The 71,042-nt window shown below is 37.4% G+C and overlaps 5 protein-coding genes across 5 annotated transcripts; 4 read left to right on the top strand and 1 right to left on the bottom strand.

Annotated features, from left to right (window-relative positions):
- The first annotated feature begins 25,190 nt into the window (after positions 1-25,190).
- Positions 25,191-26,968, top strand: LOC107772767 (uncharacterized). Its single transcript, XM_016592243.2, has 3 exons — positions 25,191-25,359; positions 25,456-25,610; positions 25,959-26,968. The coding sequence occupies exons 1-3, from the start codon at positions 25,331-25,333 to the stop codon at positions 26,660-26,662; spliced, it is 888 nt and encodes a 295-aa protein (XP_016447729.1). The 5' UTR covers positions 25,191-25,330; the 3' UTR covers positions 26,663-26,968.
- A 545-nt stretch (positions 26,969-27,513) lies between these two features.
- On the top strand, positions 27,514-31,973 carry LOC107772763 (uncharacterized). Its single transcript, XM_016592239.2, has 5 exons — positions 27,514-28,019; positions 28,365-28,485; positions 29,218-29,438; positions 30,063-30,236; positions 31,554-31,973. The coding sequence occupies exons 1-5, from the start codon at positions 27,825-27,827 to the stop codon at positions 31,638-31,640; spliced, it is 798 nt and encodes a 265-aa protein (XP_016447725.2). The 5' UTR covers positions 27,514-27,824; the 3' UTR covers positions 31,641-31,973.
- Positions 31,974-33,030: 1,057 nt separating this feature from the next.
- On the top strand, positions 33,031-46,691 carry LOC107772764 (uncharacterized). Its single transcript, XM_016592240.2, has 11 exons — positions 33,031-33,483; positions 34,425-34,493; positions 34,907-34,999; positions 36,168-36,286; positions 40,225-40,420; positions 42,200-42,375; positions 43,934-44,063; positions 44,658-44,818; positions 44,901-44,992; positions 45,817-45,922; positions 46,320-46,691. Exons 1-11 carry the CDS (start codon positions 33,151-33,153, stop codon positions 46,363-46,365), a joined length of 1,521 nt encoding a protein of 506 aa, XP_016447726.1. The 5' UTR covers positions 33,031-33,150; the 3' UTR covers positions 46,366-46,691.
- A 2,737-nt stretch (positions 46,692-49,428) lies between these two features.
- LOC107772766 (signal recognition particle subunit SRP54 1) lies at positions 49,429-55,102 on the top strand. The gene is made up of 9 exons (XM_016592242.2): positions 49,429-49,873; positions 49,967-50,066; positions 50,227-50,380; positions 50,991-51,141; positions 51,207-51,355; positions 52,225-52,325; positions 52,419-52,576; positions 54,373-54,487; positions 54,589-55,102. Exons 1-9 carry the CDS (start codon positions 49,643-49,645, stop codon positions 54,912-54,914), a joined length of 1,485 nt encoding a protein of 494 aa, XP_016447728.1. The 5' UTR covers positions 49,429-49,642; the 3' UTR covers positions 54,915-55,102.
- Positions 55,103-55,419: 317 nt separating this feature from the next.
- LOC107772765 (PX domain-containing protein EREL2) lies at positions 55,420-61,419 on the bottom strand. The gene is made up of 10 exons (XM_016592241.2): positions 61,058-61,419; positions 60,190-60,300; positions 59,820-59,918; positions 59,532-59,618; positions 59,257-59,365; positions 58,345-59,108; positions 57,445-57,609; positions 57,118-57,360; positions 56,674-56,892; positions 55,420-55,833 (listed from the first exon to the last, which is right to left on the bottom strand). The coding sequence occupies exons 1-10, from the start codon at positions 61,295-61,297 to the stop codon at positions 55,588-55,590; spliced, it is 2,283 nt and encodes a 760-aa protein (XP_016447727.1). The 5' UTR covers positions 61,298-61,419; the 3' UTR covers positions 55,420-55,587.
- Positions 61,420-71,042: the final 9,623 nt, after the last annotated feature.

Below are 71,042 nucleotides of genomic sequence, written 5' to 3'. Positions count from 1 at the left end.
TTCCCTATCAAGAGTCATGTCCTCAGTAATCCTAAGTCGCGCCATGTCCTGTCTGATCACCTCTCATCAATACTTCTTAGGTCTTCCTCTACCTCTCCGCATGCCCACTACAGCCAGTCGCTCACACCTCCTCACCGGTGCATCAGTGCTCCTCCTCTGAATGTGCCCGAACCATCTGAGTCTTACTTCCCGCATATTGTCCTCCATGGGGGCCACACCCACCTTCTCTCGAATATCTTCATTCCTAATCTTATCCATCCTTGTATGCCCGCACATCCACCTCAACATCCTCATCTCTGCTACTTTCATCTTCTGGATGTGTGAGTTCTTTACCGGCCAACATTCAGTTCCATACAACATGGCAGGCCTAACCACTGCTCTATAAAACTTACCTTTTAGTAACGGTGGCACTTTCTTGTCACACAAGACTCCCGACGCTAACCTCCACTTCATCCACCCCACCCCTATACGGTGTGTGACATCCTCGTCAATCTCCCCGATCCCCTGAATAACCGATCCAAGGTACTTGAAACTACCTCTCTTGGGAATGACTTGAGAGTCAAGCCTCACTTCAACTCCCGCTTCCGTCGGCTCAACTCCAAATTTGCACTCGAGGTATTCCGTCTTCGTCCTACTCAACTTGAAACCTTTAGACTCAAGAGCATGTCTCCAAATCTCTAGCCTCTCGTTGACGCCGCCTCTTGTCTTGTCAATTAGAATAATGTCATCAATAGCATGCACCATGGAACCTCCCCTTGAATATGATGAGTCAGTGCATCCATCACCAGGGCAAATAGGAATGGGCTGAGCGCAGACCCTTGGTGCAACCCCGTAATAACTGGAAAGTGTTCAGAGTCGCCTCCTACTGTCCTAACCCGAGTCTTAGCTCCATCATACATGTCTTTAATCACCCTAATATAGTTACTCGGGACCCCTTTATCCTCTAAGCAGCTCCATAAGACCTTCCTAGGAACCTTATCGTACGCTTTCTCCAGATCAATAAACACCATGTGGAGATCCTTCTTCTTATCTCTGTACTGTTCCACCATCCTCCTAATTAGGTGGATAGCTTCTGTGGTAGATCGTCCCGGCATGAACCCGAACTGGTTGTCTGAAATAGACATCGTCCTTCGCACTCTCATTTCTACCACTCTCTCCCAAACTTTCATGGTATGACTTAGTAATTTGATGCCCCTATAGTTGTTACAGCTCTGGACATCACCTTTGTCCTGCACAATGAAAGCGAAAGAGAAAAAAGATATCTTTCATCCGACGGGAGCAAATGGGGTTGAAGAAATTTCCTTTTCGTAGAAAAATCAATTACTAATTATGTTTGTTTTAAGGATTTTTGGGTAATTGTGAGAGATCTATTTAGTCTATGAGTGAGAGGAATCATTGTAATAATGATAAATCTGTACATAGTCAAATAAGAATGAGATCATTGTAATCGTTGGAATTTTTCCATTTTCGGCTAGATCCAGATCTGGATAGATTTTGATCCTTTTTTTGTGCAGCAATCCTGAACAGCGACGCTACTCTACGAACTTGCGAGAATCAAATTTTAGATCTATAGGAAACTAAAATTTTAACTAGAAAATCCCCACAAATGGCGCCAAATTGTTTGACCAAAAGATGTCAAAATCTTTTTGATTAAATCAATTAATGATCATGATGAGGGTAAATCCTAGTTAAGGACAATTAATTCTAGATCCGAAATGAATAATATGAATATAAAAGCATAGCTGAGTATAATTGTTGGCAGTGATTATGGCCAGATTTAATAGCATAAAGAGAGACGCATCAAGTAACATTAAATGACAATAAAATATAAATAAAGGAAAAGAGTCACCCAATCTTGAGTGAGGCAGATCCTCTTTCATTTGATAAAGATGAATGATAGACAAATATAAGAACCTTAGAACCCTTTTTGGATCTCATCAAGATCTGGGATCACAAATCTTCTAAACTCTTTAAAGATGATTGTTTACATGTTTTCTAGAGAGGGGGAAAGAGAAAGCCCCTTTTTGGGAAGTCCTCCCCTCCTATTTATAAGGGAGTATCCCTAGAAAATCCTAAAAAAATTATAATTTAGAGGGAATATTCAGTAGAATATTTTCTTTGAGGATTCCAAAGCAAACTAGCTGTTTCATCACTGTCCGACCTCGGCCTTATTGATCACTGTCCGACCTCAGCCTTGTTGATGATTGTCCGACTTCGGCCTTATTGATGACTGTCCGACCTCGGCCTTGTTGATGACTGTCTGACCTCGGTCTGTTGTCTCTGCGTACCGAATTTCTTTGATATGATTTTGACTCATACAAAAACACGTCAAAGTTTTTCTAAAAATCTACAATTTTATTAGTTTGCATATCAGAAAAAAAAATATGTTTATTAAAAGATAAATACGACTGTTTTTAACTTTTTTGAAACTTTTCGAAAAAGAATTTTAATCTAGAGGAGCTTGGTTACATTAATTGGTTGAACTGTCAGTTTGCTTTATTACATCAAACAGTTCAATTTTATTTGACAAATTAATATCGCTTTCAGCAGCCTTGATTTATTAGCTGAATCCAGCCACCATGTCTCCATTAATTAAAGTTAAATAATTGAGCGGCATTTCTATTTGATTGTTTGATTGAGAAAAGTGGCAAGTATCGAAACAATTTCATACATTAAAAGATATACGACCTTTTCAAAAAAGTCGGTATCCTGTGAGTTGTGGATACTTTCATAACGATAAACAATTTTGAAACAACAAAACTGGGACACTTTAGGTAGGGGGAAAAACTTAGCGACGTTCAAAATTTATACTAAATCGTATTATTTAATATAATTTTGAAAAATTTATTTTTCAGAAACGAAATTTAGTTGTTACACTATTGTTAAAAAATTAATTTAGGAAATAACACACATTTTAATTATGGTAAAGTAATAGATTTTATGTAGAAAACACTATGTTATATTTTTATTGGTTTGGTAAAATGTTGGGTGTCAATACATTATTTCCCTTTAGGTAATCCAGTAACTCCAAGCCAAAAGATGCATAATATGTGTTTCACAGAGAGTTTTGGAACTTATCTATGATTAGATATAATGTATATTCTACCTCATTAAAATTACTTACAGTTTGTTTGGGTGGTTGTTAGATGTCGTTCCATAATATATTGTATTGTATTACATTTTATTGTATTGCATTGTTTGATAAATATAACGTTTGAATATACTGTATTATTTGTCATTGTTTTATGATGTCACGCACCAAAAATATGAATAACAGGCTTGTAATATTACTAAGAAAAAATAGGATAAGAGGTAGAAATATATAAAAAGGTAGAATAAAGGATAAAATATAATTATTTAATAATAAAAAAAGTGCAAGATGAGAAGAAAAATCAAGATAACGGCGCCACCATACCAAATCCGGCGTTACATAAAATAACACTTTTCGTCGTCACTTAACAATGAATTTAACGATATGATTCAATAAAAATTAAATAACAACCAAAATAAGTATTATATTTAAAATAATAATACAATACAATATAATAGGTAACAACCATCCAAACAAGCAATTAATGATGATAATTTGGTATAACTTGGTGTAAATATGTGTGTGAATAAATTCTTACTCATGTACTAGCGCAACATTTTTTGTGCAGTTATCTAATTTTCTTGTAGGTGACAATTGCTGCCTAGCTAATATCAGGTGTTGAATCACAACATTCTAACAGTTGTATGTCTTCTAGGCAGTCAATATTGTACTCCCTCCTCTCATTTTTACTTGACACATTTTGACTTTTTATGTCCCTTAAAAAATAATAAATGAAGTACATAATTTACCATGATATTCATATTAATTGATGTATATTTTATTGAATTTGAGAAAATAATTTGAAATGAATAATAAATACTATGAGTATAATAGAAAAAAAATTGTTTTTTCTTGATATATATAAAATGATAAGTAAAAATAAAAATCTATTTTTAATATACATACCAAGTAAAAGTGAACGGAGGAATGCTAGCTCTACAGCACAACAAGAAAATGGCAAAGATTTTGGAAGTACAAAAGATTATAATTACGTTTAATTGGTTTACTAAACAAATTATTGGAGACCACAAACTGTGCAACTTGGCCATAGTCACGTGATTGCATCAAGGATAATGTATTGTTACTAGAACACTCCGGGGCTCTACATCTTAATTTTACTTGGTAAAATACAGTTTAATATCCCAATTTGGCAGGTTTTGAACATCAACATTGTAATACGAATACAATACAACAACAACAATAACAACAACCCAGTATAATTCTACTAGTGGGATCTGGAGAGGATAGTGTGTACACAGACCTTACCCCTACCCCGGGATAGAAAGACCTCCAAAAACTCCTCACCTTACTCTTGGGTTGACTCGAACTCACAACCTCTTAGTTTGAAGTGGAGGTTGCTTATCATCATAACAACCCTGATGTTGTTGGGATAATTATGGTTCAGGCTTGGGAGATGTGTAAGCGTTAACTTTAGTGGGTCCAATATATCCAATAATAAGAAAAGATACGAAAGAATGTATGATTAGCCGACACCAAGGCAAAATACAACTACTCAATAATATGAATTCATTCATTTCTTTCCCAATTTATGTATGGTCATCACTTCTTTAGTTGGTATGCCTACTAATCATTGATGTCAAAATTGAAATACCATACATTTAATTTACCTGCATCGACGAGCTGTATAGAAGACAAATTCTATTCTCTCCTGATACTGACCCCCTAGTCCTTAGTTTATTGGAGTTAAAAAATAGGCAATAAATTCAATGGGACACTGGCGTGAATTAGGTGTGGCAAAATAGTTAAAAAAAAAAAGTTAACCATCTATATTATTCAATGAAAAATATGTTGAATAATGAACTTTTAAAAAAAGATTAAATATGGATAAGAACCATATTATTCATTTATAAAATTGATAACCAATGAGTCTAACTTTTACATTTGTAAAGCTTCAAATAAGGGTTTCTCAAGTTAGGGAGACTAAGAATTCTCTCAAAAGTGATCATATGCAAGAATTCATGGATAATATAGTTACTCATATTATTCGCCGGTTAACCCATTTTTTATCCGTATTAAATATGGGTCGGATCGGATAATGGATCCGTTTCATTACCCGTTTTCGACCCGAACCGTATCTGCCCGCCCGGTCCGTTTGCATCCTAGTGTGAACAATCTGCTATGATAAACAACAATGTCTCTTTTGATAACTGGTCCTCCACTCCAGTGATCTACGAAAATTTTGGCTGAATACTGACATGCCTAAGCTTATGCTAGTGTTTAACCAGTATGGTAACATTTGTTGAGATCTTTTATTCGTGACTCGTGACCATTAGTTACTAGTTAATGTCTGAAAAAAATACCGTAAAGATTAGCTAATTCTATTCGAGTAACCACACGAGACCAGGTATATTCTCATGTCATGGTAATAAACAGTAATGAGTTCTAGTAAAACTGTTTTTTAAACTTTTCAGTTAGTAATTTAACTAAAGTATAGTATAAAAATTCTTTACACTAACACGAGCCATCGCTTAGGTTGGGCTGATTTTGAACGGATCAAAATGGGTTGACTCAATAAATGGGCATGTCAATAACCTGTCCTAAAGTTACTTGGGCTGAGATGGACTAGCTTAAAGTGGTCAAAATAGCACGGTATAGCCAGTTTTCGGACTGATCAATCAAAATTGGCCACCGTTTACGAAGTCAATAAAAAATAGTCACTATTTTGCTGCAACAGAGACCGGTCCCGTATAATATACGGGAGTTCGATGCATCTGTGTACGAACTCCAACATATTATGCTGGACCGGTATACTTTGCTGACTCCTGTATAATATACGGGAGACTGGAGCACCGGTATTCCAAACTCCAGTATATTATATTGGACACTTATATTTGCTGGAACTCTCGTATATTATACTGGAATTCTAGTGTACTTATACTAGAACTCCAACATATTATGCTGGAGTTCAGGCATAGTTATCCTGGAACTCCCCTGCGTGGTAAAAGTTTATTTCAAAATAAACTTTGATTGAATTTTTTCGAAAATCACGCCGAATCCATGCCGAAAACTCAGAGTTGGATTCTCGTCTATCCAACTTGCCAACTTGGATTCAACTTATACGTCCACTTTACAATTCCAAATTAAACATTATAAAAATTTTCCAATGGAAAATATATATCCCATTCCTAATGGGATTCACGTGCATGCCGTAGTCCTTTTTGGACATTCATCTCCAATTCAAAATTGGTAAGGAAATTGATATTTATATATAACCTTTATATAAATTAACACTGTTTTATATATATATCACATATATATTTTAACCAAGAGATATAATTTAATTTTCTATTCTAAATAAAAAACTTCAAACTGTTCACAATATCAATTATATCCTCTGTGCTAGCAAATAATATAATAATATTTTATTTGAACTAATAACTAAATTTATTTATCTAATTAAATTCTTTAATTTAATTATCAAATAATAAAGTAATTAATCTTTAGCAAAGATCAGAACACTCGTTAGTGTGCGACCACATAGATTCAATACTAAGCCGGTAGTAAATTGATCATATCAATATACTAATCAATGATTATGACCACGTGATTTTTGCCCTATATGAGAATTACCCCCAAAAATTCAAAATAAAAAACAATTTTCCTTTGTGTGCAATGTTTGAATTTTCGTGGCACTTTTGGATAATTATTCATATTTTCTCTGTGCATGTTTATTTGTTAAATTAATAAAAATATAAAAAATATGTCACATTTGCATTTAATATGTAATCTACAATTAGGAGTAACTAAGTTTGTTTTACAAAATGAAAAAATTACAAAAATAGACATCTTTTGCATTTTTAGCATTTAATGTCCAAATTGTGTGATTTTATTTTATTGATGTTTAATTTTGGGTGATAATTATTATTAGAAGTTAATTAGTATTTTAAGATAATTTTGATTTTTATAATTTAATTTCATACATTTTAGTTTTATCAATAAGTGAAAGAAAAAAGAACAAAAAATAGACGAAAATTGGATTGGGCCTCTTCTTCAATTTTAAACCACAAGTCCAAGGATACCCAACCTTCCCCTACGACCCGGTCCATTTCAAACCGGGTCGACCTAGTCCATAACCCCAAAGACCCAACTCCTTTCTTCATTTTTCAGTTTTCATTTTTTGCATTTTCCTAACCCTAAACCTAACAAACACTACCCGCCCCCCCTCTTCTTCTTTTCCAAAACCCAAACTCTCCAAGCCAGCCATGGTTGCTGCCTGTATCCCTCCCCCGTTACACCCCTTCAACACACACCACACATACACACACAGAGCAAACGTACGCACACACACACGAAGCAAACGACCACCATCTCCTTCGTTTTTCGCCTTTTCTGTCTTCATCGTCGCCATCTTTCTCGAGCTCGAACTCGAGTTCTCATGGCTGCTTCTTCTTCTTCTTCTTCATCGCACAGCCCAAGCCATGAACGCCCAAGCTCCTCCGGTCACGTCGAGCTCCCATGATTGCTGCGTTACACCTTCTTCTTCCTCGTCGAAGCTCCAAACGTTGTTGTTGCTGCTTCTTCTTCACCTTATGCTGCTGCTTCGATGTCCAGCAGCTCTCCAGTTCGTGAGTTTCACAGCCCGCCATGGATGTTGTTGCTGCTGCTTCTGTCCAGCATCGCCCATAACCTTGCCCAGCATCGACGAGCTTTCATGGCTGCCGACTTCGACCATGGCTTCGTCCAGCTTCGACCATTGTCGCCTACATAGCAAGCAAATCAGTAGCAGCTTCCACGATCAGCTGCTGCCTCGTCGTTCTTCGATTTCAATCCGTCGAGGTCGTCGTTTGTCGTTTTGAGTTTGTCAAGGTTAAAAGGAAGGTGGGTTTTCGTTGTTCGTCGAGATCCGGTATGTCGAGGTTGTTTGTTCGAGTTGTCCGTTTCCGTTCGAGCTCGTCGTTGTTCATTTCCGGTTAGTTGGTTAAAGTTTCATTTTTGTCCGTAATTTGTTTGATATTTTCGGATCTGAAATTAGATATGTTCGATATTAATTTCATGTTTATCGTTTTGTTATTTTCTTCACTTTGTTTAATTTTTCTTGTTTATTTTTATGTAGAAATTGTTAGTTTAATTATAATGTTGTTAGATTTAAATTGAAGTTCAATTAATTATTTTTTCAGTTTGTTTTATTAATTTAAAAGGATTTAGTTTTAATATAGAAGAGTGTTAGTTAAAATCGTTTGAATCCGTCATCTTTGTTGTTTAATATAGATTTAATTCGTGTTCATTCTTTGTTTGAAGTTCGTTTTAATCCAGTGATTTAATGTGAGTTTATGTTTTGGTTTTTAATTTTTTATTTAGTTTGAATCATGCATCTTTGTTGTAATTTTATTGGATTTAATTTGAAGATCAATTGATTATTTGAGTTTAGTGATTTGAATCTGTTCATTTATTTTGTTTAAGTTTAATTTGAATTTGAGCTCATGTTTTGAATATATTTGTTTGTCATTGTTGTTGAATCTGAAAATAGATTTGTTGTTTAAAAAACATTGTTCAGTCAAAATAATTCCAGTTGTTTCTTTGTTGTTCATCATTTAGTTTGAGTTTGTTCATAAAATTTGATTAGGAATTAGTTATAGCTACTATATTTTGGTTAGAATTGATTAGGTGAATTGGTTATAGCTTACGGGGTATATTGGTAAATTGCAGTATTTTCAGGGTTAAAATGGTAATTTCAGTAAGGTCAGAAGGGTATTTTTGGAATTAAAATTCTGAACAATTATTTATTTTGAGTGCTCTGTCCATTAGGATTAAATAATATTTTATAATATTAAAATAGTACATGGTGGAGGACAAGACATAATGTAGTGGGGTAATAATAATTGTTTAATGTAGGCATGATGGACAAGATATAATGGGGGAATAATGTATTTGTTTAATATAGTGAGGGACAAAACATTAGGTAGCGAGATTAAAAGGGGGATGAGTAGAAGATAGTGGGTTTTAATTTTAAAAAAATGTTGAAAGATGGTAATAAATAGAGGGGACTTGGACAGAATAAAGGAGGGAGCTGAATATTGATGAGAGAGAAAAAATTCCGAAAATATTAAAACTTCCAAAAATACAAAGAAAAACATTCTGGAAATTCAAAAGAAGAGTAGTATACACCTGATATACAATCTAACTATTCTGATATACGGATTCAGAAATTAAGGGCTAAACATTAACTAGTCTTTCAAAGCTGAAAAGATTCCCTTTGCTTCTGTCCGTTGATTGTTGTTGGTGTTTCTGGATTTTATCTTGATTTTAAAATCTGTCACTGGTTTTTCGTTGCTGGTTGTTACTGGTTGCTGGGTGTTGTTGTTGTTGTATGCTACTGAATTTCTGCTAATCTCCCTTTTCTTTTGCTTCCAATATCAGGTACACAACTGACACGCTGGTTACTGTAAACTGAAACATGAAGCATGAATACGAAAATGAAGAGTTGAAGTTCTAAATTTATTTTAATTATATTCTGAATTTTATTTGTATATATAAATTATTTAGCTTACTCTAATCAGAATCATGTAGCTGTTTAATATATATAGTGGAACATCTGACGATAGCTTAACGGACGAACTATCTATATATTGCCTAAAAATAAATAAATGGTGTAGTAACTCTGTCTAGTTAATTCGTTATTGTTGGATGATTACCATGTCTCAAAAAGCACGTTAGTTCATCAAACGAATAGACCATTTCGGAACTTGTAGGAATATTTTTTAGTTAAATATTATTGATTAATTTCAGCATGTAAATGGTCTAGGATTAAAATTAGATTGCTAAGTTTTTTTTTAATTTGACAAACTATGAACATGCCTAGTATAATGTAACTAGGTAGTAACATGTGAATAAGATGGCCCAGGTCTAGTTATATGCCATACACGTTGGGCCTGGGCCCGCATTGGCAACGGACTGTCCTGATTGCATCATTTTCAGATTTTATGAATCATATTCGAAACCCAACTATAACAACTCAAGCATGTAAATAAATTAAGACATTTTCTCTTTCATTTTGTAGAGACAAAATTTAATACAGAAAAATATAAGCGTTTTAGGATTGTCCTTTTAAAATAAATGAGATGAGCCTCACCCAATAAAACGCATAAATTGCGGGGCCTTCAATAAATATTTAATTGAATACTTAGATTTCGAGATAGGTCGTTTAGCAAATTTCACGGCCTTCTCCAAAGTAATAAAGCGTTAGATTCTTTAGGCATGATTTTAATAATACTACATTCCTAAACTCGGGTGCGCATTTATGCGACCCAAATCCAAATCTCAATGGAGTCAAAACATGTCAACAACCATGGGCGCATTGATTGCGATGTGGTTCGAAACGCATTTTCACGACGTTGCAATTCTAAAAATAACAATAATAAAAGTGGTTTAAAGTTGATAAAAGCACATAAACTATAATATGTATTAAAAATTAGATATCTAGCCATACAATAGTTTAAGCGACCGTGCTAGAACCACAGGATTCGGGGGTGCCTAACACCTTCCCTCGGGTCAACAAAATTCCTTACTTAGAATTTCTGGTTCACAGACTTCATTTGGAAAGTCGAATATTTTCCTCGATTCGGGATTCAATCGGTGACTTGGGACACCATAAATCTCCCAAGTGGCGACTCTGAAATAAATAAATAAATTCCGATTCGATTGTCCTTTAATTGGAAAAAACTCCCTTCCATGCCCCTTCGCGGGCGGCGCGGGCGAAAAAGGAGGTGTGACAGCTCTGGCGACTCTGCTGGGGACAAAAAAAAAATTTACCCAGAACCACCGGTTCAGGGTTAGAAATTCGAGCTTGATAAATTGTTGTATTTTGGATTTATTATCTGATATTCTCATATGATCTATGCTTAATATGCAAAATGATGCTTTTACTGCTTTGATATTATTTGAACTGTACATATAAACTGTGCCGAAACCTTCTTTTCTTACCTCCGGGGATGTGCTTACTGGTTGAGACTCCCTATTCTGTTAGTGTCATACCCTAAATAAAGGAGGCTCGGAAAGTTTTTAAGCAGACTGGCCTTTTGGTTCCCGAAAAGGAGCTCCTTCCTCAACTCGAGTTGTCCGCTCGGGTACACAGTCTAGAACACTGACCCAGGTTTTGAACATAGAATAACGTGACTTCATGCCGGATCCCTAGTAGGAACGCTTATTTGCATCACGTTGCATTTGACTTAGGGGACTCAACACAGGGGTTGGGTCCGTCTAGGACTAGCAACCTGAAATGAAAAGACCATCCTGATGCATCCTATTTGTTTTTCGTGCATTTATTTGTCTCGCGCCCGCATGCTGACCGATTTTTGAATACCAAGAATATTGTGAAATTGAAAAAAAAGAAGGAAAAAAAGAAAGAAATAGCGGTTAGGGAATTAATTGTTTATTTTTGAAGAAAAAGAAACCCAATGACCAAACACTATCAAAACTGTGCCGAAATATTGAGAAAATGAAAAAAAAAATGTCTTATTAGTTTGTTTTATTAAAAGCAAAGGAAAAGTAGAAAAAAAAAGAGTCGTTGTTGTGTCTTGTTTTCCAAAAAAAAAAAATAGAAAAGGAAAATAGTTTGTCTTGCCATGAAAAATGAAAATGAAAAAGAGTCTTATTTTTTTTTAAAAAATAGTTTGTTTTATGCTCGAACTATGCGGGTCTGATTCTCACCGGATGTGAGATACGTAGGCAAACCTCATCGGTTCCGGCCCCCAATTTTTTTTTTTAAAAAAAAATCTTTTACTTCCTTAGAATTTTTTCCTTTTCTTTGAGACCTAATTTTTTTTAAAAAAAAAATACAAAATAATAGTTTTTTAGTTGCTTCTCAAAATCAAAAAAAATAATACAAAAATATTTCCATTCTTCTTTCGAAAACTGGAAAAAAATCCAAGATTCAAAAATACTTTACTTTTCTTTAGAAGTACTTCTTTCCTAACTTCAGAATAAAAATCCATAAATGCAAAAATATTTTTTCTTCTTTAGAAGTTTTTCTATCAAAAAATAAAATAAAATAAAAAATAAATATAAAAGTCGAAATTAAAAAAAAATCTTTCTTCTTTAAAAGGTCTTTCTTTGCAAGAATGTTGAAGAAAAATCAACATCCACAAATATTCTCTTTCTTCCTTATAAGTCTTTCTTTTGAAAAAAAAAAGTGAAAAAGAAAAGAAAATTCGAAATCCAGAAAAACATAAATTTATTTTATTTCCTTTATTCCTAACCGGGCGAACTACGCTGGTTTGATTCTCACCGGATGTGAGATACGTAGGCAACCCTAATCGGGTCCAACCGCCCATTTTGCTAAAATAGCCAAAATAAAATAAAATGTCAAGAGAGTCATAAATAAGTCGGGTGATGCAGTTTTTGTCAAAAATAGCCGAATGTTCCTGAAAGGGACGCCGAAAGGCTGACTTTGCATAAACATCCACCTTTGGGTCATTTTTTAAGATTTTTTGTCAGTTGACTCACACAGCCTTAAACTTTTCGTCGTCGAGGCGCTGAAAGGCCGTGTTTGCAATATTAGATCTTCTATTTTGAAAAAAATAGAAAATAAAATAAGAGAGTCATAAATAAGTCGGGTGGTGCTGTTTTTGTCAAAAATAGCCGAATATTCCCGAAAGGGACGCCGGAAGGCTGACTTTGTATAAACACCACCTTGGATCATTTTTTAGGATTTTGGCTGGTTAGCTAACGCAACCTTAAAATATTTGTCCCCGAGACACTGAAAGGCTGTGTTTGCAACACCAGGTTTTTTTTAATTAAAAAAAAACAAAAAAAAAACAAAGAGTTAATGGTCAGGTAAATGATGTTTGGATTTTTAGTCAAAATAAGTCGAGCCAATTTCGACGGTGTCTTAAACCGTTCTTGCCGAGATGGCCTTAGAAGTATCTTTCAATTTTCAAAAGGCTATTTTCGTAAAAGTACGGACAAGTTTGTGAAATGTCATAAAATAATCTTCCCGACCTCAAAATTCATTTGAAATTGGGAAGGGGCCATATTTGCAAAAACAACAGTTTGGTCAAAATCGACATATAAGGGAAGGAATCTGTCATTTTATTTTGCTTGAATTTGTATTTCTTTGGATTAGAGAATGTGAGCCGTTTGACTTTCGATCCTGTTGTTCGTCTTTAAATAATTCCAAAAATATTTTATTGTTATTTACTTTTTATGTGTCCGAACTACGCAAGGTCTGATTCATGCGGGGTCATGATACGTAGACAATCTCCATAAGATTCGACCACCACTGGAAAAAAAAGAATAATAGAAAAAAAAAGATGAAGAGAGAATGAGAAATAAAGGAAAGTGCGTGAGATTTTTAAAAGGGGCACAATTACAAGAAGCCGGAACGACGCACGTAACAGAAGTGAATGCATGATAGAACGGTTTAACTGCTTAGGTGCATTGCATCTTTGATATATGATTATCTGTCAAATGCCCTAACACTAACGTGATGGCTTCACTTTGCTGTGTTCATATATAGAAAAGTGGTTGGTTGTGGTAACTCCTCCCTGCAAAGCAAAGTCAAAGGACAATGGCACAGAACCTTAGAACCGAGTGGGTCAGTAGCGATGACCGACAACAACTGGTCGAACGGAACAACGGGTTGGTAGAAGAAGTGAAAATGTTGAGATAGCATGTGGCAGACATGTATCAGGCATGGACGACTGGGAAAACACCACCCCCGCCACCGCCAATCTTCTTGAACTCTGTCCTTACCGAAGCACCCAACACCATAACGGATGATTCCCCATACTCACCATCCCAACCAACTTATAGTAGCTTTCCCAGCTACCCGAGTAGCTCCATCACTCGTCAACGCTACTCCCCTCCCCAACACTACTTCTCTCCACGAGACTCCCAAAGACATGCTTTACTTTCCAAATACCCAGCTCCACAAAAGGCCTATCCACCCTCACAAGCCTACCGGAATCCCCCTGGATCAGGTTTCCGGCCCAATCAAGCATTTAGGAACAAGAGGTTGCTGAAGCGAGGAAAGGCTCTCACCCCTATCGGAGTATCATATGCAAGTCTGTTTGAAAGGCTAAGGCATGCTGGCCTGATTGAGCCGCTCCCCGCATATACTCCAGATCCACCTGCAAGAAGCTTTGATCCAGATGCACGATGCGCATACCACTCCAATGTCAGAGGGCACAACATTGAGAGCTGTCGTAATTTGAAAAGAGAAATAGAAAGGATGATCCAGGAAAATCTGATTGTGATCGAGGACAGTGACATGGAGCACTCGAATCCTATTGGGAACTTGTTGACTGAGGTTGATGATATTGAAGTTGGTAATGGTCTTGGCAATATTTATGCAAAGCTCAGTGGCTAAGATGCCAGGTTCGAGAATTGGGAGGACGCTCCGTTCCTTGGTTAGCAGGAGAGAAGCTTTTGGTGGCTTGTTTTGATGTCATTTCTGTTCTCCAGATTATTCTTAGGGTTGTAATACGGTTGTTGTCTTGTGTCAAACTTTCTTATCTTTCCACTTTGTCATAGCGGTTTGTTTAAGTTTTGCCCATGTCGTTTCGGGTTTTTATTCTGGTTTGTTTTTGTTTGTTTTGTTATTCAAACCATTTCACCGGTAATGCAAAATCCGGCCTTTTATTATTTCCAATCATCTTCTTTGTTTAATTCTTTTATCCCTTTTTGTTTTGCCCTCGTTCAGCGCCGATTCTAGTGACATGACATGCGCACACAGTTTGGGCCTAATCTTAAAAGTTAATCATAAAACCCTGGAGAGGGGATCAGAATATTTAAAGGAAATAAGGACGGTTTGAGATTATTCAGAGCTCGAGTCATGTGGAACTGGGGCAAGTAAAACATAAAGAAAACCGTTAAAGGCAAGATTCGCCAAATTGACATGAGGGTCGTTCATGATAATGAGAGTGAGAGTGTTGCCCAACAGTGCTTTCGAGGTGACAAATGAAAAAGCAAATGTGTGAATATAATTTTCAAGTCCAGCACCATCAGAAGAGGATACAAATCTTTTGTGTTGTTTACACTTGACATGTTTTGAAGATTGGAATGACGAAGGCATTTTATTCTGCTATCTAAACATTTTATCCTTCGTTAACCCTTTGAGCCTTATTTGTTTTCTTTCATACCCCTCTTTCGGAATCAATAGAAAAGAGTAGAAACACAAACATAAAAATATAAGAAAAGAAAAGAAAAAGAAAAAGAAAAAAAAAGAAAAAAAGAAAAGAAAAATGATAACAAGAAACAAAAGAAAGTCAGAAGAAAACGGAGGAATTGGGAACTACGTTTGACCTGATTCCTCAAAGAGGATACGCAGGCGCCTCACGGCTCGGTCATAATGTGCATAGTGTAAATAATAATAATAATAATAATAATAATAATAATAATAATAATAATAATAATAATAATAATAATAATCCCCAAGCAAGAAGCCGGGGCAAGGGTTGCGCTTGTTGTAAACAAATATGGTTCCTAAGGTTGTAATTTTGAACCCCAAATTGATTTGTTTTTGAGCCTTTAATACCATTTCGGTCTAGCCTATCCAAAATCCCACATTACGGTCCAAAGAAAGACTTTTTGACTAATCTTCGAAAGATGCCAAGTCATACAAACGGAAGTCGGGGATAACACCCCGAATCCCAACAGAGAAAAGGATCATGGATTGGAAATGAATTGATAGCCGAAAAGAATCCCTAGCAGAGAGAGTCATATCGGCAACACTCCAAATCCCCAGCTGGAAAATGATACAAATGAGAGAGTCTTATCGGTGAAAATCTTCACGGATACCATAAGGCGATGAAAATTGAGAGAAAAACCAAAATGAGAGAGGTTTGATAGTGAAAACCCTTCGAGCACTACAAGTCGAATAAGATTGAGAATCAGATGGGGAATCGCCAAATGAAGATCTTGAAAGACGATTGACGGCGGAGGATAGGCCACATGTGCATGTCATGACCATTATAGTCGGTATCTGCGTTTGATAGGTTTTTATTTATAGTTTCTTTTGTTAAAGAGACATCTTTTTCCTTTGTCTTTTATTTTGTTCCTTTTTATCTTTCTCATTTCATAGAAAAATTCTCCAGTAGAGTCTGTTTGGTCAGAACAAGTGAGAAATGACTTCAAAATATGCCATCAGCTTTCCAATTATGCAAGATGAGATCTGACTAGTACATCCAAGTGGTATAGTCAGCAAGGAACAAGCGCGAGGCCAGTGTCAAGAAAGATATCCCCCGCAAAAGGGAATTGACAAAAGGATTGACGAGTGTCAAGAGGGATACCCTTGCCGAAATCAAAGGTTATAAACCTCAAGGCCAAGGCCCGTGGACAAATCAAGGAGAGCAATGAGCATGATTTGGGAAATTCATACGAGACTAAAAGGTTGGGGAAATGCCAGTTTTCGAGCTATGCCACAAAAGAAGAGGGATATCCCCAGCAGAAAGGGATCATCCCCAGCAAATAATATCATCCCAACAAGTTTTTGGGATGCAGAGCAGGGAAAGAGAAAGGGAAAAGCCATCCTCAGTAGGAGTATCGCAACCAACTACCATATTTAAACTGACCAAATTTTCTTTGATTTGAAGTAGGGACAAGGAATGCTACAGATGACAGAAAGATGCGCCACAAGAAAGATTGTCAAACTGGAGCAGGAAATTTTCGTTCATTTCGAGAATTTTCGGGGAAAGGCAAAATGAGTTTTAAGGGAGGTAGTCTTCGAAGGAAGAAGCTAACAAAACAAAGGAAAAATAATATTAATAAAAAGAAAAAATAAAAAAAGGAAAAAAAAAAGGAAAAAAAGAAGAGAAAAAACAGTTTTGCAAAAGGAAACAGTTTGCAGAGGAATGAAACATCCTACTTAAAGGAAGTAGTTTTGGAAGGAGTAAAATAACATATTTTACTCAGCAGAGTTATCCTCAGCAGTGATTATCCCCAGCAGTGGTACTCAGCGGTTTGCAGTGTTATCCCCAGCAGATCATCGAGATGAAGAAGCATCCTCGACAGATTTTCGACCAAGTTCCAAGAGGGTCGGACAACACAGAGTGGGTAAGGAAGAAAAGGAAAATTCATCCCCAGCAAAATAATCCCCAACAAGTTTTGATAGCATAATGAAACACAAAGCGGGGAAGGGAGAAAGTGAAAAACCATCCCCAGCAGGAGTGGCACGACCACTCACCATGTTTTAAAACTAACAAATTTTCTTTGATTTGAAGCAGGAAAAGGAAAACTTATTAATGGAGAAAAACATGCCACAAGTAAAAGCATCAAAACTGGGGCAGAAAAGTTTCTGCTATTGTCAAAAATTTTCTCGGAGGAACGAGGAAATCAATTCAAGTTTTAAGGGATAGCAAGACAACACGATTTTTTTTTTGAAAAATAGCTGGAGGTAAGACAATTTCAAGTTTTGAATATATTTTGGGTTCATCCGCCCTCGAATAGGATATTTTGGGTTCATCCGCCCTCGAATAGGATATTTTGGGTTCATCCGCCCTCGAATAGGATATTTTGGGTTCATCCGCCCTCGAATAGGATATTTTGGGTTCATCCGCCCTCGAATAGGATATTTTGGGTTCATCCGCCCTCGAATAGGATATTTTGGGTTCGTCCGCCCTCGAATAGGATATTTTGGGTTCGTCCGCCCTCGAACAGGATATGATGAGTCTGTCCGCCCTCGAATAGGATATTGAATTTAATCCTTCCTCAAAAGGACATTTAATTTATTTCGACCCGAGTGGTCCTGCTTGTATAAACATTGCCAAAATATATATTTTCATAAATCATTACAAATTAGGCGCCCACTTGTATAACAAGGGAATACTTTTCATGTCTTTACAAATTAGGCGTCCACCTGTATAACAAGGGAATACTTTTCATGTCTTTACAAATTAGGTGCCCACCTGTATAACAAGGGAATACATTTCATGTCCTTACCAATTAGGCGCCCGCCTGTATAACAAGGGAATACATTTCATGTCTTTACAAATTAGGCGCCCACCTGTATAACAAGGGAATACTTTTCATGTCTTTACAAATTAGGCGCCCACCTGTATAACAAGGGAATACATTTCATGTCTTTACCAATTAGGAGCCCATATGTATAACAAGGGAATACTTTTCATGTCTTTACAAATTAGGCGCCCACCTGTATAACAAGGGAATACATTTCATGTCTTTACCAATTAGGCGCCCACCTGTATAACAAGGGAATAGTTTTATGTCTTTACCAATTAAGCGCCCACTTGTATAACAAGGAAATACATTTCATGTCTTTACCAATTAGGCGTCCACCTGTATAACAAGGGAATACATTTCATGTCTTTACCAATTAGGCGCCCGCCTGTATAACAAGGGAATACTTTCATGTCTTTAGCATTAGGCGCCCACCTATATAACAAGGGAATATTTTTCAGTCTTTACATTTCAGGTCTTGAAATCCGTAACCCACCGAAAGGCAGAAGGTTACAACAAAAGATCCACAGCATAATGCAAGAAGCCACATCCTCAAGCGGACAGAACAAAATGAAGCAAACTGGTGTTCAGGAAAGCAAGAGGCCGGTGTCATCCCCGTCAGTTTTCGGAAGAAAGAAGCACCGGAATAGGCGCAAGCCGACAAGAAAGCAAGGCATCAAAAATAAATAGAAGATAGATGGGATCTTGTAATCCGTAGTCTAGCCTAGCTTTTTGATTTTTCTTTTAATCATGGTGTAATAAGGAGGTCAGCAAGCAGTAAAAGTAGCATGCAACAGCAGTAACATTGCAGTCCCATGGTAGTCCCAACTACCAAAACTTCCCGAACTACATTAAACTGATTCCCGTTTAGCCAGGGATATGTAGGAAACCTTGGAAGCAAAGGTTCGGTTAAACTTTTTCAAAAAAAAAAATGCTTCACACGGAGTACTCAGACGGGCAAAAATCGCTCGTATCCGCTCACTTAATCTTTGCACGAAAATCCTTCGTGTTTTTGGACAAAGAGGGGCAGCTGTGAGCACGTGATTTTTGCCCTATATGAGAATTACCCCCAAAAATGCAAAATAAAAAACAATTTTCCTTTGTGTGCAATGTTTGAATTTTCGTGGCACTTTTGGATAATTATTCATATTTTGTCTGTGCATGTTTATTTGTTAAATTAATAAAAATATAAAAAATATGTCACATTTGCATTTAATATGTAATTCTACAATTAGGAGTAATTAAGTTTGTTTTACAAAATGAAAAAATTACAAAAAAAGACATCTTTTACATTTTTAGCATTTAATGTCCAAATTGTGTGATTTTATTTTATTGATGTTTAATTTTGGGTGATAATTATTATTAGAATTTAATTAGTATTTTAAGATAATTTTTGTTTTTATAATTTAATTTCATACATTTTAGTTTTATCAATAAGTGAAAGAAAAGAGAACAAAAAATAGACGAAAATCGGATTGGGCCTCTTCTTCAATTTTAAACTACAAGCCCAAGGATACCCAACCTTCCCCTACGACCCAGTCCATTTCAAACCGGGTCGACCCAGTCCATAACCCCAAAGACCCAACCCCTTTCTTCATTTTTCATTTTTCATTTTTTGCATTTTCCTAACCCTAAACCTAACAAACACTACCCGCCCCCCTCTTCTTCTTTTCCAAAACCCAAACTCTCCAAGCCTAGCAGCCATGGCTGCTGCCCGTTTCCCTCCCCCGTCACACCCCTTCAACACACACCACACATACACACACAACAAACGTACGCACACACACACGAAGCAAACGGCCACCATCTCCTTCGTTTTTCGCCTTTTCTGTCTTCATCATCGCCATCTTCCTCGAGCTCGAGCTCGAGTTCTCATGGCTTCTTCTTCTTCATCACACAGCCCAAGCCATGAACGCCCAAGCTCCTCCAGTCACGTCGAGCTCCCATGATTGCTGTGCGCCTTCTTCTTCCTCGTCGAAGCTCCAAACGTTGCTTCTTCTTCTTCTTCTTTACCTTACGCTGCTGCTTCGATGTCCAGCAGCTCTCCAGTTCGTGAGTTTCACAGCCCGCCATGGATGTTGTTGCTGCTGCTTCTGTCCAGCGTCGCCCATAACCTTGCCCAGCATCGACGAGCTTTCATGGCTGCCGACTTCGACCATGGCTTCGTCCAGCTTTGACCATCGTCGCCTACATAGCAAGCTAATCAGTAACAGCTTCCAAGATCAGTTGCTGCCTCATCGTTCTTCGGTTTCAATCCGTCGAGGTTGTCGTTTGTCGTTTTGAGTTCGTCAAGGTTAAAAGCAAGATGGGTTTTTCGTTGTTCGTCGAGATCCGGTATGTCGAGGTTGTTTGTTCGAGTTGTCCGTTTCCGTTCGAGCTCGTCGTTGTTCATTTCCGGTTAGTTGGTTTTAGTTTCATTTTTGTCCGTAATTTGTTTGATATTTTCGGATATGAAATTAGATATGTTCGATATTAATTTCATGTTTATCATTTTGTTGTTTTCTTCAGTTTGTTTCATTTTTCTTGTTTATTTTTATGTAGAAATTGTTAGTTTAATTATAATATTGTTAGATTTAAATTGAAGTTCAATTAATTATTTTTTCAGTTTATTTTATTAATTTAAAAGGATTTAGTTTTAATATAGAAGAGTGTTAGTTTAAATCGTTTGAATCCGTCTTCTTTGTTGTTTAATAGAGATTTAATTCGTGTTCATTCTTTGTTTGAAGTTCGTTTTAATCCAGTGATTCAATGTGAGTTTACACAACTGACACGCTGGTTACTGTAAACTGAAACATGAAGCATGAATACGAAAATGAAGAATTGAAGTTCTAAATTTATTTTAATTATATTCTGAATTTTATTTGTATATATAAATTATTTAGCTTACTCTAATCAGAATCATGTAGCTGTTTAATATATATAGTGGAACATCTGACGATAGCTTAACGGACGAACTATCTATATATTGCCTAAAAATAAATAAATGGTGTAGTAACTCTGTCTAGTTAATTCGTTATTGTTGGATGATTACCATGTCTCAAAAAGCACGTTAGTTCATCAAACGAATAGACCATTTCGGAACTTGTAGGAATATTTTTTAGTTAAATATTATTGGTTAATTTCAGCATGTAAATGGTCTAGGATTAAAATTAGATTGCTAAGTTTTTTTTAATTTGACAAACTGTGAACATGCCTAGTATAATGTAACTAGGTAGTAACATGTGAATAAGATGACCTAGGTCTAGTTTTATGCCATACACGTTGGGCCTGGGCCCGCATTGGCAACGGACTGTCCTGATTGCATCATTTTCAGATTTTATGAATCATATTCGAAACCCAACTATAACAACTCAAACATGTAAATAAATTAAAACCTTTTCTCTTTCATTTTGTAGAGACAAAATTTAATACAGAAAAATGTAAGCGTTTTAAGATTGTCTTTTTAAAATAAATGAGATGAGCCTCGCCCAATAAAATGCATAAATAGCGGGGCCCTCAATAAATGTTTAATTGAATACTTAGATTTCGAGATGGGCCGTTTAGCAAATTTCACGGCCTTCTCCAAAGTAATAAAGCGTTAGATTCTTTAGGCACGATTTTAATAATACTACATTCCTAAACTCGGGTGCACATTTATGCGACCCAAATCCAAATCTCAACGGAGTCAAAACGTGTCAACAACCATAGGTGCATTGATTGCGATGTGGTTCGAAACGCATTTTCATGACGTTGTAATTCTAAAAATAATAATAATAAAAACGGTTTAAAGTTGATAAAAGCACATAAACTATAATATGTATTAAAAATCAGATATCTAGCCATTACAACAGTTTAAGCGACCGTGCTAGAACCACGGGATTCAGGGGTGCCTAACACGTTCCCTCGGGTCAACAGAATTCCTTACTTAGAATTTTTGGTTCGCAGACTTCATTTGGAAAGTCGAATATTTTCCTCGATTTGGGATTCAATCGGTGACTTGAGACACCATAAATCTCCCAAGTGGCGACTCTGAAATAAATAAATAAATCCCGATTCGATTGTCCTTTAATTAGAAAAAACTCCCTTCCGTGCCCCTTCGGGGGCGGCGCAGGCGAAAAAGGAGGTGTGACAATGATGCCGTCTAGCAACACTCCTTAACGACCGGATAGAATGAAGTATACAATTTACTCTCAAGAACCAGTAGAAGAATAATGTAGTAATTCCTTTTGTCCTTATAGCTCTGGGTCACCCTAAGATATGGTTCAACTGTCAAATCCTAATAGGCGACCAACTATGTGTTCATGTCAAAAAAAATCGACCGTTGAATGACCTAAGAATCTCTTTTCTTCTTTTATTCAATTGCCCTGACCAATGTCTTAGTTGGGTCGTTTAAAATTCATGACAACATGGAGCTTAAACTCATTACCAAGAGTTGACAAATTCCATCTTGATCAATTACTAATTCTACAAGCATTTAATCGTATCTAATATCCTTTCAACTATGCCCTATGGCCATTGGTGTCTAGTATCAAAGCGCAATAAATAACTTGTCAATTACTATGACGATCTTAGGTCAAAGAAATTCTTAAATCACATTCTTCAAGAGAATATCCTATTAACAGTTTATGGTAATTCTAACCAATAGAAATTATCCAATGAGTCGGTTCAATGATCATACCTCTATATGCATCATCTATCTATGTGATTTAGTTAATGAGATCAACTAATCTTTATCCTATAGAGATAATCACATAAATATTGACTAACCAGATTACTAATGTCCAAATTAATAATCCTACGATCAAGAACAAATTTAGATTAAATTATAAGAAACTTCACTCTCATTATCATGATCTCTATCACAATGTTAAATCTCAAAATTTAATCAAGGACCTTATCAAATTAATCAAGCAATTAATAGCAATGATAAAAGAATTAGGGTTGTGCACGGATCGGATCGGATTTAGCACATTTCGAATTCGGATTTCGGATTTCGAATTCTAGAAAATGCAATCCGAATCTGATCCGAATTATATCTGATCAGATTGGATTTTAAAGTTTGGATCGGATCGAATTGTATTATTATGCCTCAAAGTTGCAAACTAATATATATATTTTATTTGTAAAAGAGGTAATACATTAAGAAAAATACATGTTTATGCAATTATGAGGGTACTATGGGGCCAATATAGCTAAATCCAACAATTGTTAAGGCAATAACTTGGAGGAGGATGTAAAAGAAGTACTGACTATCCAAAATTAAAGTGTAGTATTTATATATGCCCTAATAATTTCAGATTTCGGATCAGAATAAAATATACCAATCCGAAATTTTAATAAACATAATCCGAAATCCGATCCAATCCGTAATTCGAAATTGAATGGATCGGTTTGGATTTTGGATATCCGACCCGAATGAACAGCCCTAAAAAAATATCAATTGCCATATATTTTTATATCAAATGACGTTAAAAAAATATGTTCAAATTATCAAATATGAGATTGGATCTAGTGCATATATACTATATCCATCTCCCACTTGAAGTAGAACCAATCGCTTTTGTACTTCATTTCTCAATTTTTATTTGTGCTTGACAAACTCCTTTGCTTCAAGAGCTTTAGTGAATGGGTCTCCAATATTTTCCTTTCCATCAACCTTTTGAATCTTGACGTCTCCATGTTCAATGATCTCTCTTATCAAGTGATACCTTCACAGAACGTGTTTGGATTTTTAGTGTGATCTTGGTTCTTTTGCTTGAGCAATGGCTCCAGTGTTGTCACACTAAATGGAACTGCACCTTCTATTAGGAACCACACCAAGTCCAGTTAAGAACTTTTTCATCCATGTAGCTTCCTTAACAACTTCACTAGCTGCTATATATTCTGTTTCAGTCACTGAATCAGCTACTGTAGCTTCTTTGGAACTTTTCCAACTCACTGCACCATCACTTAAGGTGAATACATAACCAGAAATAAAATTGCTATCATCTCTATCTGAAGAGAAACTTGCATCAGTATAACCCTCTAAGTTTCAACTCAGAATCTCCATAAATGAGGAATTGGTTTTTAGTCCTTCTTAAATACTTAAGAATGGTCTTCACCACCCTCCAATATTCCTTACCAAGATTTGCCTGATATCGGCTAGTTATTCCAAGTACATAAGCCACATCAGGACGTGTACATGTCATGATATACATGATAGCTCCCACTGCACCAACGTATAGGATCTTACTCAGCGCTCTCTTTCTTCAGGTGTTTTAGGACAATCGTCCCTACTGAGAGTGATTCCAGTGCCTATTGGTAGATAGCCTCTTTTGGAATTATCCATGTTATACCTTTTCAAAATGGTGTCAATGTACAAAGACTGGAAAAGTCCAAGCAACTTCCTTGATATATCTGTATAGATCTTTATTCCTAATATATAAGGTGCTTCTCCCAAGTCTTTTGTTGAGAATTGTTCATATACCTAAATCTTGGTACTTTGCAATGCCGGTATGTCATTCCCTATGAGCAATATATCATCAACATACAGTACTAAGAATATAATTGTGCTCCCGTTAACCTTTTTGTACACACAAGGTTCTTATTCGCATCTAACAAAATTGAACTTTTGAATGTCTTGTTAAAGTGAATATTCCAACTTCGAGAAGCTTAGTTTAGTCCATAAATGAATCTTTGTAGCTTGAAAATTTTATTATGATCAGACGAAGATGTGAAACCTTCAAGTTGTGTCATGTACACATCCTCTTCTAGGTCACCATCTGTTTTCACATCCATTTACCATATTTCATAATTATAGTATACTACTGTAGCAAACAAAATCCGAAAAATTCTAGTCACTTCAACACTTTTCGGCTTCCCTTGAAAAATTCCTTGATTTCTCTCCTGCCAGTACACACTACCAGCCAAAGTCATTCTATAGATCTCAGACGTGGTTTTCCTTCCATTTGCATCTATTAAAGTTATTGTTATCAAGATCCACACGCTAGAATTAGGCACCTTGTTTTCATTTAATTTAGAGCTAATTAATTTCTGTAGATTCGAGGGATGCATTCCTTTTCATCTATGCTTCTAAGCAAACGAATGATATTTGACGCCGCAGCATATCGCATTTCTTGTTCACTCCCCCACCCCCCTCCTCCCCCCCCCCCCCCCAACAAATGTTCTATAAAAATATATAGGTTTACTGCGTTTTATCCACCTATAAAAGGTCGGTAAAATCAGTTAGGAGGTTCATACTCTCTTTCTGTTCGTTGCTCCACTTAACTGAAATTAAACTATTTCGATTCCTGAGAGAGGTAAGAACCAAGAACTAGAGAGGAAAACACAAAGCAAAAGGAAGAAAGAATGAAGCGAGCTTCGTCTTTGCCCATATTGTACGTTCTTGTTAATCCTTTCCTTTTTTCCTGACTTCTTTTGCTTTACACTAATTCTATTTCGCTCTCTTCTGCTCCATTCTGTTACTATGGCAGGAAAACTGTTGAAGGAACTCATCACGTAGATGCCAATAACAAAGGGAAAGCAATACTTGAAGATGAACTAGATGACGATGAGATCATTGACTCCGAGAAAATTAGCGAACCTGTCATATGCAAAACAATAGAAAAATGGGAACCCACTTCACGAGGTAGAGTACATTACATTTTCTCCTCCTCTGTTTATCTCTGTCTTTTTTCTTCCTCCCATCTGGTATCAAGAATGTGGTTTTTGGGGTAATATAATCCTGATTCCCACCAGAACTAGGGAATTTGCTGTTTTCTTGACACTTTTCAGTATCCCATCAAATTCAGTAATTGTTTGAAGTTCTTGGTTGCCCAGGTTATAGAGTGTTAATTCTGGTTTAATGTGTCAAGATTCTCATTACTTGAATTTTCCTGAGTAAATTCATCTCATTGGATTATGCATAAAATTGTTCTTAAACTCGTTATACTTCAGATCATATTATTAGAAACTTGAGTCAACGTGTTTTGAGCAGGGGAAGAGTTTTCTTGGGAAAAACAGGGTATATGGAGGCGTGAGCAGAAAAACAGAGCAGCTAAATTAGAGAAACAGCTAAAAGCAAGATGGGCCGTAGACGGGCTAATTGAGGAAGAGCTGAACCGTTTTCGGGCCCAATACAACACAGCTATTGTCCCAACCAAACTCAAGGATGTGGCCCAATTAATCATGCCTAAATGGACTCCTTCACCAGAACTAGCCACATTAACTTGGTTAGGCGATTGGCGGCCCTCCACAATATTGGATCTTCTTCGTCACTTGGCTCACTCATCTGCTTTAGAATCAGTTGCCATTGAGGTGGCGTTACCACAATTGATCAACGAGTTTCGTATTGAAGAGGCAGTGATTGATGAGGAAATGGCTGAAATCCAGGCTAATTGTATCTTCCATTTACCATTTGGCCCAAATAAGGCCCAAAAAGGTGAGAGTCCAATGACTTGCATTCAATCTGAGTTTAAGAAGATCCACAGGGTTATTACTAAGGCCCAAAACCTAAGGCTAAAGGCAATGGAAATGGTGGTGAAGAAAGTGTTAAGCAGAACAGATGCAGCAGAATTCTTGGTTGCATTTGCTGGAATTCAAGACTTAGTTCACCAATGGGCTACGCAACAGAAAATGCGCAGAGGTCCAGTTTCTATACGTACTAAAGCCCTGAAATTTGGTAGCCCACTGAAGCAATAAGACGGCCCATGATCCAACTTAGAGCAGTTCTGACTCAGTAAAATAGGCCCATTTGAGTAAGGAGAATCATATGATGATTGATGCTTTTCCAAATTGCAATTAAGTACTCGGTAGCACTTTTGGGGGTTGTGTACGTTTAGGATTTTCATTGTTTCTTTTGGAATGGTGCCTCAACTTTAGCCTTAGCTTTTTATGGGCAGAAGCTTTTGAGCTGTACTCTTAAAAAATCTTGTATAATTGCGTATATACTTCTAGTATTTCAATTCCTAACACTTGAATGCTTTTGTATACGTATTAATATTTCAATCCTTGGCTTGTCCTTTTTATTGAAAATGAAAAATTTCTTACTAGTATTAGTACCGTGATCTCTAACCTTTATATCCAAATGCATAGTCATAATCTCAACTTTATGGGTTTAAGATTGTATTTCTTTAAGTTATTGAATTAAAATTTATACATATATAATGAATTTCTTAAGACAAAACTATTGAGCGCAGCTGAACCCATATTCACATATTAGCTCCGCCTCTATCAACGTCTCGATGTTTTGCAAGAAAATGTGCTCAATAAGTACATTTTCAACCTATATGAGATGTTTAATATGTTCTCCCCTTAGTTTAAGTGTGAATATTTTGGTCAAGTTTAAAGGCTAATGTTTTTGTTTCTTTAGCATTTAAGACAATTAAATCCTTATATTCCATACAAACATTACTTGCGGCAACATGACGTTGTACTCCCACAACCTCCACCATGAATTTCAGGAAGGGCATTCAAACGCTCTCCTTTTGGCGCGTGTTTGTACTCCTTTTCCCCCACATCAAACTTTCCCATCTCTTTTTTTCCTTCCATTTTTTTATCTTGATGTCGCCGAAGGGACACAAATCCTCATCTCCACTATATATATATATATATAAAAAGAGAAGCACACCACAAAAGGAGACCACGATAATGCAAACCAAAGCCACCAAGCAAAAAGGAGTATCCCTCAAGAAAAGCTTCGAATCTCAAAACCTTACATCACATGCAACTCACAAAACCCTAAACCTAATCTCTTAAATCGGCTATCATATAATCAATCTCTCTCTCAATTACTTCGTACTGGGAAATTAAATTAGATTGAAAGATTGTTGTGAGTCGAACTGTTTTACACGGAGACTAGACAATGTCTGCAATTGTTTGCGGCAAGAGATCTTTCTTTGATGATTTACAATCGCCGTCGCCGACTTCAGCGTCGCCGCCTGTCTCGAAGAAGCTTCGCTGTTCTTCCTCCACTTCTCCGGTTCGATTCTCCGCTTCGCCGCCGCCGTCCACGTTCATGGATCAGCTGAGAGCTTTGTTTCCTAATATGGACAGTCAGGTTCCCCTTTTTATTTTTTAATCTTTAGATTTTGTTAGTATTTGTTCATTTTCAGTTATCAATTCCATATTCATTTTTCTATTTGACGCTTGAACCGCAATCTTAACCTTCATTTCGGATAAATGAGAAATGTTTTGAATCTTCAAAGGCTTATAGTAATTACTTTCGTTATGTTTGCTACAAATAATGGTAAACATTTTAACTACAAACAGTGGTGAAGATGCGATTGAGTATTGACTATGATTATACTAGGTACTGTGACCCAATTGATTATTTATTCTGTTTTGCTGTTTTGTTTTCTGATAGAAGTTCTGATGTTCTGAATCTTTTATATTTACTGTTCAGCTTATTGAGAAAGCTCTTGAAGAGTGTGGCAATGACTTGGATGCAGCTATTAAGAGGCTACATGAGCTTCACCTTGTGTATGCCAATGGGAAATCAGTTACTGATGGAGAGATGGATAATGGTACTTATAAAACAATTTTCCCCTACTTTGATGCTTCAGAGTTTTAGTTCTTGCTCATATTTATTATTCCTTACATTATACATTGCTATCCCATTTCTGACGTTGGAACAAGATATATGTATGAGAATGTTGTTGATTGCTTCGTTAATTTTATGTTGTTGTATGATTGTTGGGGAGAGTACAAATCTATGCGATCAGCAAAAATTATATGGTTGGATCATCCAATATTTGTTGATAAATAATTTTGTCGGATAACATTAATATTTCTAAAATGGTGCTTTGCTGCTGTCTCATATGGATGTTGGATATTGGATATTGGATTTTGTTGTTCTTTATGGTCACTGAGAGGTAACTTCTATGAGAAGCTTCTAGCCTTGTCAAAAACAAATCAATAGATGGAGTCTCAAACCGAAACTAGTTGGGGCTGGCTATATCTGTTCAGCTGTACTCAAGCCTTTTCACTCCAATACATGAGAAAGAATGTAGCAGTAAACAAAAATGAGAAAGTAAGTGTTTTTTAATCCGTCTAACTGCATGTCTATACCTATATATGTTTCTATGGAGTTGTATGAAACTTATTATGCGAGCTCTCAGGTGTTTTAGATAAGTAGCCCTCTGATGTTTATCTATTTGTATAAAACTGCTGTGTTTCTCCACCACTTTTTGGTCCTTATTGATATACCATGCTGTTTCTCTTGAATTATAAACCTTACCAATCAAGTCTCTTTGCAGGAGAAAAACCAGCTAATGGCCCAGATGTCCGATCTGAAGGTCCTTCTCTCCAGAATAATCTTCCAGCTGATGGTGCAGAATGGGTGGAGTTGTTGGTCCGGGAAATGATGAGTGCTACAAGCATAGATGATGCTAGGGCTCGTGCCACAAGAGTGTTGGAGAGCCTAGAGCAATCAATTAGTGTGCATGCCGGTGCAGGAGCAGCTCAAAGTGTTCACAAGGTTGATATTGGATTTGTGTGACCATTAGATCTGTAGGTTTGAGCTAGAATAATTTTTTGATGTCATTGTAGGAGAAGAAATTGGACTTCCACATACTTCTCTTTTCTGCTATATTTACTAAGCTTTCAACAAAAAGATATACTGATTATGCCTATGCTGCTTCAATTTAAGGTACTATGTCTTTTGCTTTATTCTTGAGCTGAGGGTCTATTGGAAACGTCCTCCCTATCCTCACAAGGTAGGGGTAAGGTCTGTGTACACACTACCCTCCCCAAACCCCACAGTGTGGGATAATACTGGGTATGTTATTGTTGTTGTTGTTGTAGTATGTCTTTTCCTTTATTGTGGTACTGTAGTGCTTCGTGGGTCTGAGTACAACAGTGCTACTCATGTTTGGTAATTTACCATGTTGTCCTTCTAATTCACTGGCATTTACCTACAATTCTTTATGTTGACCATGTTCAGTGGCGGATGTAGAGTATAGTTACTGGATTCCCGGGAACCCAGTAACTTTTGCATAGACCCTGTATTTTTTCTAAAAAAATTCATTAAATATCAATAAATATATAAGTGTGAACCCAGTTATTATTGTATATTAATCTGACCATGTTACTTCTTTTTCAGGAAAATATGATGTTGAAGGAGCAAATTGAGATGCTTCTTAGAGAAAATACCATTCTCAAACGTGCTGTTTCCATCCAGCATGAACGGCAAAAGGAGTATGATGATAGAAATCAGGAAGTGCAGCAATTGAAGCAGCTGATCGCTCAATATCAGGAACAATTAAAAACGCTTGAGGTAAAAGCTGGAGCTTTAGAGGCTAACTTTTCCTGATGTGGCTCACTTTTTTCATCTGGCCTTTTTAGTTTACTATTGATGTTTTCTGGTGGCGGTCTTATTTTGCATATTGGTTCTCATATTATTTAACAAAAACTTAATTCTCATATTTTTTAGGAGTAGATGGTTAGTACTGCATAGTCTGCATTGTATAGTATACCTCCTCCATCCCCATGTCATGAAACTAGGCATAGGGAGTCTAAGTTAAATTGGATTTTGTGTTACATTAATAGTGGTTCAAAAATTACTCCTATTTAATTTTTGTTGAGAGTGACTCTGATAGAGAGAATATGATCTTTAATTTTGACAATTAAATGGATTCACATTTTTGTTTTGTGAAATTAGTACTACAACAACAAACCTAGTGTAATTCCACAAGTGGTGTCTGGGGAGGGTAGTGTGTACGTAGCCTTACCCCTACCTTGTGAAGGTATAGATGCTGTTTCCGATAGACCTTCGAATTTTGTGAAAGTAGTATTAAATGATATTATTATTAGGTATATAATTGCAAATATTTTTGGCGCATCAAAATTCAAGGAGTGTTATAAACTGGGATAGAGTGAGTATAATATACGTCATATCTAGGCCTTCAGATTAATAATTCTACTTTTGAGAATGCCTGCTATACTTGTTTATGTTGGAAGCAGAAGCGATAATCGAGAAAAGTGCAACATTTTAGTTAATAAGTGAATGAAACTTTGGATATTGTACATCTATATTTTTTGGTGAAACATTGTCATTACTTCAAGCTAGTATCACCTTTATTTTTTGGTAAAACAATTTTCAAAATACTGACATAAAGAGGTTGCTATGATGGTAAGCAACCTCCACTTCCAACCAAAAGGTTGCGAGTTCGAGTCTCCCCAAGAGTAAGGTGGGAAGCTCTTGGAGGTAAGGATGCCGGGGGTCTATTTGGAAACAACCTCTCTATCCCAGGGTAGGGGTAAGGTCTGCGTACACACTACCTTCCCCAGACCCCACTAAGTGGGATTATACTGGTTTGTTGTTGTTGTTGTTGTTGACATAAAGATCTTTGCATTACTGCTATTTTGCAGTGCACATGTATTTTACTTTCGTCCTTGTTTTTAGACTCGGTGTGCTTTAGAAATTTTTTGAACCGCTGCCTAGTCCCTGTCCATATGCAAACATTAATTAAAAATGGGAGAGAGGAACAAAAGTGAGTAAAGTTTTCTTATGTTCCCTCTTTCTGTTCTCTATGGAATAAATGCAAACAAGATTGTCTACTCAGAATTCCTAATTCAATGGTTATCATTGCAGGTGAATAATTATGCTTTGAAAATGCATTTGCGCCAGGCTCAGCAAAGCAACTCTATTCCCGGACGGTTCCATCCAGATATCTTCTAGTGTTGAGACACATTCTGATAAAGATGTGGAACATACAAAGACACAGCCCGTTGGCGTCTTGTCAGCCATGATATAGGATGTATTAAGCAAATTCTATACTACTATTGTTTTTTAGATTGAGAAATGGTTTGCATGTTGAGTTGAGGCCACTTTGGTTGATGATCCTGATTAAGCAGTGTTGGAATGGGCATTATCCAAATGGTGAAGGCCTCAAATGTGCTAGTATAAGTGATATCAGGAAACTGGATATTAAAATGTCTAATTTCGTTTTCTGTTATTCATTTGATATCAGGAAACCAGAGATTAAAATGTCTAGTTATTTCATGTGCAAAATCATCCACTTTATAACCTGTTCTTTTCAATTTGATCGATAATTTTATTCGATGGATGAGTTGCATGACCAATGTGAGATAAAAAATATTACCCTCATTTAGTTCTATGGTGGTAACCATCTACTTTGGCAGGCAGATGAAGCACTAAAGTATACTCTTTTCTGGCAATAACGCACCTGGTATGAGTTCTGGTCGAAAATTACTTTTAGCAATAATTGCTGGATTCGGGAGAAAATTGATGACAGAAAGTCGGTCTGCATCGGGTCCCTTTAGTTGTATCTGATTCTGGTTCAATTAGGTGGAAACTTACATAGGGAGATTATTAAAGTTGGAGTAAATTCACTTGACTCCTTTAATCACATTCAGATTGAAAGAAAAATACCTCTTTTACTTTATCAGCAAATGGTCTATAATCTAAAGTCAACAGAAAAAATGAGAGTATCTCCGATTTTGAAAAGGTCAATAATATCATTCAACATGATACAATTTATGAATTCTTTTTATCCCTCAGCTAACCAAATAATAGAATAGCCAGTCATTTTCACGTTTTCTCAAATATTTATTGTCATAATTATCTGAAAAGCTGCATCTATAATCATTTTGCTAATAAGAAAAAAAACAATTATGAATGTTTAAATAGTAAATTTGAGAGGTTTTTGAATTTAGCGTAGGAGTTGTGTTAAAAAGTACTCCTTCCGGTCCACTTTAATTGATTTTTTTGATCTTTTTCTTGTAGTCCACAATATTTGATTTTTTCAGATATTAAGAAAAACAACCAGTCGGGTTGCTCTTGTAGCCCGGGAGTATTTGTTATATTTTTTAATGAATAAATTAAGGTTAATATAATTATTTTTACTTTTAATTGATCAATTTAGCTCCAAATTAACTTTTGAGCTCAGGATCACTTCCTGCAAGGCATAAAACACGTACTAAGTGCAATTCACTATCATTTGAACTCAAACACACATAAAATATGCATCGTCGCAATATCGGACCACATCTTTTGTCTCTCACCTCCTGTCTATAGGATAACCATTCATCTCTTTCCTTAATATATTCTTTTTTTTTTCTATTTTCCCTAATTACTATAGTAACAACGGAATGACCAAAATCAAACGGTTCTCTCTCTTCTTCATCTTCTTGTTTAACTACTCTTCCAGTTCATTCTATTCAACCTCATGAACTCTACGGCAATGGCCAGCACAGCTTCTCTATCTCTCCGCCCTTCTTCTCTCAGCTTCACTACCTCCGACCGCTCCCATTGTCCCTCCCTTCCTCCTTCTTCCTCTTCTATTTTCTTCTCCGGTGGGACCCTTTTGTGGACCCACAAGAAGCTTATATCTGTTTCCTTTTCTTCTTCTTCGTCCTCCCAGTACAGTAAGCAAATTGCGGCACCACGCTTTGGAAGATTGGTGGTGGTTGCTGCCGCTGATTATTACTCCACTCTTGGGGTCCCAAAATCTGCTAGCAGTAAAGATATTAAGGCTGCTTATCGAAGGTTAGCGCGCCAGGTACTGAATTTTTCCAAGATATTGGCATTTAATTTATTTACGTTTTCCCTGTTTATTTTTGCGGTAGCTGCTAAGTGTATCTCTGGTAAAATTGAATTTAAGGTTTAAGAAGTGAACTAGCAGGATATTTACTATTTAGTGGTCTTTCAATGCGAACAAGATGGAAAGTTGAAGATACCTAGGGACATGCCCCGGAATAATTTAACTGAAGCCGAAGGTCTTCTGGAAACAGCCTCTCTGCCCCTCGGGTAGGGGGTAAGGTCTGCGTACATATTACCCTCCCCAGACCCCCACTCGTGGGATGTTACTGGGCCGTTGTTGTTGTTGTCCATAACGTATGTAGATTTTGTTGCAAACATTCTGATATTTGCATTGAACTCGTGAATTAGCAAATTAATTGATTTTTAGTCTTCAATGAACCCTTATTAGATGATAGTTGGCACCTTTATTGTTTACTGTTGATCACAGATGGAGGGAGCTCTGGCACTACACATCATGAAGAATTATGATATAGTGCCCTCGTATATAGGATTTGGAAATATGTAACCTTGTTGCGGACCATAAAATATATGCATTTTTTTTTGGATAGCACAAGTTGCTAATTATAAATTTCCATTTCTATTTCAAGTATTTTGTGCTACTCAATCTGATTTTGTATGGTTGGGACTGTCTCTATCGTGAAGAAGCTTAAACGGAAAAGATGCTGATAATGCGTTATGAATCGTTGGTCTGCATATGACATTTTTTTCATTGTATTTTTTGATTCTTTACTTTCCGTGCGCGTCTACATACTCTAGTAGGATGATGTATCTTATGCTCGTCTTACAACTACTGCTACACTTTTGCCCAGTTCTTTGGGCCTTCACAATTAAGATAGTTCCACAGCAACACATTATTCTATTCCCCAATAATCTTTTTCTAAATTTGATGCTGTTTTATAGTATCACCCGGATGTCAACAAGGAACCTAATGCACCAGAAAAGTTTAAGGAGATTAAGGATGCTTATGAGGTAAATATGGAAGTTTTGTACTTTTAACATCTGATCCCAGGCAGTTTTTTTATTTCCTTCTGAAAATATTGATCTTCTGGTATACGTGGCTTTTATACAGATTCTGGTATTGTCATCTCTATATTCCCCCCTCTCCCCTTTGCTTGGTGGAATCACTGTTTATTCACTTATTCAATCTGTTTCTTCATGTATCTACCTTTGAAACGGCAATGGTAGTCTGTCTGCTAAATCCGAAATGACCCATTTTCTCACGTTTTTTGCAATTGGTCTCTTTTTAACTAAGGTGGAAGTGCCATATTTTATCTTTCAAACTATCTAAAGGTTTAGAATCCTGCTGTTAGTATGTTGACATATTTCTCCTTTGCTTTTAAGTTTTAACTTTTTCATGCGACTCTGAAGTTTTAACTTTCCAGGTACTATCAGATGACAAAAAAAGAGCATTATACGATCAATATGGTGAAGCCGGGGTGAAAAGTACTGTAGGGGCCCAAGCAGGGGCTTACACGGTATGCCATAAATTCTCTTTTTTTGTGTTCCAAAAAGATAGTGATAATTTTCTTTTAGTCCTTCCCGAATTAATATTCACTTTCTTTAGAGGGGAAGTTTTAACTCATGTTATCTGAACACAATACGTATGACCAACTTTTACTCTTCTTATGCACCTTATATTCTATTTTGTCAATAACTTTTATGGCCCAAGTGTGTTACTAATAAACAACTCACTTTCAACTTTTTTCTTAGTTCCCCTGCCAATTCCAAGTAGGATTATGGAAATGAGACGGAGAGAGTACCAAAAATTATGGCTTATCGAAAAAAGAAGTACCAAATATCGTGATGATAAATTTTGTCACGTAGTAACTTGGCTCCTTTGATGGGAAATTTTGCCATTTCCTTTGCTCAATATCGTAGTTATTGAAAGGGTCTGGAAGTAGTTATTTCCTTGGTGACATTTAGGTGTGCCATCTATTTTATCAAGCAGTTCTACTATGTTCTTGTACTAAGCTTACGTACACAATATCTGCAAGTTTTGGCAATTACAGGTTGCCAGTGTTTGTCCTTCCCGCAACTATGAGTGCTAATTTCTTGCCTTTTCCTCCTCTCACCCCACTTGAAGAGGAAAATATATTACATTGCGAATTGAGAAGGTTTATAGAGTTCTTTTGGTTTCATTCAATTTTCAAATGGGAAACGAGTGCTGTTCAGTTATGTTGAATGGCATGAGGGTAATATCAGCAAACTTTGCTATTCCTCCTCCCAGCAATTAAGAAGCAGAAAAGGTATTAGTTCAACCAAGATTATGAATTAAAAGGAAGAATAGAATTCTTCCTGCCTATGAAGATTAATATATTATCATTTTGCAAATAGAATGCGAACGAAGAAGTTGTTTCGCAGTGTTCTGTGTACTTTCTATTTTTTGCATGCTAGCCGATAGATTGGGTTCTGTTTGATTTAGGAATGGGAGTTGGACTTGAGTCTAAGTAAATGTATCAATGTGTACAGGTAGCATGCCCATATGCTATTCTTCTAATCTATTTACTTCTAAAAAAATGGTAAAATGAGTAGGTTGCAGAAGAAAGTGGGAAGGTACATAATAATTGCATGGTTATATGGAAATTGTGTTTAACTCTGATCTGTTTCTTTTTCTTTTTCTTTTTTTGGTGAATTCTACTGCAGGCAAATCCTTTTGATCTATTTGAGACATTCTTTGGACCTTCTATGGGTGGTTTTGGAATGGACGGATCTGGATTTGGAACGCGTCGCCGCAGTACTGCTACCAAGGGTGAAGATCTACGGTGAGTCAGGAGCTGATTGCAATAATTTGATCATCAAATGAAAGCCTATACTAAGTTGTGGTCACGACTATACTTATACAAAAGGTTTTGGTCACGGGTCTACTTCATTAATCATGAGGAGAAAACTGTTTCTGATTACTAATATGCATTCCTACCATAGTATGACAGGTAAACTATAGGAAAAGTATAGCCTCTAACCTATCATATGGCAGTGGTGGAACATAGCTCCATTAAAATGATAATATGTAGTATCAAGCGGAACTTCTTCGAAATCATGGTTACAATTAGACTTGCTAACCATGCGGGCAAAGCTCATTCTGACAACTGATAGCCTCTTGTAGTTATGTAGATGATTGGTAAAACTCAGGAACAGCGAAGTCTCTAACTCCATTTCAAAACAGTGCTGGAGTCTTTATTAGGAATCAGGTGCTATCAGATATCATTTATATTCATGTTACTGATCTTTATAAAAAGTACTTAGAAGATTCACGAATTAGACTTGATAGATTTCTGATATCGCCCTCCTGGGATGAGCTGGTGCCGAATGTGCTGCAGATTCCTTTACCTAGGCTGACTTCGGATCATTTGCCTATCTTGCTAGATGGATGCAGAGGGAGGGGGTGCATGCTCCCTTCCGATTCGAGAACATGTGGTTGAAAGTACCATGATTTGGGGACAAGGTGAAAGAATGGTGGACAAGCTACAGGGTATTAAGAACACATTCATTCCGTCTTTCGAAGAAACTTAAATTGCTCAAGGGAGATATTATTAGGTGGAATAAGGATGTTTTTGGGAGGGTAGAGGTTAAAATGAGGGAGCTTATGCATGAATTGGGGAAATTAGAGAGAGAGGAAGGGACGAAGGAGTTAGATGAATCTGAGAAAGCGAGATTGGGGGAGGTTAAGACGGAAATAATCGAGTTAGCAATAGCTCAGGAGACTAGTTGGCGGCAAAAATCGAGGGCGCTCTGGTTAAAGGAGGGGGATTCGAATACCAAGTTTTTCCACAGGGTGGCGGTTGCAAATCAAAGGAGAAACTTCATAGAGTCCTTAGTTGTGGATGGATTGAGGGAGAGGAGGAGGTAAAATGGGCGATAGTGGGGTTTTATGAGAACTTATACAAAGAGGAAGTTAGTTGGAGGTCGACTTTGTGGGGAATAGAGTTCAACTACATAGGGGAGGGAGACAGTGAGTGGCTAGAAAGGGCTTTCGAGGAGGAGGAGGTGCACGAGGCTGTGTCGAGTTGTGCTGGTGATAAGGCCCTCGGGCCTGATAGTTTCTCCTTGGCCTTCTTCCAGCTGTGTTGGGACACCATCAATGGGGAGTTGATGGAAGCCATTGAATACTTCCATGTGAATGGTGTTTTCGAGAGAAGCATCAATGCTTCTTTTATTACTATTGTGCCTTAGAAAGAAGGTGCATCTTGTATCAGAGACTACATGCCTATTAGTCTCGTGGGGAGCATTTACAAGATTATTTCTAAAGTGCTTTCCAACAGACTCAAGAAGGTTCTTGACGTGTCTGTTTCGTCCTCCCAGAATGCGTTTGTGGAAGGTAGGCAGATCCTGGATGCTGCTTTGGTGGCAAATGAACTTGTAGGCTCCAGAAGGAAAAATAGAGAAGCTGGCTTACTATGCAAGTTGGACCTTGAGAAGGCTTTCGACCATGTCAATTGGGAGTTCCTGGATTTCATTATGATGCAGATGAGGTTTGGGGCAAGATGGAGGGGATGGATCAAGTTCTGTATTTCCTCAGTCAGATTTTCTGTCCTGGTTAATGGTAGCCCGTGTGGTTTCTTTGGCAGGTCTCAGGCAAGGTGACCCCCTATCCCCATGCTATTCATTCTAGTGATGGATGCTCTGAGTAAAATGATGGATCGTGCGGCGGGCGGTGGCTTCTTGAGAGGATTCTCAGCTCCGATGGGGGTGCTCAGTGCCCGAAGAGTCTCTCATTTGCTCTTTGCAGATGACACCCTAGTTTTCTGTGATGCCGATATGGATCAGTTGACCTACCTGAAGCAGGTCTTGCAGTGGTTTCAGATAGTATCAGGACTCAAAATCAACCTCGGCAAGTGTGAGATTTTCCCGGTGGGCGAGGTTGCTAACATTGATGCTTTGTCTTATGTTCTCAGATGTAAGGTGAAATCCCTTCCCACTACTTACCCGGGTCTCCCATTGGGTCCTTTGCATAAGGATACTACAGTTTGGAATCCAGTGATCGAAAGGGTTGAAAAAAGATTAGCAGGCTGGCAGAAACGGTACTTGTCAAAAGGCGGTAAGGAAGTGCTTATTAAAAGCACTTTATCGAGTATGCCCACCTATTACTTGTCCCTGCTGCAAGCTCCTGTGAGCATCGCAGAAAAACTGGAGCGGTTTCAAAGGAATTTTCTTTGAAATGCGGCGGATGGAACTGGAAAATTTCATCTAGTGAATTGGCAAACAGTCACTTCCCTAAAGAAGTGGGGTGGACTTGGAGTAAAAGATCTTAGGATATTCAACAGAGCTTTGTTGGGGAAGTGGTTGTGGAAATTCGGGGTAGACGAGCATGCTCTATGGAGGGAGGTCATAGTAGAAAAGTACGATTCCACGGGAGGGGGTTGGAGGACCAAGGCAATCACAACACCTTTCGGGTGTGGCATGTGGAGGAGCATCACGAAGAATTGGGAAGCCTTCAATGGCAACATCACTTATAGGGTGGGAGATGGAAGGAGAATCAACTTTTGGAATCACAGGTGGTGTGGAGAGGATACTCTGAGGGACTCTTTCCTCCACGTCTTAAGAGTTTCAAATCAGAAGGATTTGATGGTCCAATAGATTCCCAAGGAGCTTGAAGGAGGGTTAGTATGGGACCTCTTATTTAGAAGGAACATGCAAGATTGGGAGATTGTGGAGCTCCAAGATTTGTTGGCACTGCTATATGGGCAAGATAGGTCCCAGGCATCTTGTGATTCTTGGAGATGGAGGTTGCGTGGCGATGGTTTGTTCACACTAAAGTCCTTTTACTAGAGTATGTTGGTGAGAGAGGAGGCCACTTTTCCATACTCCTCGATCTGGATTCCTAAGGCGCCCACGAAGGTGTGCTTTTTTGCATGGCTAGCGGCGAGGATAGTGATCTTGACTGCTTAAAATCTGCGAAAGAGAGGAATTACACTTGTTAGTTGGTGCTACATGTGTAAAAGCTCAGGGGAAGAAGTTGATCATCTTTTGTTGCATTGCCCTGTGTCCTCGGGTTTGTGGATGACAATCCTGAATCTTGTTGGTGTTCAATGGGTGATGCCAAGCACTGTAAAGGAAATGTTATGTAGCTAGGCCGGTTTTCGTAGAAGAAGAAAGCAAAAGGCGTGGAAGTTTGCCCCGTTAGCTCTCATGTGGATAGTTGGGGGGGGGGGGGAATAAGAGAGTTTTTGAGGGAGTTGAGTCTCTTGTTTCACATCTTAAGAATAGTCTTTTATCTTTGATCTCTTTTTGGTGCACTCATATAGCCCCTACTTGTATAGAAGATTGGGCGTCTTTTGTAGAGAATCATAATTTGATGTAAATTCTCTACTTTTTGGTATACTTCTTGTATACGAGAGTTTTTTCTCCCTTTTGATTAATACAATTTACCTTATAAAAAAATGTTACTGATCTTTACTTACAACCTGAAGAAAAAGCCGAGTATGATGTCAGCACAAACTTGTGCTTGAAATGGTCTTTACATGAATTGCAGGTTTCCATCTCTTTAACATATCAATCCCCTGACATAAAGAAGTTTGCCAAGTTCAAATTGGATTGTGTATACTTGCACAAAATGAAGCATGCAATATTATCCTAGGAACAATTTATTGTTTAGAAGCATAAAAGTAGAAATAGACACTGTTTGATATAAACTTCAAGTTTGCAAATCAAATAATATACTGGCAAGCCTAATAGAGTTTATTTACACTTCAATGCCTTTCAGTTACGACATGACATTAGAATTTTCAGCGGCTATCTTTGGAGCAGAAAAAGAATTCGTGCTTTCACATCTTGAAACTTGTGAAGTTTGTGCGGGAACTGGAGCAAAAGTAGGCTCCAAAATGAGGATATGTTCAACCTGTGGTGGCCGAGGTCAAGTTATGAGGACTGAACAAACCCCTTTTGGCATGTTTTCTCAGGTAATAGCATATAAATCTATTCTTTGGTTGGTTCTTAGATTACATTTTTTTTAATATAAGTTTGTTGGGATTTCTTTATCACTTTCAGTTAATGACAGAATTAGTTTTCTTTGTTAAAAAATTAGTTACTGGATCCATATCCTCTAGAGCATCCTTGTCTGATATTACAACACGAGCATGTTTTCAGGAGTCCTTCATTTTTAAGTGAATCAATCTGTTTGCTGTTGCATGTAGAGAGAATCAGCTGCTAACTAGGGGTGTCAAACTTAGCCCATATGAGTATAACCTTCCCAAGCTGTCTAGTTCGGGTGGGTTGGGAATAATTTCATTGATCTAAAAGTTTGTCTAAACTTTTCTAAAAAGTAGAATTATTTTTCTCTCTCCATAAAGAACAGAATATGTTGTTTTTAGTTTGATTTGGTAATTAAACAAATTATAAGATGAACAAACAAGCAAATGAAACATGATTTTGAATTAGGCGGATTCCGTTATGACCAAATGTTCGGCCAAATTGACACACTTATCTTGACACAAGTGAACTTTGGGTGGTTTAGGTATGATTCATATGTTAACTCAACCTGTTTTAACCCGCGCAAATTTGGTACAACTTGCCAATTTGACACTCCTATCCTAACCGGGTCACTTTTGGAACACTGGGTTTTATCTGAGCACTGTTACCCTGATATTGCCTAGAATTAACTGTGAGGCTGACTATACATGTTCGAGGAGATCAGGTGGTTTCTGGGTAGTGGTCACAACTCTCTATTTAGGGATAGCTCCACCTTCAAAGAGGCTTAGCAAGTTCGTAGAAAGACATACAGTGAAGGGATGATTCAAAGAGGTTTGAATTCCTTTAGCAGTTTTGAAATGATTATGTCTTTCCAACTCCTGTGGAATAATTAGGTAGGGAGCACGAAGCGCTTCAGAACTGATGGTGCTAAATCTGTGATTGAAATTAAATATCTCTCTTTTTGCGATAAGTAATTGAAATCAAATGCATCGTACTTAATATAAATAATTGGGGCTGAATGAAAATCCTTTAGCTTGCTTTTCAGAGAGCTAACATCTAGAATGTGGTTATAGTTTTCATTATTGAAGAAACCAAGAGTAAGGTGGCCTTAATTTGCATCTTTAGTTGATAAAGTAAATAGTCAAATATAATCTGAAATCATGTAGTAAAGCAATATGCATAACATGGCTTGACTACTACAGATAAATGATGAGTGCCCCAGATCAGTCTTTCCATGCACAAGAATGTGCTAATGGTTGAGGAATCTGTAAGTTAAAAGATTGCTTGTTTGCCTGGATATTGTTGTTGTTTCTCATTGGTTGGGTAATGTGTTGTTGTCTCCTTATATGGTTTTGGGCAACACTTCATGAGCTAGTTTTGGGTTGAGTTATGTCAAGTGTTCACTGTCTTAACATGGTATTAGGCACAGATCTATCGCTATTCTTGGTTTACCCAATGTTGGACCCCATATTATATTATCCACGCACTAGTTCTCCGGTCCCGAATGTACGAGGAGGTGTTAAATGTCCCACATTGGTTGATGGAATGAGGTGTCGTCTCCTTATATGATGAGCTAGATTTTGGGGTTAAGTTAGGCCCAAGGTCCAGTTTCTTAACAGATATGATATATTTATTTTGCTTTAATCTTTCTGTTGATTGGTTGTTTGTCCTCTAGATTCTACCGTTGCTTGGCTTTCTTATCTTTGTTATACGAAATGTATATGTCCATACTCATTGTTACATTTTCCATCTATTTGGACTATGTGTAGGTTTCTGTCTGCCCAAACTGTGGTGGGGATGGTGAAATGATTTCTGAATCTTGTCGTAAATGCTCTGGCGAGGGGCGGATACGAGTGAAGAAAGATATAAAAGTCAAGATACCTCCTGGAGTGAGCAAGGGCAGTATCCTCAGAGTTGCTGGTGAGGGTGATGCAGGTCCTAGGGGGTATGTATTCAAGATATACGGTTGCATATCTATAACAGTCGTCTGCATTATTGTCCCGGGTTATGGTCAGTAAAACATCTCTCGGATTCTTGTATGTTCAGTAAAACATATTAACAATCATTTGCATGATTTTTCTTCTTTAGTCTGTTGGAATCAGTATAATGGCTTCATAATTATCCCTGCTGTTGTTAAACAGGGAGGACCTACGTACACTCCTCCAGCGTGATAATCTTTCAGCCAACTGTAGCTTCTTAACTGAGTCAAATTTGAGTGTTGTATTCCAAATATGCTTCTCACTCTGTAAAGAGAAAGAGTAAAAGGAAAAGCTGCTGCCTTGACTCCTTTACAGAAATGAGCTGTTACTTAGCTATAAACAATTAAACCCATAGCAACACCTCAAAAGATGAGAGTAAGAGAAGAAAAGTTTGAGCTACCCTTCTTAAACTTATTGCTCACTATTTCCATGTTCATCCATTCAACCATGCTTATAATTTTCCAAATTCCATCTGTCAAATACCAGGTTGATTTATAAAGGGTTGGTTTGGGTTGGGTTAGGAGAAGATAAAAGATGAAGAATGATAGAATGAAGCTTTTCATTGTTATTAAGATGATTTCAGATTAAGAGTGTATTATATTGATTAGTGTGTTTAATTTTGGTTATTCTACAAAATCAGTGGGCCATTTAGTGGGGCATTTCTGTCAAAGTGATGTCACGATCTTGGGAAATGTAGGGGTTCCCTGTTGCTGTTTGGGCATGTGGGGAATGCAAGTGAAATTCTTTGATTAAAACTAGCATGTCTGGATGAGTGTTCAACAAATACTCCTTAGTCCTTGACTATGTTGCTCAAATCCTCCGAAAATTACAGCACTCATCTCATATTCTCAAAAGATGCAATATTTTTGGAGTACCGACATGGGTTTGGCGACATTTTGGAGGATCCGAGCCACATAGGTCCTTCTTAATATATAAATCTCTAATCAGTTTAAAAGACTCCTAGCAAATATTGGATCTAAAGTAAGTGTACAAACATGACTAAGATTTAATTCCAAATACTGTGTATCGCCTATATGGACCTTTTGCTTCCATTTTTGTTTTATTATTCTCTAAGTCGTCTAAGTCTGCACAGATTGCTAGAGATTCTAGATCTTTGAGAAAATTCCCTTATTTGTGATTTTAGGTCCACCTCGTCTTCTTCTAACATCTTGAATCATCATGGTGTGAAACCTCCGGGCTGGTGCGCATGGAGGTCTAAAAAGGATATGATAACCATCTCAGGGGGCCATTTCACTTTGTCCTCTATGTGTGTTATTTGCACTTTCTGTCTGATGTGATAATTTACCAATAGAGCCAATAGCCGAATAGATCTGTCCTATCATTCGTTATGCAATCGCATAGTACTCTTCTGCTGGCCTTTATATTGTCAAATGTAAATATGCTAATCATACAGAAGAAAAGGGAAAGATATAAAACCTTTAATGTGAATTCTGATGTTCATATACAAATTGAGATTGAGAACTTATAGCTCAGGTTGTTTATTGATCTGTCTTTGTTTTGCAGGGCCCCACCTGGAGATCTTTTTGTTTATCTTGACATTGAAGAGATACCTGAGATCCAAAGAGATGGCATAAATCTGATTTCAACAGTTTCAGTTGGTTATCTAGATGCTATACTTGGGGCTGCTGTTAAGGTAAATTTTTAAATGATTTTTGCCTTGACTCCTGTCATATTCTGATAAGAATGTGAAATAAGATAGTGATGCATTATAGCCTTATGTCTCTATACCGCTATTATAATTGTCTCAATGTAAATAATTATGTTATCCTCATGATAAAGCATGTGTGGAAGTATGTTTTTGGTGAATCAGGAAATTAGACATTCAGATTTTTTAGTATGAAGCCAAATTGGTTCTCATAAAAATTGGTGCGTGCTCCTTTCAAATGAGCCTCTTTCAAGAAATTTCCCCTATCAGATCCAGGGGGTTCCTACTGGGGCTAGGTACATCTACTTGAAATATGAAACAGAAATGAATACAAGATTCTGAAAGCTTCACAAGTTTTTAGATTTCTTCACACAACAAATGCATGATAGTACTGTACTCAACTTCTTCTGCCATATGACGAGATCCTTCTATATTCTATGTTTGTTCGCTTGGAAGATTAGTCCTTCTTGAAAGAACTAATGCCTGGCATCTGTAAAGGCCACCTCATTTTGCCCTTCCTTCAATTGCCTTTATTGACATCATATTTCTTAGTGCTTTTGCTTCTCCTGATGTTTTCGTCAGGTTAAAACAGTGGAAGGGATGACCGATCTCCAGATTCCTCCAGGCACTCAACCTGGGGATGTGCTTGTCTTGGCAAGAAAAGGTGCACCGAAGCTGAATAAGCCATCAATACGTGGGGATCATTTGTTCACGGTTAAAGTTAGCATACCAAAACGCATCAGGTGTGCAAGTGTTAAGTTGTAGATGATGAACTAATTATACATGTCAGTTCTCTTATCTACTTGGTTCTTCTATATTTTGCAGTGTGAAGGAACGTGAATTGCTTGAAGAACTTGCATCCCTAAATAAGGCATCAAGCATTCGTACAAAACCTCGACCAACCGTTCAGCCAACTGGTATATGACTACTTGACTCGTCATTTCCTCAATTCTCTATACATGAATGGTAGAGATCATGAAAACTGGGTTGTGATTTGTCACTTGTTTGGCTGATGGTATTGCATATATCCTTCCAAATAAATGCTACCTCTTATCTTGTCTAGAACTAGACCTGGGTCATGTGTTCTGCAAGCGATGCTATTGATAAATATGAATATGAATCATTTGCGAGTTCAGTTATAAGTTTTGGCTACTTTAAGTTTTTAACAGCAACAGCAGGAAGCATGGTATTTGGATAGTTACTTAAACACCCCAAGATCAACCACTACGTTTGACTTGGAAATTTGTGAGATTCTTCAAGAAGTTAAAACTGATGCAAAAATCAAATGCGGAGAACAAGAGGAGTATATAATTACTTGTGAATTGAGAAATGATATATTGATTCCATCCCATACTATATAAATGCTGCTTCACGTTTTCTTAACCAAGAATATTAGGGGGAGAGGAAATCCTTTTTTGAGGGTGCTCTCGGGAATAATATAGAGCCCTTGATTAGGAACTCATTCGGGTGTTAGTATCCTTCCTCTATACAACTGTCCCAACAGAAAATTACTTTTCACTCCGAGGATAAGAAAATCATGTTCTGAATTCACTCTCAGTATCAAAGGTTAGAAATTCTCCTCACTCAAAAGGGGAAACACCTGTTGCTCTAAATGTAGGAAAATTATAATCAGGTTGAGTAAACCAAAAGCCATGGCACTTGGGTGTCAAAATGAATATCTCATTTATAGTCGGTCCATTCCTCTAGCATAAGAATTGACCCATGTTTTTCTGCTTTGCAGCTAAAATTACAGAAACTCCAGTAGATTCAGATTCAAGTACAGCAAAAACCGATGAGTCATCAGAAGATCAAGATGATCCATTGAAGAAGTTAACAGATTTTGCTGGGTAAATTTCTTGACATTACTCTTTAATTAGGATTTTTCTTGGAAAGTATTTAGTTCTTGGTAATTTAGCTTTCTGGTCTAAAACCATGGGTAGAGCCCATGATCATTAACCATATAAGTCGTTTTCCTGTATGAATTGAGCAAACGTGCTAGAAAATAGACATTACTTACATTCACAGAGCCCCGGTAGAAAGACATTTTACTTATAGGCATATATTTTAGCTTGGTGTTGGACTTTGGTTTACCAATAAAATTTGCATCATCCCTGACACTTCTTATTGGCGTCGCCTTAATTCTGCAATAATTGGTCTTATCCACGTTTTGGTTTAGTTTCCTAGCTCTATTTTTTTTCCTGTTTCCAATATTTCTTGCTCCTAAGTAAAGGTTTGTGATTGCAGGTCTGTTGTGAATGGTGCGCTAAAATGGTTAAGAGACAACCTGTAATCCTCAGTTATGGGACTGCTTCATACAATCCTCTTTTATACAGCAGTGGCATTGAATTTTATGATCCTCAGAACAGCATCTATAGGATCTTGCGGCACTTTATTTCTTGGAATAACTTTTTTGTTGATTCTGCCCGAGAAATTGAATCCAGCCACCCTATTTTTTTAGGATACCTGATTCTTCGCCCCTTGTAAATTCTGGCAATACTTCTTCTCCACCTCAAACAGGTCCATGAGTTGGATTCTAACAGCTAAATTATTATGTAAGAAATTTTGTATGTCACAAGCACTTACCAGAAACGAAGAAAAGTCGGAGCATTTTGGATTTCCTTTTATCTTAGTGGAGGTAGATTGCTATTTGCTTCTATCTTTGTCCTTTTAAAAATGATATGTCGTGGGCAACACAACACTCATCAATCCGAGAAAGGAAACACGAAATTCATCTGATGTTTGCAATTGTCAAAAATATTTGTATTTTCCTCATATTACTTGTACTTCACAGGACATATATTTGAAATACCGATAATTATCCTTGCATCATTGCATATTATTCACGTCACAGCCACACTACTTTGTGTTACGATGTATCAACACACTGTTGAAACTGAAAATATACGAGGTGGATTAATGTCTAAAACCCAAATAAGTCATCATTAATAAAACATGAACTGATTGATATCTTTTGCGGATACCCTGCCTAATTGTAAATTAAGTAGACTTATCAGTGTCACACAAAGACATGAATGTCCACTTCAAATGATTTTTTTTTGGCTCTTTTCACACGTACTAAGGAATTCACCTTTTAGCATTAATTAACAATAAAATTGATTATAATTAATCTTAATTTGCTCATTAAAAATATAACAAACTACTCCTATACTCTTTACTCCGAGAGCAAGTTTGGGAAAAAGAAGTTAATTCTTTTTTGATAATAATTGTATTCCCATGATGCTTACCGTCCAATTGTTGAGTTTCACTGCGCATGCTTTACACCGACAAAAAAACCATAAGGTTATGCGAACTAAATAATACTTCCTCCGGTCTAAAATAATTGATTTTTTAGTCTTTTTTTTGTGGTCTAAAATAAGTGATTTTTTCAGATTTCAAGAATGAATTAATTATTTTTTTCCTACATTGCTTTTGGAGTTAATAGTGTTGTAGTATGTGTTAGGAGTGTTTATTTGAAGAGATAGTAACGGTTAATATGGTTAATTTATTACTAATTAATGTTAAAAGGTAATATGTGCGAAAACAACTAAAAAATTATTTATTTTGGATAGGGAGTAGTACTCATCTCATTGACTTTTATTTATGACGATTTTGAATAGGATAAAACAATTAGGTTCAAATTCTAGGGCTCCTAACGCCCATTCCCTAGACTTTCTATTCCAAGAGATTGCTACAGAGATTGGTCACTCAGAAATGACCGTAATGGTTACTCATTTGAATCTGCACGACTTTGCAAAAATAAGAGCACAGCGGCAACAACCACCGGAGCTGATATCATAAAGAGAGCCAATGTAATATTTGGTCTTGTTATCTCTGGGAAAATAACACTTCCGTACTTTATTGCAGCTCCTCCGGCGACTGAACCCACTCCCAGTTTTAATAAGAAGTTCAAATCCTCCTGCTTATCATCAAATTTCAAAAACGACCTCACAAGTGAGTAGTAGTATGTAAATAATAATCAAATAAAATACAATAAATTACTCGTTAAGGTTTTGAAAATATTGCCAAAATGGTCGTGAAAATCGTGTTTAAACGAAAAGTTAATTGTTCTCAGAGGAGTTAAAGGGAGAGACTGCGGGTAACCTGTGGTAGGAAAGGAAGGCCAGATTCATCGGTGCTGGGATTTGGTTGGTCAGTTTTGGGGTCGGAAGCTCGGGCAACCATGGGCGTCTTAAAGGAGGAAGTCATTCTGAAAGATTTTGGAACGAGGAATCCGACGGATGCTGCAGACGGCAGCTGAAGAGACGACATTGAGGTTGAGGCGGAACATGTCGCCGGGAATTTTGTAGGTCGCAATGCGGCAGCCTCCATGTCCTCAAATGGCAACTGAAGCTCCACTGGAAGTGTACACAATAGCCACAGAAATTTAGCTCCTCCTCATCCAATGGACAAAAGAGCTGGCTTCCTTTTCTTCTTTTGCCTCTCAATAAAATTAAAGGACACCCGGATACACTGAGCTCCCGCTATACGGGTCAAACTAAGGCCGGATCATACGGATCTATTAAAAACTACAAATTAAACAAATTGAAAGTTCTGCATAATATTCTACTCTCACCGGTTCATTTTTAAGTGAAAATAAGAAAAACTTTTTAGTATGTAATCTTAAATATATCATGAAATAAAAATAATATTATTAAAGAAAAATAAAAAGTTAAATTATTTTTAAATATAAATAGATGTCACTTTCGGAAGGGAGCCTTAAAGCAACAATAAAGTTGTCTCCATATAATCTATAGGTCAAATGTTCGAACTATTGAAATAGCCATCAATATTTGTATTAGGCTAGTCTATCTAATTCACCCCCTTGGGGTGCGACGTTTTTCAATAACCTTCGTGAATGCGAGATGCTTTATGTATAGGACTGCCTTTTGTAAACTGATGTTATTTTTTTAAAAGCTAAAACGGAAATAGTATAGCATAAAATGAAATAGATTGAATAAAACTTTAAAATACCAAGAGAATGAATAATCCTTTTTACATATTTGTTACATAAGATAATTAGATTTTTGAAATATCCAATTTTCAAATCTATGAAACATGAAATATCACAAATTTTGTGATAAAATATAATTATCAAGTACTAAACTATCATCGCATTTTCTATATGATATAATGTTATTTTTATGATATCAAATAAGAAAACATAAGAATTTCTCATTATTAGATCAAATTATGTTATTTTATTATTTTCACATTTATCTCATATAAAAGATTTAAATGATTTATTGAAATACTTGAAACATATATTTAATTGAATCACAATTTTAGTTTTCTTTTTTCTTATAATTTCTGAAATCCGGGCCCACAAAAACAAGAGGGTTTGGTTCGAGTTCTCGGATCCGGGTTCAACAAAGACGGCGTTCCTCCTCTTTCTCGCCAAAGCATATCCTTATAAGTAAACTGTTGGAAACTCTACCGCCGGTGAACAAATTTTCCTCCCCAAAGCCGTCGCCCTAATCAGTTCCCGTTCACGAATTCAATTTCCCCAAAAAATCCTGTGTTCTACTTGTTAATTTCGGTAATCGATCTTCTTCTAGATCTACGTCAAGATGGTGTTAGCACAATTAGGGGGGAGCATCTCGCGTGCTCTCCAGCAGATGAGCAATGCCACAATCATTGACGAGAAGGTCCTTAACGAATGCCTCAATGAGATCACACGTGCTCTTCTCCAGTCCGATGTTCAATTTAAACTTGTCCGCGATATGTCCACAAATATTAAAAAAATTGTCAATCTTGATGATCTTGCCGCTGGACACAACAAGCGTAGGATCATCCAAAAGGTTCGATATTCTTTTTCTTTACTTTTTTTATATCCATTGTTTAAACATTTTCATTACAGGCTGGAAATTAACTGCATTCTTTCAATTGTATAGGCTGTGTTCGATGAGCTGTGCAAGATATTGGACCCTGGGAAGCCTTCATTTACACCAAAAAAAGGGAAACCTAGTGTTGTAATGTTTGTTGGTTTGCAAGGTGTGTTCATTTGATTTTCTACTTTAGTTTTATGTTCTATGGTATTGTAGCAAAGCTAATACCTGAGCTAGCATTAATTTTTTATTATAATGAAGAATTACAAGCTTGTTTATTTTTCAATTACAAGATGGTATTCTTATTTATTTGAAATTTCGGGCAGGGTCCGGAAAAACTACAACATCTACAAAATATGCTTTTTACCACCAGAAAAAAGGTTGGAAGCCAGCTCTAGTGTGTGCAGATACATTCAGAGCTGGTGCATTCGATCAATTGAAGCAGAATGCAACAAAAGCTAAAATTCCCTTTTATGGAAGGTATATCCTTTTCTGAATTTATTAGTTTTATTCTTATCTCCCCAGTACACACGTTTAGAAGCATGATTCCCATTCTTATCTAATAAGTAATGATGATCAATGTTACTCTGTTCTTCTTCCTGACAGAATAAGCCAAAACTCATCAATTTTTGCTTGGTTAATTAAATCAATAAACCATGCCATAGGTTCATAGGAGTTGCCAATTTCAAAGTGCATTTTGATTAGGTAAGTGGAGGATGAAATCTGAGAAGCATTGCCTGGTGCATAGTGAAAAGTGAATGGTACTTTGCTAAGAAATGTTACAAGATTAAAGTTGATTAGCTGCCAGTTGCGCAAGAGTCATCATCTACTACTACAACATTTTCTTTAAAATTGTTTTAAGCTGAATTTCCCCAAAAGGGTAAAGGAGGAGGGAGGAAAAAGCCGTTCCTATTGTTATTAGGTTGTAGGAATATACAGTTTACCTGCTTTGAATAGAATCTACCGTTGTTGTGTCTTGCTGAATAGGACTGAACCTGTAATTAATAATCAAGTCCTTTTGAACTGCATCATTGTTCTGATCAGCACTACAGGTCATCTTGGTTAAACTGAACAAATGTTTCTGCAACAGCTATACAGAATCAGACCCAGTCAAAATAGCTGTGGACGGTGTAGAGACATTTAAGAAGGAAAATTGTGATCTAATAATTGTGGATACCAGTGGGCGCCACAAACAAGAAGCAGCTCTTTTTGAAGAGATGCGACAAGTTTCTGAAGCAACGGTATGTTTTACTTTGCTCTAATTTTTTTTCCTTTAATTAGATGCTCATCTTATCGTTTTCCCCAGAAACCGGATCTCGTGATATTTGTTATGGATAGTAGCATCGGACAAGCTGCTTTTGATCAAGCTCAAGCATTTAGGCAAAGTGTTGCAGTTGGAGCCGTGATTATTACTAAGATGGATGGCCATGCAAAAGGAGGTGGTGCCCTAAGTGCGTAAGTATTTAATGACTTGGATGTAGCCTTACAGTTTTTTCTTCTTATAGTTCTGGGTACTCTGCCAAATATGGAACATATGTTAAGCTCATGATGTCAGTTATTTAAGATTAGAAACTTCACCTATGGTAGCTCAAAGTTGCAGGCTGCTGCTGTTGTTGTTGTTTTGGGAGTGATACAGGCTGTTAATTTGCTTCTTTCTGGTTAAGAGGGAATCTCTTTCTGGTTACCAGTTCAAAATACTCTAGTAAACCATAAAGATACTCTGCAGAAAATGAATATTCTTTATCCAACAAGATGTAGAAACTGATGCTGAACAATTGATGCGATTGTAACCGTGAAAATTGAACTACTGCTTAAGCCTTGAAATTTCAACAGGCGATTTGGCTTGTACATAGGTATTAAAGTTGCTTTATGGTTCAAAAAGCAGCAAAATTGCAACTTTTACTGCATCATGAAGAAAAAACTTTTACTGCCTCTTTAGCATATATATGCATCTTTTGTTTACACGGATTTTTTTAATATTGTGGTGTCTCGGTCAAGTTTGCGGTCTTGCGGGCACCTCGACTAATCCAGTAGACAGCTTGTGAAGCCCACAGGCACAAGTTACCGTTGTAGTCTTGCTCACCAAGGCAGGAGCAAATGGGCTCACATCTAGTGCTGTAACTGGGATACAGAGCTTGGGATATCCAGGTTGTCACTCTGTGCCACAACCACTAGGACATATCCCCTTGGGGGCTTCACAAGGATTGGTTATTGATATTCTCAAATTATAAGTAGGATCAAGTTTTCTCCAAATGTTCTGGTGAATTTTTATGGCCTGTTTCTTTTGATTTATATATTTGCTCTTTTGCTCTTTCCATATGCAGAGTTGCTGCAACTAAAAGTCCGATCATATTTATTGGAACTGGTGAACACATGGACGAGTTCGAAACTTTTGATGTTAAACCATTTGTCAGCCGTCTTTTAGGTTTGCATCTCTTCTGTTGATATTTTCAACTTTGCTTGGACTATGTTCCTCTTTCCACTGACATTGACTTTGTTCTCCTGAAATATCTACCAGGCATGGGTGACTTGTCTGGATTGGTGAACAAGATACAAGACGTGGTCCCAATGGATCAACAGCCTGAGCTTCTTCAGAAGTTATCAGAAGGACATTTTACCTTCAGGATTATGTACGAGCAATTTCAGAACATGCTTAAAATGGGTCCTCTTGGCCAGGTTTGCTGCTCACATACATTAATCTGATTCCCCCGCACTTCCTCTCTCTCTCTCTCTCTTCTCTTTTGAAACTTGGCAAATTTTTTCTGAATGTTATATCATTCATGACACAAATCTAGAATAAATATTTTTGGTTTTCTGGCTTCTTTCTGGAATAAAGAGTTTTGGTGTTAGGTTTTAAAACCTACATGAAAATACAAGTTGGTATTAGAAATCAGTAATTTCAGTCTTGGTTTCTAATTTCTAAAATTTGATTTTCAGCCTTCTTTTTGTTCATTGAGGTAAGAGGTTGATACGTTTCTAGGCCAATTTTATTACTTAATGCTTTTTGAACCTTATGGGCAAACAGTCCCTCCCCCCTCCAACTGCTCCCACCTTGCTTTTTCTTTTTCTCTTTCCCTTTGTTAGTATCGTACATTTAGTTGCAAATGAAGATGTTTTCCTAATATTTCTGAGATTTCTAACCATATGAAGTTGGTTTCGATGGTTTAGGGATGTAGTAATATCATTTCAGAAGTTCATAACTTCATATCTGAAAATACTACTTTTTTTTCAATATTAAATCTAAAAACACAGTTGTTTTCGATAGCCAAACCTAAAATCATTTGTTTCCAAAACAAATTCCCAAACCATACCAAAAGAAGAATTTTGGTTTGGAGAATTTTCATTATTTACAGTTCGTTAGGAAAAAACAGCTTTCCTATAATATATCACAAAAGCTTACAAGGTCATTTTTTTTTCATTGTTCTTCTAGAAGATCTCTTAGGCTTGTTTCAATTTGTCCTTGTTCTTCTGTTTTAGAAACCTGTAAATACTGATCTATTAACTTGAGCAAGTTGAAGATCATTTGGAGCCTGCTAGTTGATTGGTAGATTATGAATCCTTCCAAGAATTTAAATTTGTCAGTAGGCAAGTTATTGTTTACACGTAAACCTTTTCATAATGTTGATTTTAATTTCCTATAGTGCTATCCATTGCAAAAATCGTAGGGATTTAAATGGCAAAAGGATTTCGAATGTCACCAAATGTTGAAAGAATTTCTTCAAAAAAAAAAAAAATGTTGAAAGAATTTGATATCCACTGAAAATAGTTGGAAAACACTTTGTAGGGTTTTGGACAATATTTGATTGAAGTTGAAAAATATAATTTGAAAGTATTGTCTTTGAGCAATATTTTGGATGAAGTTGTAAAAAAGAGTTTGAAGCTGATTATGAAAAAAAAAGGTATTTCAAAGTTATTGTGTTTGGACTTGAATTTCACTTGAAAAAAAGTTGGTAATTGTCTGAGTGAACCATTATATCATTTGAAATGCTCCTCAAACAAGTTTTTTAATGTTTTACCAATATTTCAAATATTGAAGTTCAGTATTTGCAAATAAGGATGTCCCATCCATTATTTGCAAATTATTTATGGTCAAATATTATTGTTAGCAATGAGACTTAAACTCGTGTTAATTTGTTAACTCAAATTAAATTGGATCCTATCTAGCTTTTAGCTTGACTTGCCGATCAAGACTAGATGCTTCTCGAGGAAACATTGATATACTGATGCTTGTTCTTGGTAACACATTAATGGATTTTAAATCAATTGAATCTAGTCTGAGCATTAATTTCTTTCCACAAGTATTTTTAACGCATGAAACATTAGTTTAATTGGATGGGAACTCGTCAGCTGTTCCCCCCTCTTTGGTCTTTTTTCTTTTACAAAGCTTGTGCATGCCTACTTGCTTTTCCTTCTAGAGGTTGATTGACATCATTATTGTTGCACATCATTGATGTTCCTTTTTTGAGGTATAGGTGTTTTCAATGCTTCCTGGATTTAGTGCAGAGATGATGCCAAAAGGTCGCGAAAAAGAAAGTCAGGCAAAAATTAAGCGGTATATGACGATGATGGACTCCATGACTAATGAAGGCAAGTTAGCTACATTTTATTGAGTTTCAGTTAAGCTATTTATACACCTCACTTAAGATAATGTGTAACCTTCTCATTTGAAATTGATTTCATAATTGCAGAATTGGACAGTACCAACCCAAAGCTTATGACTGAATCTCGAATCATGCGTATAGCTAGGGGATCAGGCCGCCTAGTGCATGAGGTGATGGAGATGTTGGAAGAATACAAACGACTTGCCAAGATATGCAGCAAGATGAAGGGGCTTAAGATTCCAAAGAAGGGAGAGATGAGTTCCTTGTCCAGAAACATGAATGCACAAAACATGAGCAAAGTTCTTCCCCCTCAGATGTTGAAACAAATAGGTGGTATGGGTGGTCTACAGAGCTTGATGAAACAAATGGGTTCCGCGAAGGACATGATGGGTATGTTTGGTGGTGGAGAGTAATAATGTGATCACAATCAAAGTACAGTTTTACGAGTTAAATATATAGGGAAGTTACATTGTCAATCCATGATTGGTAGTAAAGAATATAACCAGAGCTGCCATTCCCTATCTTGGAATTTGTTGGAATCAGATGTATTTGGTGAATTTGGTTGATTTAGAATGATGAAATGTGGTATAATTTTGTTGCACTGCTTGATTTTGATGATCCACTTTTATAGGTGCGATCTTTTCAAAGCACTTTCTCATGGAGGGTGGCGTGTTGTCATCCTTTTGAGCAGCCAGCTTCAACTCGTTTAGTGCTATTATAGCTTAGGGCTCTGCTTGTAAATTTTCAGTAAGCTGGATGACATTCGTCGTTGAGAGCTGCACGTGGTTGAGAAGGCGAGAAGCTCTTGAATTTCCAAGAGTGGCACAAACTTCTATTGCAGAGCGTGGTAAAACATTTCAATAACCACTTATACCGTGGTTCTCTGCAGTCTTGGTTTATAGCAGCACAATCGAAAGCTTTATTTCAAACTTACATCTTCAATTGCAATTTTCCAATTAGTCAGGATTACATGATGGGGAAGGAGTAAGCCATATATACAAGGTTATTAGAGAAGTAGAAGAGAGAGGAGGAGAAATTAAACAAGCTTATTTACATATTATAGATACGTGCGTTGCATTTTATAAATTATCCCTCTAAAAACTTCGTAAGAGCCGTCTTTGTTGGAGCGCTTTCTTCTTCATTGTCCTTCAATCTATTAGCTGTTTGGAGTGCATAACGAATGACAGAGTTCATCTGTTTCCTCAATTTGGCATTGTCAACGTAAACATCAGCTAGCTGTTTCCTCATTTCATCCACTGCTGTCCTTGAATAACCTCCATCAAGATTTCTACTAGCAACAGTAGTTTCAACATCTTCTGCAAGCAGCTGGGCCTGTTTAAGTCAAGAAAAAGATAAGCAAAACATTGCAGAAATATGATACTTTTTGGTGTGGTCTTTAACTGTTGACATACGCTTGCCCCATGGGCAGAACTTCAAGGTCAAAAGATAAAAGTGTTGCCCATTGGGCAAGCGACTGGAAACACTTGTTAAACTTGAAGTTCTGCCCATGGGGCAAGTGGGGCAAAAAATTCAAGACTATCCACTTTGAGGACTATTTGTGTACGTCAGCCGTGTAAGTAGAAAGAATGAACATGTTCATATAGCTTTTCTCTCATTATCATAATGACTCGGCCAACCAACACAAGGTACAAGTGCAAGATATAACCCAATTATGTTACACATTACATTACAAGTAAAGGATAGCTCGTCAATTCTGATAGACATCCACATAGGGCTGGATCTCGGACATTCATATTGCTAGTTTGGTAGGTCAACATAAAAATGGCTCTACACGATATAATACTATGATATTATCTCATATAACCCAGTTAAAAAGACGCTCAGTCCACACAAGCTGCAAAAGAAATGTTTATAACCTACTCCAATTGTTCAATCAATACCGTTTAGGGCAGGAAATCAATTCTTTCGTATTCATTTCCACTTTTGCTGAGATGTTTGGGATGTCTATCTATACCTTAAGAAGAGACGTAAATGATCTCAAGCATCTGAGTAGAACATAAAAGGTACTATGTTTTTTTTGATAAGTAGAACACAAATTGTATGTAGAGTACTTCTGTTAGAGAAAATGCCAAAATGGTACACAATTTGGAGCATTTAGGAAAGGCCACCAAGAGTAACTCAAAGGTAAACACATAAAGGAAAGAGGCATACCTCAGCAAGAAGTAGACCTATTCGATTATCAGATGTTGACAGTATATCAATGGCATCAGAAGGGCTAGATGCCTCCAGGACCAGTTTATTTTCTTCCTCGATGAGGAAACTGACGCTGCATTCCTCAAGTCTATTGCGAACAATTTCACACTCATGCAGCAGCTTAATATTTGCAGCATTAGCACGTTCCCTAATTTGCCTTTCCTCCTTTAGAATCCTCTGAAAGAAAGCATCATTATCATAAGCACAGCTTATTGAAGTAATGGATGGTTGTTTGAAGAAAAATTTACAACGTCACCCTTTCCCCAGGAACAGAATGTGAAAAGCACATAAAAACCCTTGGTTTGACTTTAAAAACAAAACAAATCAACTACACTTTTACTCATCCAGCTCATTGAAAGAATGACTATGCAATAGTAAAGAACTGATCAAGCGAATGATTACTTCTACTTCTGCCTTCTCTTTTGCCAATTTGCAGAGCTCTTGCTTCTGTTCTGTCTGGGAAGTTCTTAGAGATTTAATCTCCTTGATTAAAAGTTTGACATCTGCTTTGGACTTTGAATCTGACTCCAAATGGTGTTTCCGCAAGCTATTGATCTGCTGTTGAGCAGCACTCAACTCTTCGTACAGTCTTTCATTCTCTTGTATTGTGATTCTTTGAGTTGATTCCATTTGAACCTTGTCAGCCTTAACAATTTTCAAGAAGAACTTGCTCACTGTCCAAGATATAGAAGAAATATCCCATTTTGTAATAGAAGAGAGTGAGTATACCTGTTCAGACGTCAGGTTCAATTCCATCTCCACACATTTTCTTCTAAGTTCCTCCATATCCCATAGCATGTGAGTAAATTTTTCCCTCTCCATTTGAATTGCTTGTTGCAGGTTCTCTTTGCCACTCTGTTTGAGAGATTCAAGCTCAATTTCCAAATCTTTAACCTGTCAAAGACCACCCAGATGGTAACATTCATAGAATCATTATCATAACACAAAATAGAGAAGCCAGGAGTAACATAACTCCCACACATCAAATAGAGAAGTAAGCCGTTAAAGTAAGTATGGGTCTACAGGTTGAGATAAGCTTCTAAGTGGTAAAATGTTTGCTAATTATATCCGTTAAAATTACCTGGCCCTTTCATAACCCTATTTCCTATTGTCCACCTATACTTAGGATGGAATAAGGAGGAAGAGGGAAGTGTGGCATATTATGTACGGAAATATCTGAATGAAGCTCTCTTTACAGTGAGGAAAGAGTGGTGGCATGTTAAGGAGAAACAAGTCATGAGCATGTAGGGGCTGAAAATTTATGAGCATAGGAAAGGAGCTTGTCATTAGAGAGCTTAGCTAGGGATAGGATATTACAGGACAGGAATGGCAGAAGACAAAAAGTTGGGAAGACTAGCTTTTCTGGGGCACTGTTGGAACCAATTGTTATTCTGGAAACTTTAAAAGAATTAACTGAAATTTATAATATTGATATAAGAAAAGGGCAAACAGAGGACATCTCATGATGCATCACTGCAGTAAGCAAAAGACAATTTGCTGAGTAATGTATGACAATATACTCGGTCTCTTATTATCCAAAGTAATATATCTTAATCTCACAATTCTACATAGGAAAAAAAATGTAAGGTTGCATGTCTGAATTGCAGAATTTTGGACAAAGAATCACACCTTCGTGGCAAGATACTGTCTTACAGCATGCTCTTGATTCAGTCTCATCAGGAGATCTTCCATGTCATTTTTTGCTGTGGCCAGCCTCAGTTGCATAGCACTAAGAATCCTATTCATTTTAGTTTGTTCTTCCAATTGAATAACAACTTTTAAGCGGCCCGGGAACTGTAAGTCGGAGCTTGCCGGTGCATTTAGTCCTTCTAAGAGTTCAGAACCTTCAGCCGAGTCATATGAGGTATTTCTCAATGCTTCAAGCTTCAGGAAATTTGAAATGTCAGAGATTCTTTCTGAAGAAATGTCAGTTTCAGGAGTCTGTTTATCATGGCCAAAAGCTGTAAGATTTTCTCTACCAGAGAAAAGCTCCATCTCATCCTTGCATACGACTTGAGCATTATCTATGATTCTCTTGGTGGAAACGTCACTGCTATCTCCTGTATAAGGCATTTTTGAACGATTCACCTGGTTCCCTTGTTCAGAATCTTTTGCTGGCTTGCTATCACTATGTACAACTTCAGAAATTGCTTCAACTGAAGGGGTGAAACCCTGGTAAAATGCTGCGTTGTCAAGTTCGCGAAACCTGCTCATGCCCTCTGTTGGTGATCCCAGCTCAGGGGTCCCATAAGCAGAATCATTGCCGCAATCAGAAGCAAATGATGATTGACCAGCAAGCAAAGAAACATCTGAACTATTTGAGAATTGGATCGATGGAACTACGCTGATGGATGAATTCACATCTGCAACGTTCTGATTCAACTCATAGAATGCTGAGAAGTTCATAAAAGAAAAAGAAAAAAGGTTTACATCAATTCAACGAAGATCTGGTTGATAAATCATAGAGTACTGGTTGATTACACAACTTTCATCTGTTTGGTGAAAGTACAAGAAAAAAGCACAAGACAGGGAGACACCTACATGACCTTGCAGCTGCTTCAAGCTCAAGAAAGATCCCTATGTGAGCACTTCTTGATAACTCGATGTCAGACAATACTTTCGTCATCCAATCCTCCAATAAACACCTACGCTGAGATGAAACCAGCTTGAGCACATACCAAGATTTATTCCATATTAAAGAACCACTTATTACCAGCTCATTCCTCAAGAACAATTTTCAGGTTAGGATTGATGTCATCATGCAACTATATTTTTTAAAAATTAAAAGAGAACGATAGAAATAGGATGTTACTAACTTCTTCCAAAAGCGCATTGCTTTGCATTCTCAGAAGCCCCTTTGAAGGAGCGGGGGGCAACTTTTTCTTTGGGAATTCTTTCTTCAGCTGCAACAAATGAGAGGTGTGAAACTGCAATGTTAAGTGATCAACTGGATCAACTAATACCATATCTAGAAAGTATGGAGATTCAGTCCAATATCCAATCAATTCTTAATGAAGCCACAGATGTCATTTATATGCACAAATAGAGGTAGAAATATTATCCTACTTGTTACACTATGCAGGATCTCGAAGAAACTAGCTTACCTCTGACAATAGCTTTAAGAAATCACTAAATCGTCGTAGTATCTCTCGCGTGGTTGTGAACCCATCAGGTGATTGTATACCAATTTGAACCCTGTACAACTGTTCCAGTTCGAATGTCAATATCTCAAGCAAGAAACAATAAGTTTTCCAAGTTATCACGGAGTTTCTTTTCGTTCCTGAACGAAAATAGACTATGGTAATCCCCCATTGGACCAGGTACAGCTCATTATTAAAACGAAAAAGAAAACATCTAAAGATCTTCAAGTTAAACTCCAATCCTGGATGGATTTTGGATGCTAATATAGCTTATTCCTTTTAAAGTGCTCAATGCGTTAAAGAACCCTGACTCAAAAAGTTCACAGGGAAATACCACTACAGCAGCCGAACCTCTGGGGCGTGACAAGACAGTCCAAGAAGGAATAGTGGCACAGTAACTCCATCCTGTTTGAGAATCATGTGGCCAAATGGTATCATGTCCATCCTGTGTAAAATAAGGGAGCACTCATTTGAAGATGCAATGAAAGTTCTCGTACCAAATTTAACCAAATGTCTATGAAAATCACTTCAAGCTTATCTTCACAACTAATCAGGGACCCATATGTATTAGCAACAGATTAGACAAACTGCAAATCAGATTAAACTGCCAATAGAATCTTCAAATATGACAGAGCAAGCTAACAATAGTTTGTCCAGGTTTAAAGGAGCTAATGATTTCCGAAGATTTTAGCATTGACCTACTGCTTAGAGAAAACCTAGTGGATCACAATTTTGCCTCAATGTGCAAATTTAAAACAAAGGGAAGTAACACGCATAGATTAAGATACTCCTCAATTAGGCTGAAACAGTGTCTTTATCCATAATCCTGGCAACTCACTTCCCTTAAGAAATAAGCATTAGCTCCTTTTGTCTCTGCTCACTCAGGCTTCAGAGAATATAAACTTGAGTGACTTGCTGTTTCTAGGGTATGCAGTTCCAGGATATCATTAATTTCACACTTGTGCCAAGAAGAATTTAACTTTCCTTAAGCAACTAGAAAAAAGCAAGTATGTGCTACTGCAGACCAGCTAAATTTTCATTTAACCAACATTATGTTCCTAGATAATAACGTAATCATATATAACCAGGAACCTACACGAAACTCCAGCCACGAACTCATTAAATATTACTGCACATCAATACTCATATCGAGAACAAACAGAAACAAAGCTGACGAAGAGGAAAACGGAGAATTTATTTACCCAAACACGAGGGGGAGGACTCCAATCCATTCCTAACGGAAGCGGCGAGGTGCCGTCGTGCCGATGCTTAGGTGGACTCCTTAGACTTTTGCTAGCTTTGTCAAGCAATGAAGAAATCCTCGCCGGTTGTAATTCCTCGTCGTCGACGATCGACGAAGTGCGAGAAAGCGAAAGGGATTCGATGAAAGTGGGATCATTAAATCCCAAGTCCAGAAATGAGTAATTACCGTAGAGGTTCATCGCCAATAACAATATATTTTGCGGTAAACTTCAACTCAGCTCCGGCAGCTCTCTTCTCTTCCAAGTTCAACTGCCGAATTTAACTTCCTTGGGCTCAACTAACGGTCCTATACTACTGTTTCTGTCTGTCTGCCTTAAAATATCAGAGGCAAAACTGAATGAGAGACTGGACCAGGCCCGACCCGTTTTGACCTCGGACCTATCGGAGGCAGCGGCCCATGGTTAGTTCCAACTTAAAAAAAAAGGATTACAACTTGTTTGGATGGTTGTTACATATCGTTTTATAATGTATCGTATCGTATTGTATTGTATTGTAATATTTAATAAATATAATATTTGGATGGATTGTGTTGTTTTGCGTCGTTTCATGGTATTGAGAAAAAAGACAAAATAACGACGTGACCATACCAAATCGGTCGTCACATAAAGTGACACATTTCATCGTTACGTAACAACGAATTTAACGTACTATACAATAAAATTTAAGTAACAATCAAAACAAATATTGTATTTAAAGTAACAACACGATACAATACAATAGGTAACAACCATCCAAACAAGTTGTTAGTTACCTCCTATAACAAAAGTTGATACCTTATTTATTTTAAATAAATACCCTTTTAAAAAATTATATTCCATAGCTACCTTTTATTTTTTTATAGCCAAATATCTATTTATTGTCACCTCCTACCCTTAAGCCATAAAATAAGCTTTGTATTATTTTTGTCTCTCCACTCTCTCATCTTCCACCTTCATCTTACTACCAGATCTCTTCTGCAAAGCATCAAGTCCATCTAGTTGAAGGAAGGGATACGTTTAATGTATTCTCCATTCAGTTGAAAGAAGGAATACGTTCAAATCCATCCCCTACCCCATATCTACTCTCTCTCTCTCTCTCTCTCATCTTCCACCTTCATCTTACTACTAGAACTCTCCGGTAAAGCATCAAAATTAGAGTTTTCCGGCGAAGACTTTTGGGCTGCCGAGCAATCATTCGATATAGAAATTTTCTCTGGCGTAATAACGGCAACCGGAGGCAACATTGACGGCGAGCGAGGACTGGATATTGATACTGTTTCAACCTTACTACCGCCGCCGCAGACTACTTGTGCCCACGGTGCTTGTAAACTCCGTCGAGGAGACTGTGGACTGCTCACGGTGGCTCCGGCTGCTTCAATAGTAAAGAATAGTTTTTTTGAAGCGCACGTGAGGGTATTATGGTAACATGAACAATGGCGTTTCGAGTCAGAATCGTGACCTCTCGACGAGACGACATTAGGGTTGTTCTTGAACAAAGACGACGGAGTTTGGGACTGAGCAACTTGAATTTTCTGTTAATATATTTCAATGTATTTCGTTGTTTTTCCATATATTTCATTATATTCATTATCTTTTTTATCATTGTATTTCAATGTATCTCGCTGTATTGTATTCACTATCTCATTGTATTCCATGAATGTATTCATATATATTTTTTAATTAATATAATTTATGTATTCAGATGTATATATGTATTCAAATTGCTCTGTTTTTGTTGTATTTATCGGTTGGGAAAAATATTCAGCTTATTTTCTCTGAAGATTGCTATGTTTTTGGGGTATTTTTCGGTTGAGAATCTTTTTTATAACTGAAAATATAAATTTTGTGTGTTATAATTGAGCTTGTTGAGTTATATTAGGAGTATATTATGTTAATTGATTCATTTTCGATTAAAAACAATTGAATAGACCATGAATTGCACTATTTACGTTACTGTATTCACAAATACATATAGTGAATGCAGTCGAATATAATAATCTGTCTAGCTATAATCCCCTGTTTCACCCCGTGAATACAATCGAATACAAAAATCTGTCTAGCTGTAATCCCCTGTTTCACGCCTAGAAATGCTACTGTATTCATGAATACAGTAGCTTAAATACATCGAATACACTCTAAAAAACCTGAAAACATAGCTATAGGAAGTAATATAGTAAATTATAGCTATAACTAGCTAATAACCACTAAACAATAGTGGTTTATGAAAATTTCTCTAAAAAAACAGAAGAGGGCCAAAAATGTCCCTAAGGTATTCAAAATGGCTCAATTTTGCCCTCCTTCCACCTATTGGGCCATAAATACCCTTAACGTTAGTTTTTATCTTAAAAATGCTCTTTACACTAACTGCTGACTTTTTGACCAAGTGAGATTTTATAAAATACACGTGGCACTATTCTATTGATTCGTATTTAAGGATATTTTTATTAGATCCGTCCCATAAATTTAACCCAGATTCTAAGATAGAAATCTTCATATCTCTTGTTGATTATTAACACAAAATTTTCACATCAGCCTAAGATCATCCATAATCCATGCGCAGGCAAGGCCATGAAGAAAGACAATATCTTTTGAGACACTCTTACAAAAACCTTGCAGGGAGATTGATTCATTGCGGATTTTCTTGACACAAATTTCGCTAGATTTTTCATAATTTTCGAACTTGTAAATATATTTGAATATCAAAATTAAGATTATTATAGTGTCCTGCTAGTTTTTCTTGGTTAATTTAAAGCTTGAAGGGTGGCACCATATATGAGTTGTAGACTAAAAAAAACAAAGCAACGTCACTAAAGGAAGTGTCGAAATTTTTTCATGTCATTAGTATTGTATAGGTCAAAATCTGACCATAGTGGTCGACCAAGATGGGATCTTGCCCATGTGGCGAAATAGCGAAGAACACCACGACCAATCTCGGGGTCAAATCATCGACAACATATGTCAAGTCAGAACTGTACTCGAGTAATGACGAAAAGGACAGTCGCAGGAGAGCATGTTGGTCAAAGACCACTAAATAAAAGTTCTAGGAACTATATATAGAGGGGGTGAGCACTAATGAGGGGGGATTTCTCTCTCGAGAAATCAAGAAGAATAAGAAGGGAAAAGAAGAATCCCTGGAAAAAGAACAATTTCTTCGCTTTTCCACTCTACTCTTTCTCTTACAATTCTTTTTTTGCTTAGAATGTAAATTTATTTTCCTCATATTGAAGGTAAGATTATACATCAATAAATCCAATACATTCTTATCCTTCGTTATTTCCTGCTATGTATGTTCAGATCCGAAGTTAATTATGCTTGGCTAAGACTTACCTTCTTTTTTATCGATAATTGGATTTGGCAAAAGGGTTTCAAGATTTTTTGCTCAAACAATTTGGCGCCGTCTGTGGGGATTTTTTAGCCAAATTTTTAGTTTCCTTCAGATTCAAAACTGGTGAATATAATCACCCACCCGAAAGAGTGGTAAGTAAACCTTACATGCTAATCCAGATCAGGATGCTATATAAAAGCAGAAGTTACAAACAATATCCACGCAAAACCCACACGAGAGGATGACACCTGCTGCGTAATCGTACAAGAGAATGGGCACATCCGGCCCTACTCTCACATCCCCCCCACATCGGATGATCCATGAACAAAGTATGACATGTCTCCCTTGTTATGGGTACAAATCAGACGAGATCGAACCGAGACTCGATTTCTACACTGCAGCAATTAAGGCAAACCCAACCCACGCAGAGCTGGGGAACCTTTTAAAAAAAGAAAAGAGAGCTGAATACGGCCGCCGAATCTAAAAACCACTATTCCACTTATCACTTAAACGCCAGGCAGAGCGAGAACCGCTATAAGGCTACCCTCGTTAAATCTCATTTTGGCTTACCCTCTGTTGTTTGCTTAAATAGGAATACAAGCGTTGCACGGGCAAGTGAGCAAAGGAGCATTCCAACTAGAGACAGTGGAAAGAAAACTACTACAAGATAACTGGAGTATCGTCCGTCTCAAACACTTCAGCCTCCAAAATATGACGCCCCTCAAGTAGTACTCCTTTTCCCTTACCTGGTATTTGTTCCAATTGGGTTTTCTCGGGAAGGTTTTTAACGAGGCGATGAGGAAGACGTCTCTAAATTCAAGGGATAATTCATCGCCCCGCCTACTGACGACCTCTCCAGGCCGAACGATGAAGGGACTAGATACATGGAGATTCAAATATATACATGAAACGAACGCATACAGTACCCCCAGTTAGCGAAACATCAATGTTTCATATTCCCCGCCATCATACTATCCAATGCAAACAAAATTAAGCAAACTGGGACTCACACAGGAAACGCAAAAAGTAAGCAAACTGGGACTCACCCAGGAAACGCAGAAAGTAAGCAAACTGGGACTCACCTAGGAAACGTAAAAAGTAAGTGAACTAGGACTCACCCAGGAAACGCAAAAAGTAAGTAAAACTGGGACTCCCCCGGGGGACACCCGAAACTCTCCAAAAAAAAACAATAACGAGTACGCCAAGATCTGCTCCGAGGTCTACAGACGGTATGACTGCCTATGATTCGCCAAAATTTGACAACTACATAACGGGTTAATATTTCGACATTATCTCGAAATAATACCCTTACGGCCAAGGGCGATCGCCAAAGAGAAGAGTTCGACCTCGTTCGAAATATGACGGGTTAACATTTTGACATCTCGAAATAACACCCCTACGGCCAAGGGCTATCGCCAAAGAGAAGAGTTCGACCTCTTTCGAATCATAGCAGGTTAACATTTTGACATCAGCTCGAAATAACACCCCTGCGGCCAAGAGCCATAAAAAAAGAGTTCGACATCGTTCAAATCTTGACGGGTTAACATTTCGACATCTCGAAATAATACCCCTACGGCCAAGAGCCATTGCCAAAGAGAAGAGTTCGACCTCGTTCGAATCATGACGGGTTAACATTTCGACATCTCGAAATAACACCCCTACGGCCAAGGGTCATCGCCAAAGAGAAGAGTTCGACCTCGTTCTATTCATAACAGGTTAACTGTTGCGACCAAAAACACTCACGCAAGTGCACGTGATCATCAAGTAATAGAGTAGTGAGTAGAGTATCGTTCCCACGAAGACTTATGATTAACTGTTGACTAATTCAAACTCAATTAATTTGTCTATTCAAGAGATTTTTTTTCACAAAATAGAGATGTAATTGTTTTACTACCTAATTACCAAGCAATAATCTAACTAGAGCAGTTAACCAAATAAATAACAATTTCGAGTAACAAACAGTAGGAGAGGATATTCCAGGGACACAGGCTAATTAACAATCGTGTTATGTTCTTAGCTTAAAATGACTAATCGATTTACCTGGATTGTTGATTGACAGGGTTAATGTTACTCATAAGAATCTGTCGAGTCCTTACTCGCCTATTCAAGTTAACTCAATGCCTATATGTCTATGGAATTAGGATTAACAAGAATGCATTTACAATTCCTGTATTTCAACCAAGCAAGGCAATTGGGTATATGTCAATTCCAATTGCTAATCCGTTCCCCGAGGCCCGGGTTCAAGAACTTGCTCTATTTAATTCTATATGCAATCTAAAGTTCCCACTTTTGAGTTCAACTAAAGATTCGTAGATAGTATTTCACTGTTAGCTACTCAGCAAAATAATTAAAAGCAGAATTAAATAAACAACCCAATATGATAAACCAACTTTGTCAAATTAAACTTCAAACAACAACATTCATGTTTCACCCATGACCCTAGAACAATGGGTTTTAGCTACTCATACTAGTGTTCATCACAAATAGGTTCAATTTCATCCCAATTAGCAAAAACCAAGAGAAGAAAAGAAGAACTTGATGGGCAAATCTCCTCCTTGCCTCTTGCCCCTCTATTTCTTGCACTAGACTCTGAAAAACTCCCCTTTTCTTCCTTGGGCGAGCTTGACTTTATATAGGTTAAGTGAGTTTTCCTCCAGATTTCCAATTCTGCCCCTAAATAACTCTTCCCAGATTCTGTACTAGCGCGACCGCGCACCTGGCCGCGCTAGTTGGCTGAGATTCTGTCATGGACGCGCTAAAGGAGCGCGGTCGCGCACCTGGACGCGCATGTCCAGTTCAGTGTTTCATCACTTTTGTTCCTCGTCTTCAAGCGTACTCAGCTCTGAGGGGTCCAAAATGGTTCCAATCACAACTGTTTAAGGCATCACCTAGGCTCCTCATCCTGCAATATATACAATTCATAATTAGAGCCTATTTTTCATCAATTAACCATATTATGATATTAGAATATAATCAAGTGGGAGCATAAACAGTCGCCAAATTACCTAGATTTAACCTATTATCAACACCACACTTACTTCATTTCTAGTCCTCGAGCAATCAAACTATACATTCTAAAGGTTTCTTCATTCAACCATTTCCCCTAACGCCCTACACTCAGAACAATTTACATACATTACGCCTAGCAGTGAACAATCCTAGCCTCAAAAGTCGACTCTTCAAGTGCCATGCAATATTCATACTTCCTCAACGTACTCTACACAGAAGTCAAGACTTGCTTTTCTGTCACGAATCGTATGCCCTCACAATCACATCAACGAAAATTGAATTCAATCCACACATTCGCAGCATATGCTCACATATATCAAAGAAATCACTCACCCTCACAACAGAAGTCACATGCATGCAATTGGTACCATAAGCTTGCCCTTAATGTAAATCTCTACTAATGTAGGCTTACTCGACCCAAAATCAATTAGGACTTTTTCATGGTTGTAATGTGGGCTAAGAGACGGGTAAGATATATTTAGGAATATTGACTAACCTCCCTAAGCACTTTAACACATCACATGAGCAACTTTAGCGCAAATTTTTCAACCCACTTCACTTCCATAAACAATATCACCTTACAAATACTCCCTTCTTCTTTAAGCACTATATTAATTCATACCCACTAGCTGGAACAAGACACAATGTATTCCTCTCTTCTTTTTTTTTTCCACTTAATTTCCGCTAGTGGTGTATTAGTTTACAAAACAAATGCACCTTTCTTCCTTTTATTGGTTCCACTCAAAAGCCACCCCACACTTAGTTCCTTCTTACTTCTTGTAGTGCCCATCTCACAATTAAAGTGCTTTAAGAGGTAAAAGGATCAAAACAATGTCAATTAAGAACAAAAAAGGTATAGGCTCGTAATGCGGGTGCCAAACAAAAGTCCATAGGCTCAAAATGGTTAACTAGGAACAAATTTTATTTGTGACAAGCAATTAGGCTCAAAAAGATCAAAGAAAGCCTAAAATCATTTTTCAAACCGAGCATCACCTAAAATTTTGCTTCAACTCACATACCGGGCAAGTTCTAGACATAAGTACAATACATGGACTACACAAAACCTCACCACACATGGCATACGACTCATTCCAGATCAGCTCATCAAGACGCTCCGTTACGAGCATTCAATTCAGCAACAAATATACAAATTAATGCACTTTAGTGAGATTCAACAAATAAGACTAGGCGTTAGACTCTAGGGTCTATTGTGTTCAGGTGTGTCAACGCTATAGGTTCTCTTTTGATTCTCTAGCTCGTAGCCCATTAACCTAATCTACAAATTGAAAAGAAAACAAAATAAAAAGAAAACTACCTATACCCGGTTCAAGTTAAACCCTTGGAAAAGAACCGTGGCCTAAAGAAAAACCAAGGGGGAGTTACTACACTATCTAAGAAAGAAAAAAAAATAAAAAAAATCTTTTTGGTGTTTTCTCTAGACTAACTTCCCTCAAGAAAATTGTCTAAAAGTTCCGTCATCAGGAAGAGTCTACGTATTTGCCCTTTTTTTCTCGACTTAGTCCCTCAAGAACCCCGTCGATAGGGATCCATCGTCGGGACGAGCCATATATCTATTTTAAACTAACGATTTCTACTTAACAACCTCAAAATTATCAAAGCAGAATGAAACAAAACAAAACCAACAGTCAAATGATACAATCACATACATACAATGAAGGAATCCCTACCCCACACTTAAAAATGAAGACATGTCCCCATGGCTTAAAATTTGAAAGAGCAGTGAGGTAAAGGAACTTCCCCGAAGGTTCACTCCTGGTCAGAGATAGTGTCTGGGTTGACGTGGCACGCATGACCCAGAGCTCGCAGCCAGCCCATGAATTTCTTTTCCTACTTCACTTGTCGGTCAGCTACCGCGTCTACTCGAGTGCCCAAATCAGTCATGGAGGTGCGCAAACCAGCCATCTCCGCCTCCATCGCAGTAAAACGGGACACCCGAGCAACTCATGAAGATGTTGCCGTCCTAGATGGTCCTGATGCTGCCACATTTTGCTCCTGAGCCTGCGGTGCTGTCCCCATGTGCATCTCAACATCCTCTCCGTCATGAGAATCATCAAAGCTACTACTCGCAGACTGGACACCTCTCGCCTCCTCCTCTACTACTTCCGGCTCCTTGCCCGTGGTCACCTTATCAGCGCAAAATTTGCCTTCCCTTTTCACCAACCCATCCACAGCTAGATTTTCGGGCACCTGAGCATCCCTGCATAGTTGAGTAATTAAAGAAGGGAAAAAAATCCATACCTTTTGATTTGGCTGCGGACGAATATATCGTCATGCATCACTTTGGCCACGTCGAAGTCGTGACCATTTACAAAGCATCAAATCAACGCAGCGCGGGGCCCATTGACCTCTGTAGTATTGTGAGACAGAATCAAGCGGTTGTTTATGAGGTACAACCAGCACTTCCCTTCAAAGGTGAGTGCTGAGGAGTGAAACTTCTCCCCATAGTCCATCCAGACCACTTCTTTCCCGGGTGCACAAATTGTCTCAAAGAATCACGCCCATTTTTCGTTCGTTGGGTTGCGGCCGTATTCATAGAAGTCATCATAAATAGCTGGAGGTGGAGGCAGCTGGTAGGCCTTCCGTATCGACTCAACATAAGCATTCACTGCCCTTCGGTGCATCGTGACTACTCCATTATCATGCTCCGGCACATTCGCATAAAAATCCCGCACAACCGTTGCATTGCCCTCACCGGGCTCATTGATGAATGTGTGCAACCCTCGCCTCACCAACTCCTCGTACATGTGAGGGTGTCTCTGGAGTTGTCTGACGTTAATACCTCTCTCCGGAATTGGCTTTTTACGAGCCTTTTCCGCAAAGCGGGCCTGAGCATTTGCCGAAACAAATTTGGAACTATAAAAGGAGGTGCAACCCCTCGTGACCTAGATGAACCAGCCTGGCTGCTCAACGAGGCTCCTGTGGTGCGTCGTTTCCTAGATGGAGTCATGATGCCTGCAAAACGGAGACACATTAGCACAGCCCAACAGAAATTTTGTGACTCAATGCGGTTACTCAGACTTCACACGCATAAGGGGTCACAAACTATATAATCACGATCATTGGGACCTTTCCACAAACACCTTGTGAGAATTAGGCCTTCACAACCCTTTTTAAAACTATTTAGAACAAGAATCACCCACTTACACTCACCAACATCACATATCAAGTGGGATTCCACCCCACACTTATCATCCACCAACACCACAACATCTTGCACCAATTTCTCTACTAAATCTAAGTGCAACTACTACAACATAGGCATAAGAGTACAACCAAAAAAAATATATGAGAAATAGAGAGAGAAATAAAAAGAAGAAGAAAGAAACTAGGGCTCATACTTGTGGTGAAGGAGAATGGGGAGGATGCTAGTGAACTCGGGGGGGGGGGGGGTCGTGAGATGGGGGACGGGAGGGATTGGGATTTGGGAGTGTTGGGAGGAAGGGCTTGTGGTTGTTTGGGTTGGAATGGGGGAGGTTATTGGAGGAGGGTTTATTAGATGAGGGAAAGAATAAACAAAAAAAGAAAAGAAAAAAAAACGAAAAAATTAAAATACACTTGAAAAACGCCGAATCTCTGACGGAACTAGCGCGC

The sequence above is a fragment of the Nicotiana tabacum genome, chromosome 6 (genome assembly GCF_000715075.1).
Source record: "Nicotiana tabacum cultivar K326 chromosome 6, ASM71507v2, whole genome shotgun sequence".
Taxonomy (NCBI): Eukaryota; Viridiplantae; Streptophyta; class Magnoliopsida; order Solanales; family Solanaceae; genus Nicotiana; species Nicotiana tabacum.
The sequence above is the reverse complement of the archived record's forward strand: the minus strand, read 5'-3'. Positions and strand labels throughout refer to the sequence as shown.

What these genes read in the sequence shown, in the direction of transcription:
- LOC107772767 (XM_016592243.2), top strand. Translation starts at nt 25,331, where the DNA reads ATGAAGCGAGCTTCGTCTTTGCCCATATT. An exon ending in GCTTCGTCTTTGCCCATATT is followed by an intron (nt 25,360 to 25,455) that starts GTACGTTCTTGT and finishes TTACTATGGCAG; the next exon opens with GAAAACTGTTGAAGGAACTC. An exon ending in ATGGGAACCCACTTCACGAG is followed by an intron (nt 25,611 to 25,958) that starts GTAGAGTACATT and finishes TGTTTTGAGCAG; the next exon opens with GGGAAGAGTTTTCTTGGGAA.
- LOC107772765 (XM_016592241.2), bottom strand. Translation starts at nt 61,297, where the DNA reads ATGAACCTCTACGGTAATTACTCATTTCTGGACTTGGGATTTAATGAT. An exon ending in GAGGTTCGGCTGCTGTAGTG is followed by an intron (nt 59,919 to 60,189) that starts GTATTTCCCTGT and finishes GAACTGGAACAG; the next exon opens with TTGTACAGGGTTCAAATTGG. An exon ending in TAGGTCTACTTCTTGCTGAG is followed by an intron (nt 55,834 to 56,673) that starts GTATGCCTCTTT and finishes TGACTTAAACAG; the next exon opens with GCCCAGCTGCTTGCAGAAGA.
- LOC107772763 (XM_016592239.2), top strand. Translation starts at nt 27,825, where the DNA reads ATGTCTGCAATTGTTTGCGGCAAGAGATCTTTCTTTGATGATTTACAA. An exon ending in TTCCTAATATGGACAGTCAG is followed by an intron (nt 28,020 to 28,364) that starts GTTCCCCTTTTT and finishes TTTACTGTTCAG; the next exon opens with CTTATTGAGAAAGCTCTTGA. An exon ending in AACAATTAAAAACGCTTGAG is followed by an intron (nt 30,237 to 31,553) that starts GTAAAAGCTGGA and finishes TTATCATTGCAG; the next exon opens with GTGAATAATTATGCTTTGAA.
- LOC107772766 (XM_016592242.2), top strand. Translation starts at nt 49,643, where the DNA reads ATGGTGTTAGCACAATTAGGGGGGAGCATCTCGCGTGCTCTCCAGCAG. An exon ending in AGCGTAGGATCATCCAAAAG is followed by an intron (nt 49,874 to 49,966) that starts GTTCGATATTCT and finishes TCAATTGTATAG; the next exon opens with GCTGTGTTCGATGAGCTGTG. An exon ending in GGAGGTGGTGCCCTAAGTGC is followed by an intron (nt 51,356 to 52,224) that starts GTAAGTATTTAA and finishes TTCCATATGCAG; the next exon opens with AGTTGCTGCAACTAAAAGTC.
- LOC107772764 (XM_016592240.2), top strand. Translation starts at nt 33,151, where the DNA reads ATGAACTCTACGGCAATGGCCAGCACAGCTTCTCTATCTCTCCGCCCT. An exon ending in AGATTAAGGATGCTTATGAG is followed by an intron (nt 34,494 to 34,906) that starts GTAAATATGGAA and finishes TTAACTTTCCAG; the next exon opens with GTACTATCAGATGACAAAAA. An exon ending in ACCAACCGTTCAGCCAACTG is followed by an intron (nt 44,993 to 45,816) that starts GTATATGACTAC and finishes TCTGCTTTGCAG; the next exon opens with CTAAAATTACAGAAACTCCA.